This window comes from Manis pentadactyla, chromosome X (assembly GCF_030020395.1).
Source record: "Manis pentadactyla isolate mManPen7 chromosome X, mManPen7.hap1, whole genome shotgun sequence".
NCBI lineage: Eukaryota > Metazoa > Chordata > Mammalia > Pholidota > Manidae > Manis > Manis pentadactyla.
This window is the reverse complement of record NC_080038.1, coordinates 70,007,356-70,079,444: the sequence shown is the minus strand read 5'-3', so window position 1 is coordinate 70,079,444 and position 72,089 is coordinate 70,007,356. Positions and strand designations below refer to the sequence as shown.

The 72,089-nt window shown below is 40.6% G+C and overlaps 2 protein-coding genes across 2 annotated transcripts; one reads left to right on the top strand and one right to left on the bottom strand.

Moving 5' to 3' along the window:
* Positions 1-17,480: 17,480 nt before the first annotated feature.
* Positions 17,481-25,974, top strand: TAF9B (TATA-box binding protein associated factor 9b). The gene is made up of 7 exons (XM_036929144.2): positions 17,481-17,902; positions 18,533-18,614; positions 18,935-19,071; positions 19,146-19,280; positions 20,289-20,364; positions 23,023-23,133; positions 23,948-25,974. Exons 1-7 carry the CDS (start codon positions 17,612-17,614, stop codon positions 24,109-24,111), a joined length of 996 nt encoding a protein of 331 aa, XP_036785039.2. The 5' UTR covers positions 17,481-17,611; the 3' UTR covers positions 24,112-25,974.
* A 3,534-nt stretch (positions 25,975-29,508) lies between these two features.
* Positions 29,509-62,224, bottom strand: PGK1 (phosphoglycerate kinase 1). The gene is made up of 11 exons (XM_036929141.2): positions 62,062-62,224; positions 52,215-52,265; positions 49,345-49,500; positions 49,081-49,225; positions 45,603-45,706; positions 44,382-44,501; positions 32,521-32,635; positions 32,106-32,285; positions 30,738-30,915; positions 30,358-30,456; positions 29,509-29,976 (listed from the first exon to the last, which is right to left on the bottom strand). Exons 1-11 carry the CDS (start codon positions 62,124-62,126, stop codon positions 29,936-29,938), a joined length of 1,254 nt encoding a protein of 417 aa, XP_036785036.2. The 5' UTR covers positions 62,127-62,224; the 3' UTR covers positions 29,509-29,935.
* Between the last annotated feature and the right edge of the window lie 9,865 nt (positions 62,225-72,089).

Below are 72,089 nucleotides of genomic sequence, written 5' to 3'. Positions count from 1 at the left end.
GAAGAAAGAAGGCCCGAGACTGCAGTTTGTGAGCAATAAACGGGTTTTAAACTTTATTTCTCCCTTTGATTTTGGTTTTTAGGGGTATTTTGCCCCAGGATTTCCTTTCCCCAGACTTACAATTGGCCCAGTCGGCAGGGTTCCTCTGAACCCGAAATCTGTTATAATGGGTGTGACCTTTGGGAGGGCCGCCCCTAGAAATGATGGGGAGAAGTGGCACTCACGCTGAAGGACATGTGTCTACACTCGTGTGGTCGTGGAGGCACCACCACCGCTGCTGGCCACACCGACCCTGGCCTGTGGCCCGAGCCTAAGGTGACTGCTTCTACCACTGCTGCTACTCTTGCTGCCGGCCAGAGCCTGGCCACAACCATGGAAAGGAGCAGAGGTCTGGGTAACCTTGATAGAGAAGCAACTGGCTGCTGTGTACCACACCTTGCTGGCTACAGAGCACGTCGCCGGAACAGCTCTGACCAAGGTAATAACCTCCCGTCCCATTGCGGGGTGGGTGTGAGACTGGACCCAAAGGCCACGGAGTGGTGTGGCACAGACACCTCAAAAGACAATGTGGGCCCATCGGTGTGGCTTGTCTTTCACCTTTGAAGAAGTCAGCCAAGCCCCGAAGGAGTGCCCTGCATGTTGTGCAGATCAGCAAACCACCAAGAGGGGCCTAGAGCATCTCTCTGCAACCTATGGTCGGTCACCGGTTACTGAGAGCGATCAAGGTATCCACTTTATTGGAAATGTGTTGCAAGGATGGGTGCAGCAATTAGGAGTAAAATGGACGTGGCCCTGGACACTTCAATACATAGATCGGCAATGGCTGGCTCGTCTGGCACCTTGGAGAAAAGGCCTGGATGCTGGCTTTCTGTGTATTCCTGTAATAACAGCAAATTGGCCCTCGACAATCATGGTTATTTGCTTCTACGGTCTTTGTGTCCTGGATATGCCCCCTAGCTGCAGCTGCTGCGTGATGGCTGGAATGGACGAGCTTTGGACTTAATCTGCAGGGGACTTTGAACCTAGCTGAATCTTCTGGTTTGAGAATTATGATTGTGTTGCTGTTGTCAAGAAAATAAAGAGAGGCTTGACTTTGTCTAATGTTTGGTAAAAGTTTTGTGAGCAATCTAGCACGATTGTTAGGAATGAGTAAACAAGTGTAGAAACATATTTTTGTGCTTGGTGACAGATTGTGCTGTGAAAGAACCTAGCTGAATCCTCTGCCTTGAGAATTATGATTGTGTTGCTGTTGTCAAGAAAATGTTTAAAGAGAGGCTTGACTTCGTCTAATATTTGGTAAATGTTTTGTGAGCAATCTAGCATGATTGTTAGGAATGAGTAAACAAGTGTAGAAACGTATTTTGTGCTTAGAGATTGTGCTGTAAAGTACATTTACTTGATTTGCATAGGCTGAATCCTCTGGCTTGAGGATTATCAAGATTTTATTGCTGTTGCTATTGCATGTTACTAGATTGGTCAGAAGAGGGGGATCGAGTAAATTGTAAAGTGAGATTTCTGGAAGGGTGGATTGTGGGTAAAATTGAAACATTTCCAGAATATCTCGCCTGGCTTTAATATCTCTGCATATCAATAAGCATTCAGAGGTGGAAAGAAGTATGGCTTTAGGGCATTTGCATCTTTCCTCAGGGGTGGAGAAGTTCATCTCCATATCAATGGGTAATTACCTGGGCAACTGAGGGCTTATCTGCACCTGAGAGGTGAGGGGGAGGGCCGGTGTTGCTGCTGCTTGAGCAGGAGAAGAAAGGCCTGAGACTGCAGTTTGTGAGCAATAAACGGGTTTTAAACTTTATTTCTCCCTTTGACTGATTTTGGTTTTTAAGGGTATTTTGCCCCAGGATTTCCTTTCCCCGGACTTACAGATGCCAAACTTTTTTCACTCTGATACATGTGCAAAATTAAATTTCAGTTCATTACGTTCAGTCTATAAACTACCAAAGAAAATGAAAAGATCTTATCAGCTAAATGTACTGCACGTTTTATACACAATAATGCTTTAAAAAGGGATGTGATTTGATTATATGGGCTACTGAAGCTTTCATAATGAAAGTTTTTAATCACTTTTTAGTTTCCATAGAACATGCAGAAGCATCTAATGAGATAATTTACTTTTGTGGGGTAAATTGCAATATTTCCAGAATCCCCCGCCTGGCCTTAGCCATTTACGTATCAATAGGTGTTTCTTCCTGCAGCCTGTGGGACAACCGGTGGAGAAAGGTTGTTTTCCCTGCCCCTCTGTAGCATAACTGGTCTGGTGCCGGTCAGTTGCCAGGAATCCACTCACAGAGTTTCTTCCGGAAGGGGTGGGTGGAGAGGGAGCATGCTCCAGGATGGGAGAGATGGAGAGTGAGAGTGGCGGCCAGAGGGGAAGTGTATCCAGGCCTCCTCTTGATCAATAAATGGGTTTCTCCCAATCTAGCCTTTCCTTAGACTGATTTTGGTCACACGTTTATGCACCCCACTCTGGGAACACCTCTTCCCCCCGAGGCTACACCCAGCATTAATCAGCAGGAGCAGTGAACCTGAAATCTGTCTTCATAGGTGTGATACTTGGGCAGGCTGCCCCTCAAGATGGTGGGAAGACACCAAGAAACCCCCCTGTGGATGGTGGGGACCCCACTGTGGATGGTGCAGCTTTACCAGGGAACCCTCCCATCCATGGGGCTCCTGCCCGGGAAGTCCCCAGTGGGGACTTGGTCTAAGGTAAAGAGCCTCCTAGATGAGTGGGACTCTACCCTGAATTGGGGGAGGGCAGGGACACAGGAGGCCATAGAATTGACCCTCCGTGAGATAGGGGACTGCTTAGTGGGACTCAGTAGCTGCTCTGTGGGATAGTAATTGTGGGGTGAATGTTTCTCAAGGTATTGGAAAGGGTTACTGAGGAGAGAGATACACTTCAGCATAGTTAGATAAGCTGAATGATGAGTTATGCGATGCTCCAAAGAAGGAAAGACAGCTATTAGGAACTGAGATCACCCTACTGAGACAAGCTAGTGGAGAGGGATGCAGCAGGAGAATCTGAGCTCAAAGAGGCCATGGGGAAGGGAAAGGACAGAGTGGTGCCTTGAGCCACAGAGATAGTACAGTAGAGATCAGGGGATTATGAGGGAGTGGGGTCAAAGGCAGAACTGTTCCCAAGGCCACTGCCCAAGGCACCAGCACCTCCCATATTAAAGACCAACCAACTGTAATTAAGAAAGTAAAAATGTAACAACCATGGGTTCCTCAGAGGAAGGAGAAGCCCCTCCACAGGTTGTGCAGCACTCCATGCTCCACCCCTATACCCAGGCTGAGCTGGTGGATTTGAGCATCCAGTTTCGACAGAAGCCATTGGAACCTCTGCCTACATGATTTTTGCATCTTTGGGACTTAGGGGTAGAGAGCATTGTTCTGTCTTGTCAGAAATGGGTACACTGGTTTCACTGATGACTCACCCCTCCCTCCAAGAATGGTTGCAAAATTCCCATCACACTCCAGGGAATCATGCACTTCTGAATTGGCTGACAACAGCCCTTAGGGCAGTTTGGCATAATCAGGATGATTTATCATACATCCCCACTAGCTAGTAAACACCTGCAGAGCTTCAGCAGGTTTTACAGGAGTTAGGCATGAAACATATTATCTATAACATGGGCCCTCAGTGCCCCAATGAGGAGTTCAACATGGGAATGAGAAATTTGGTGCTCCATACAGCAACCCAAGCCCTTTTTGGGTCCCTAGTGCCTATTCTTGCCCCTCACATAGGGCAACCCATAAGTGAGGTTACTCATACTATAGCAGATCTGGGGGAAGTTGAAACAGGAAGAGCACAGATGGAAGAATGGGCTATGACTGAAAGGAGAGGTTCAAAGGGCACTATGAAAGTCTAGAGGATCCAGATGTTGGTTAATTTGATAAAGGAGGGGGTAGTGAAAAAACTTGATGGGCAGCCCAATAGGATCTTATTAGAACTGTCGCACCAATGAAAGCCAGAGCAGCAGTTCCAGCTGCTGAGGTCCAGGACACAGAACCCAGAGGCAAAGCCCCATGTCCAGCCTGTGTCCCTGCAAAACTTCCTGGGGAACAGTACTTAGGCTCCACCTGGGCCCTCACCCCCACAGAAGGACAATTGAGCATTTTGGTTTGACTGAGGTGGAGGCCAAGGCTTCCACCTTGGGGGATGTCATGGGGACAAGAGGCCACATGTAGAATTAGCAATTCATTGGTCCCTCATGAACGTACAACGTGAAACTGGCACTGGTGGAAACAGGAGCTGAATGTTCTCTGATTTATAGGAAATAAGTGTTTTCCTGGGAACCCTGCTGTGATAGATGGCTATGGGTGTAAGGCAATTAGAGTGAAGAAAGCCCAAATCCCACTGGAGATAGGGCATTTACCCCCCAGAGAAGTATACTGTGTACCTCTTTCCCATCCCTGAATATATTTTGGGGGCTGATATCCTGCAGGGCCTGTGTTTACAGAACACTGCAGGTGAGTTCAGACTGACGATAGGTGTGGTAAAGGCAGTTCTGAGGGGACATGCTAAGGACCCACCTGTACCTCTGCCTGTACTTCAGCATGTGACAAATACTAAGTAATATAAATTGCCTGGGGGATACAAAGAAATTGGAGAAACTCTACAGGAGCTAGAGAAGATGGGCATGATAAAGCCCACTCACAGTCGTTTTAAGTCTCATGTGGCCAGTGAAAAAGTTGTATGGCTCCTGGCATATGACCGTGGATCACAGAGAATTGAATAAAGTCATACACCCTTTGAATGCTACTCTCCCCTCTATAGCAGACCTTAGGACACCCTCAGTCATAAGCTAGGGACGAATCATTATGTGGTAGATCTTGCTAATGCCTTCTTTTCCATTGACATTGAGCAGAAAAGTCAGGAACAGTTTGCCTTCATGTGGGAAGGATGGCAATGGACTTTCACTGTCCTTCCACAGGGATACCTTCACAGTCCGACCATTTGTCACAAACCTGTAACCCAGGACTTGGTTACATGGGAGAAACGACAAACAGTGCAGCTGTACCATTATGTTGATGACATGCTCACATGTGACTCTTGCAGATTGAGAAGGGGGCATTCCTAGACTGCTGCAACATCTACAGGAGAAAGGATGGTCTGTGAACAGCACCAAGGTTCAGGGGCCTGGTTTGTCAGTAAAGTTCTTGGGTTTAGTCTGGTCAGGTAAGACTAAAGTTATCCAAAAGGCAGTCATAGACAAGGCTTAGTCTTTCCCTAACTTTGGCAATATTGCAAGAGTTTTTGGTACTTTTGGCCTACTGGAGAGTGTTTATCCTACCCTTGGCACAAATTCTGAGGTCCTTATACCAGTTGGTATGAAAGGACATCAGGTGGGACTGGAATGAAACATGTGCATCTGCTTTTACTGCCATAAAACAAGGAGTCAAGGCTGTACAGACCTTGAGTGTAATGGGCCCATCAAGGCCCTGTAAGCTAGATGTTCATGTAACCAAATACGGTTATGTATTGGGCCTCTGGCAGTGGCTTGAATGCACCCAACAACCTACTGGATTCTGGTAGCAACTGTGGAAAGAAGCAGAGGTCCAGTACACCTTGAGAGAGAAGCAACTGGTTGCTGTGCACCATGCCTTGCTGGCTACAGAGCCCATCACCAGAACAGCTCAGGTCAAGATAATAACCACCTATCCCATCACAGGGTGGGAGAGAGACTGGAATCAAAGCCCATGGAAAGTCATGGCACAGATGCCTACACTAGCCAAATGGGGTGCATATTTACAGCAGCATATTGTCTTCTCCACTAGCCCCTTAAGTGAAGAACTCCAATGCTTACTGGGACCAGTGATGTATACCAATGGAAAGCAGGAAGAACTTGCTTTGGAGCCATTGGCAGCCAAGAGTCCTTATTGGAAGGGTAAAGCCCCTATACCTGAAGATGCTTGGTATACGGATGGCTCCAGCCATGGACAGCCCCCGAAAGTGGAGGGCTGTGACTTTCCATCCTAAGACTGAGACAATATGGATGGAGGATGGAGAGGGGAAGAGGAGTCAATGGGCTGAGTTGCAGACAGTATGGCTTGTGGTCACACAGTAGCCCTCCCCAGTAGTTGTATGTACTGACAGCTGGGCCACCTATCAGGGCTTGACCCTGTGCTTACTGACATGGTACCATGCCAACTAGATGGATAGTCACTGGCCCAACTGGGGGCAAGAGTTGTGGCAAGACCTACAGGCCTGTGATCAGACTAAGACAGCTACCATGTATCACGTGACTGGCCATTTGCTTTTCGCATCCCTTGGGAATGATGAAGCAGACACACTGGCCCAGGTGTGTTGGCTAGAAGGAAAGCCTGCCTCTGATGTAGCCCTATGGTTACGTCAGCATTTGTTGCATGCAAAGCAAAAAACAATGTGGCTGTGAAAACTGTGCCAAGCAGGGGAAAAGATGGTGGCTAGAGAAGTGAGGCAGAAACCTCCTCCCAAAACCACATATAACACAAAAATACAACAAATACAACTAATCCTGAAAGAGCATCTTGAGGATTGCAACAGGCTTCCCACATCTGGGGAAAAGTGAAGACCTCACAGAAAAGGGTGAAGTAGCAAGGCCACCATACAGTGAGACCCAAGCCCTCCCCTTACCCCAGCTCACAGACAAGAGGAAGAGAAACAGAGACGGGAGACAGTAGTAGCCCAGGGCTGCTAAACATCCACCCCTGGAGATCTGCTCCAGGAGCAACAACCCATATTACATTGTGCTATGGATATTAGAGGGGTTGGAAAGCAAGGGCAGACAGAATACTCAGAGAGACTGAGATTCCAGCCACTTGAGAACAGGTACCCACAACCAGCTGTTCCGGAACAAAAGAAAAGCAGGTGCTCTGAAAGACTTTCCAATACTGAGAGGGTGCTAAAGGGGCAAGAATTACTCAGAGCTTACTGCTCAGGAGAAAGGACAGGTGGACAGAATCATGCCAGTACACTCAGCCCAGCAGGTTGGGAATTTTCAGGTGCTCCAGGTGATCCATCTCCCTAGCTGGAAATGCAGTGTTGAGGCCCTACTCTGAGAAATGCAGCCTGTCACTGCTTCCTCCTGGTCGGCACCAGTTCGCACACCTGCTGCCCACACAATTGCACCAGGCCAGCCAGAGGGTGGCCCTGCTTACAGAAGCTACTGGGGCATAGCACAGAGGCTCCTCCCTGCATGCTCGGTCCACTGGCCTTGGCAGCGGAGGCAGGCACTACAGCCAGGAAGCAGGAAAGAGCTTTCCTCCCACCAGGTGCTGACACCATTTGTCCATGACCCCTGCCATTGCTCCAAAAGCTGAGCAGCTCTAGAAAGTAGAGCTTCTGGGCACTAGAGGGCACCATCTACACAAAGTTTTTATTCCATAGTAATCTTTAGAAATATGAAACGGCAAAGAAATCTCGTACAAACCACAATCCCTCAAACAGGAGAAAGAGGGCTCAGTGAAAATGAAATCACCAATCTTCTTCATAAAGAATTCAAAATAAAAATCATAAACATGCTCACAGAGCTACAGAAAAATATTCAAGATCTCAGGAAAGACTTCAAGAAAGAGAAACTTTGAAAAATACAGTATCTGAAATGAAACATACAATGGAGGGATTTAAAAGCAGGTTAGATGAGGCAGAGGACACAGTAAATGAAATAGAAATTAGAGAACAAGAACACAAAGAAGCTGAGACATGGAGAGAAGAAAGGATCTCTACAAATGAAAGAATAATAAGACAATTCTGTGACCAATCCAAACAGAACAATATTCACATTATAGAGTTACCAGAAGAAGAAAAGAAAAGGGGATAGAAAGTCTCTTTGAGGAAATAATTGCTGAAAACATCCCAATCTGGAGAAGGAAATAGTCTCTAAGGCCATGGAAGTGCACAGATCTCCCAACACAAGGGAACCTAGGAAGACAATGCCAAGACATATAATAATTAAAATGGCAAATATCAAGGTCAAGGACAGAGTATGAAAAGCATCCAGAGGGAGAAAAAAGATCACATACAAAGGAAAACCCATCAGGCTATCATGAGACTTCTCAGCAGAAACCTTACAGGTTAGAAGGGAGTGGCATGATATATTTAATTCAACAAAACAAGGGCTTCCAAACAAGAATACTCTAGCTAGCAAGACTGTCATTTAAATTTGAAGGAGGGATTAAACAATTTCTAGGCAAGCAAAGTCTGAGGGAATTTACCTCCCCATAACCATCTCTACAGTGTAGTTTAAAGGGACTGCTATAGATGTAAGTGCTCATAAGGCTAAATAGCTGTCACCAGAGAAAATAAAACCACAATAAAGGAAGTATACAGATTAATTCCTAAGCAAATGCAAAATTAAATCAACTACACACAAAGTCAGTTAAGAGATACACAAAGAGTACAGAATATGAAACCTAACATATAAAGACTGGAGGTGGAAGAAAAAGGAAGGAAAGAAAAAAGAATCATCAGATTGTGCTTATAATAGCATAATAAGTGAGTTAAGGTAGACGGCTAGATAGTAAAGAAGCTGCCCTTGAACTTTTGGTAACCACGGATCTAAAGCCTGAAATGGCAATAAGTACATATCTATTAATAATCTACCTAAATGTAAATGGACTGAATGCATCAATCAAAAGGCACAGAGTTACAGAATGGATAAAAAGAAAACAGAAGACCCATCTGTATGCTGCCTAGAAGAGACTCACTTCAAACCCAAAACCATACACAGTCTAAAAGTGAAGGGATGCAAAAAGATATTTCATGCAACTAATAGGGAGAAAAAAGCAGGAGTTGCATTACTTGTATCACATAAAATAGATGCCAAAACAAAGAAAGTAACAAGAGACAAAGAAGGACATTACATAATGATAAAGGGGTCAGTCCAGCAAGAGGATATAACCATTATAAATATCTACTCACTCAACACAGGAGCACCCAAATATGTGCAACAAATACTAACAGAATTAAAGGAACAATAGAATGCAATGCATTCATTTTAAGAGGCTACAACACACCACTCACTCCAAAGGACAGATCAACCAGAAAGAAAATAAGTAAGGAGGCAGAGGAACTGAAAAACACAATAGAACAGATGGACCTAACAGACATCTACAGAACACTCTACCCAAAAGCACCAGCATATGTATATTTCTCAAGTGCACATAGAACATTTTCCAGAATAGATCACATACTAGGCCACAAAAAGAGACTCAGTAAATTCAGAATGATTGAAATTGTACCAAACAGCTTCTCAGAATACAGAGGTATGAAACTAGAAATAAATTGTGCAAATTAAATGAAAAAGCCCACAAACACATGGGGGCTTAACAACATGCTCCTAAATAATCAATGGATCAATGACCAAATAAAAACAGAGATCAAGCAATATATTGGGAAAAATGGCAACAATAATTCAACACTGCAAAATCTGTGGAATGCACTGAAGGCCATGCTAAGAGGGAAGTATATTGTAATACAGGCCTACCTCAGCAGAGAAGAACAAGCTGATATGAACAGTCTAAACTCACAATTAATGAAACTAGAAAAAGAACAACAAATGAATCCCAAAGTCTGTAGAAGGAGGGACATAATAAATATTAGAGCACAAATAAATAAAATTGAAAAGAATACACAATAGAATCAACAAAAGCAAGAGCTGGATCTTTGAGAAAATAAACAAAATAAACACCCAGCCAGACTTATCAAGAAAAAAAGAGTCTGCACATATAAACAGAATCAGAAATGAGAAAGGAAAAATCACTAAGGACACCACAGAAATACAAAGAATTATTAGAGAATACTATGAAAAATTATAAGCTAACAAACTGGATAACCTAGAAAAAATGGACAACTTTCTAGAAAAATACAACCTTCCAAGACTAACCAAGGAAGAAATAGAAACTCTGAACAGAACAGTTACCAGCAATAAAATGGAACTGGCAATCAAAGTCTACCTAAGAACAAAGCTCCTTGACCAGACGGCTTTCCCATTGAATTTTATCAGACATTTAGAGAAGACCTAATATCCATCCTCCTTAAAGTTTTCCAAAAAGTGGAAGTGGAGGGAATACTCCCAAACTCTTTGTATGAGGCCAGCATCACTCTAATACCAAAACCAGGCAAAGACACCACAGAAAAAGAAAATTACAGACCAATATCCCTGATGAACATAGATGCAAAAATACTCAACAAAATATCAGCAAACCGAATTCAAAAATACATTAAAAAGATCATCCATCATAATCAAGTAGGATTTATTTCAGGGATGCAAGGATGGTACAGTATTAGAATATCCATCAACATCATCCACCACACCAACAAAAACAAGGACAAAAACTACATGACCATCTCCATAGATGTTGAAAAAGCATTTGAAAAAATTCAACATCCATTCATAATAAAAACTCTCAACAAAATGGGTATAGAAGGCAAGTACCTCAGCTTAATGAAGGCCATATATGACAAACCCGCAGCCAACATCATACATAACAGTGAGAAACTGAATGTTTTTCCTTTAAGATTGGGAACAACACAAGGATGCCAACTCTCCCCAGTTTTATTCAACATAGTTCTGGAGATCCTAGCAACAGCAATCAGACAACACAAGGAAATAAAAGGCATCCAGATTGGCAAAGAGCAAGTCAAACTGTCACTGTTTGCATATGACATGATATTGTACACAAAAAAACATAACGAATCCACTTCAAAACTATTAGATCTAATGTCTGAATTCAGCAAAGTGGCAGGATACAAATTAATACATAGAAATCTGTTGCATTCCTTTACACTAATGATGAACTAGCAGAAAAAGAAATTAGGAAAATAATTCCATTCACAATTGTATCAAAAAGAAAAAAATACCTAGGAATAAATCTAACCAAGGAAGTGAAAGACCTATACTCTGAAAACTACAAGACACTCCTGAGAGAAATTAAAGAAGAAACCAATAAATGGGAATCCATCCCGTGCTCATGGATAGGAAGAATTAGTATTATCAAAATGTCATCCTGCCTAAAGCAATCTACAGGTTCAATGCAACCCTATTAACATACCAACAGCATTCTTTAACGAACTAGAACAAATCATTCTAAAATTCATACGGAACCACAAAAGACCACAAACAGCCAAAGAAATCCTGAGAGGGAAGAATAAAGCAGGGGGGATCTTGCTTCAATTTCAAGCTGTACCACAAAGCCACAGTAATCAAGACAATTTGGTACTGACACAAGAACAGACCCATACCCCAATGGAACAGCCAGTTAAATTTGAATGTCAGATCAACAACAAATAATTTTGTAGTATAAGTATAGCCTATGTAATATTGGGGATTTACTTATTAAAAAAATGTATTCATTGTTGATGTGACATGCAAATTTAACTGGATGTTCTGCATTTCCCCAGGCAACCCTATCTACCACAGGGGCAGGTGGAAGCTGGGCCTCTGCAAGCATTACATGGAGATAGAAAGGGTAGGGTGGCAGCACTGGAGGCATGAAGAGGGGCCTCATAAAAGACAAAGGTGGACAGAAAGAGGATTAAAGATGGCTGCATGAGAGGAGAGACACAGGCTTCCTCCTAAAACTGGACACTATTAGAAAATATAGTTGGCACAACTAATCCTGAGAGAGCAACAGGAAAGAGGATGGCGCCAGACTGCATACACCTGGAGAAAAGAGCAGACCTCACCGAACGGGGAAACATACCAGAGCTGTGGCTCCACGGGACGCGAGCCACTCCCCCACCCCAGCTCACCAGCGGGAGAAAGAGAAATGGGGCAGTGAGGGAGTGGAAAGCTTGGGACTGCTGAATACCTAGCTCCGGAGATCTGCGCTGGGAGCACAGACCTACAATTCATGGTGCTTTCATCATACTCTTCTGAATATGGGGTTGGAAAGCTGGGACAGGCAGAATTCCTGGTGAGACTGGGATTCCGGCTGCTTGTGGAAACCAGGGATCCATATCCGGCTGCTCTGGGACAAAAGCTTATATGTGTGTGCTTTGCCCACTGGTTCAGGCAATGGAGACAGGTACAGCAGCCAGGAAGAGGGGAACAGCTCTATCCTCCTCCCAGGCACCAATACTGCTCCCCTGCAACCCCAAACATTGCTTCAGGGGCTGAGCAGCTCCAGAAAAGAGCTTCTAGACACTAGAGGGCGCCATATATAAATATGAAACACCAAAGAAACCTGGTCCAGAGTAAAATTATTAATACAAATCCCAAGAAAGATTTAAATGATATGAACGTCATGACTCTTCCTGAAAGGAACTTCAAAATAAAAATCATCAACATGCTAATGGAGGTACGGAAAGACATCCAAGAACTCAGGAATGAATTCAGGTTGGAGATCCAATCATTGAAGAGCACAAAGGAGGGTATTAAAAGCAGGTTGGATATGGTGGAGGAGATGATAAATGAAATAGAAACTAGAGAAGAGGAATATAAAGAAGCTGAGGCACAGAGAGTAAAAAGGATCACTAAGAATGAAAGAATATTGAGAGAACTGTGTGAACAATCCAAACGGAACAATATTCGCATTATAGGGATACCAGAAGAAGAAGAGAGAAAGGGATAGAAAGTTTCTTTGAGGAGGTAGTTGCTGAAAACTCTCCCAATCTGGGGAAGGAGATAGTCTCCCAGGCCATGGAGATCCACAGATCTCCCAACACAAGGGAGCCAAGGAAGACAACACCAAGACACATACTAATTAAAATGGAAAAGATCAAGGATAAGGAAAGACTGTTAAAAGCAGCCAGAGACAGAAATAAGATCACATACAAAGGAAAGCCCATCAGGCTAACATCAGACTTCTCAGCAGAAACCTTACAGGCCAGAAGGGAGTGGTATGATATATTTAATGCCATGAAGCAGAAGGGCCTGGAAACAAGATTATTTTATCCAGCACGATTATCATTTAAATTTGAAGGACGGATTAAATAATTTCCAGATAAGCAAAACCTGAGAGAATTTACCTCCCACAAACCATCTATACAGGCTATTTTGGAGGAGTTCCTATAGATGGAAGTGTTCCTAAGGTTGAATAGCTGTCACCAGCGGTAATAAAACCACAGTAAAGAAAGTAGAAGAGCTAACGACAAAGCAAATGCAAAATTAAATTAATTATCCCCAAAGGCAATCAAGGGATAGACAAAAAGTACAGATTATGATACCTAATATATAAAGAATGGAGGAGGAAGAAAAAGGAGGAGAAACAGAAAAGAACCATTAGATTGCGTTTGTAACAGCATACTGAGTGAGTTAAGTTAGACTCTTAGATAGTAAGGAAATTAACTTTGAACCTTTGGTAATCACAAATCTAAAGCTTGGAGTGGCAATAAGTACATACCTATTGATAATCACCCTAAATGTAAATGGACTGAATGCACCAATCAAAAGACATAGAGTGACTGAATGGATCAAAAAACAAGACCCATCTATATGCGGCTTACAAGAGACTCATCTCAAACCCAAAGACATGCACAGACTAAAAGTTAAGGGATGGAAAAAGATATTTCATGAAAACAACAGGGAGAAAAAAATCAGGTGTTGCAGTACTAATATCAGACAAAATAGGCTTCAAAACAAAGAAAGTAACAAGAGATAAAGAAGGACATTACATAATGATAAAGGGCTCAGACCAACAAGAAGGATATAACCATTATAAATATATATGCACCCAATACAGGAGCACTAGCATATGTGAAACAAATACTAACAGAACTAAAGGAGGAAACAGAATGCAATGCATTCATTTTAGGAGACTTCAACACACTGTTCACTCCAAAGGACAGATCCACCAGACAGAAAATAAGTAAGGACGCAGAGGCACTGAACAACACATTAGAACATATGGACCTAACAGACATCTATAGAACTCTACATCCAAAAGTAACAGGATACACATTCTTCTCAAGTGCACATGGAACATTCCCCAGAACAGACGACATACTAGGCCACAAAAAGAGCTTCAGTAAATTTAAAAAGATTGAAATACTATCAACCAACTTTTCATACCACAATGGTATAAAACTAGAACTAAATTGTACAAAGAAAGCAAAAAGGACCACGAACACATGGAGGCTTAACAACATACTCTTAAATAATCAATGGATCAACAGTCAAATTAAAATAAAGATCAAGCAATATATGGAAACAAATGACAACAACAACACAAAGCCCCAACTTCTGTGGGATGCAGCGAAACAGTCTTAAGAGGAAAGTATATAGCAATCCAGGCATATTTAAAGAAGGAAGAAGAAACCCAAATGAATAGGCTAACATCACAATTATTGAAATTGGGAAAAAAGAATAACAATAGAGGCCTAAGTCAACAAAATGAGGGACATAATAAAGATCAGAGAAGAAATAAATAAAATTGAGAAGAAAAAAAGCAATAGGAAAAATCAATGAAACCAAGAGCTGGCTCTTCGAGAAAATAAACAAAATAGATAAGCCTCTAGACAGACTTATTAAGAGAAAAAGAGAATCAACACACATCAACAGAATCAGAAATGAGAACGGAAACATCAAGACGGACCCTACAGAAAAACAAAGAATTATTAGAGAATACTATGGAAACCTATATGCTAACAGGCTGGAAAACCTAGAAGAAATGGACAACTTCCTAGAAAAATACAACCTTCCAAGACTGACCAAGAAAGAAACAGAAAATCTAAACAAACCAATTACCAGCAAAGAAATTGAAGTGGTTATCAAAAAACTACCCAAGAACAAAACCCTCAGGCCAGATTGATTTACCTAGGAATTTTATAAGACATACAGAGAAGATATAATGCACATTCTCCTTAAAGTTTCCCAAAAAATAGAAAGAGGACAGAATACTCCCAAACTCATTCTATGAAGCAAACACCACGCTAATAACAAAACCAGGCAAAGACCCCACCAAAAAAGAAAATTACAGACCAATAATACTGATGAATGTAGATGCAAAAATACTCAACAAAATATTAGCAAACCGAATTCAAAAGTACATCAAAAGGATCATACACCATGACCAAGTGGGATTCATCCGAGGGATGCAAGGGTGGTACAACATTCAAAAATCCATCAACATCATCCACCACATCAACAAAAAGAAGGACAAAAACCACATGATCATCTACATAGATGCTGAAAAAGCATTCGACAAAATTCAACATCCATTCATGATTAAAAACTCTCAACAAAATGGGTATAGAGGGCAAGTACTTCAACATAATAAAGGCCATATATGATAAACCCACAGCCAACATCATACTGAACAGCGAGAAGCTGAAAGCTTTTCCTCTGAGATAGGGAACAAGACAGGGATGCCCACTCTCCCCACTCTTATTCAACATAGTATTGGAGGTCCTAGCCATGGCAATTAGACAAAACAAAGAAATACAAGGAATCCAGATTGGTAAAGAAGAAGTTAAACTGTCACTATTTGCAGATGACATGATATTGTACATAAAAAACCATAAAGACTCCACTCTGAAACTACTAGAGCTAATATCGGAATTCAGCAAAGTTGCAGGATACAAAATTAACACACAGAAATCTGTGGCATTCCTGTACATTAACAATGAGCTAATAGAGAAATCAGAAAGACAATTCCATTCACAATAGCATCAAAAAGAATAAAATACCTAGGAATAAACCTAACCAAGGAAGTGAAAGATCTATACCCTGAAAACTATAAGACACTCTTAAGAGAAATTAAAGAGGACACTAACAAATGGAGACTCATCCCATGCTCATGGCTAGGAAGAATTAATATTGTCAAAATGGCCATCCTGCCCAAAGCAATATACAGATTCGATGCAATCCCTATCAAACTACCAACAGCATTCTTCAATGAACTGGAACAAATAGTTCAAAAAATTCATATGGAAACACCAAAGACCCCAAATAGCTAAAGCAATCCTGAGAAGGAAGAAAAAAGTGGGGGGGGATCTCACTCCCCAACTTCAAACTCTACTACAAAGCCACAGTAATCAAGACAATTTGGTACTGGCACAAGAACAGAACCACAGACCAATGGAACAGAATAGAGACTCCAAACATTAACTCATACATATATGGTCAACTAATATTCGATAAAGGGGCATGGACATACAATGGGGAAATGACAGTCTCTTCAACAGATGGTGCTGGCAAAACTGGACAGCTACATGCCAGAGAATGAAACTGGATCACTGTCTAACCCCATACACAAAAGTAAATTCAAAATGGATCAAAGACCTGAATGTAAGTCATGAAACCATAAAACTCTTAGAAAAAAACATAGGCAAGAATCTCTTGGACATAAACATGAGTGACCTCTTCTTGAACATATCTCCCCGGGCAAGGGAAACAAAAGCAAAAATGAACAAATAGGACTATATCAAGCTGAAAAGCTTCTGTACAGCAAAGGACACCATCAATAGAACAAAAACGTATCCTACAGTATGGGAGAATATATTCATAAATGACAGATCCGATAAAGGGTTGACATCCAAAATATATAAAGAGCTCACATACCTCAACAAACAAAAAGCAAATAATCCAATTAAAAAATGGGCAGAGGAGTTGAACAGACAGTTCTCCAAAGAAGAAATTCAGATGGCCAACAGACACATGAACAGATGCTCCACATCGCTAGTAATCAGGGAAACGCAAATTAAAACCACAATGAAATATCACCTCACACCAGTAAGGATCGCCACCATCCAAAAGACAAACAACAACAAATGTTGACAAGGTTGTGGAGAAAGGGGAACCATCCTTCACTGCTGGTGGGAATGTAAATTAGTTCAACCATTGTGGAAAGCAGTATGGAGGTTCCTCAAAAAGCTCAAAATAGAAATACCATTTGTCCCAGGAATTCCACTTCTAGGAATTGACCCTAAGAATGCAGCAGCCCAGTTTTAAAAAGACAGATGCACCCCTATGTTTATCACAGCACTATTGACAATAGCCAAGAAATGGAAGCAACCTAAGTGTCCATCAGTAGATGAATGGATAAAGAAGAAGTGGTACATATACACAATGGATATTATTCAGCCATAAGAAGAAAACAAATCCTACCATTTGCAACAACATGGATGGAGCTAGAGAGCATTATGCTCAGTGAAATAAGCCAGGCAGAGAAAGACAAGTACCAAATGATTTCACTCATATGTGGAGTATAAAAGAAAGAAAAACTGTAGGAACAAAACAGCAGCAGACTCACAGAACCCAAGAATGGACTAACAGTTACCAAAGGGAAAGGGACTGGGGAGGATGGGTGGGAAGGGAGCGATAAGGGGGGGCAAAAAAGGGGGCCTTATGATTAGCATGTATAATATGGGGGGGCAGAGGGAGGGATGTGCAACACTAGTGATTCTACAGCATCTTACTACGCTGATGGACAGTGACTGTAATGGGGTTTGTTGCGGGGACTTGGTGAAGGGGGGAGTCTAGTAAACATAATGTTCTTCATGTAATTGTAGATTAATGATAACTAAATGTATAAAAAATAAAAAAAGGAAAAAAAGGAAACATACAAAACAAAAAACAATACAATACAAAAAAGACAAAGGTGGCCCATTTAGTGGGTGCACGTTTTCCGGAGAACTGCGGTGGGAAGACGAGCTTCTCGGCTTTTCCAAATGTTGGCTGGGCGCTCCCAGGAGAATGCTTACCGGCCTCCTCCAAGCCTCCGCAGGGGAAGGATAGTCAAGCTGGACTGCCCTTCGCCTCCCCGGGAATGGGGCAGGGCAGAGCGGCTGGGAGGCGGCTGCGGGCAGGGCGGTCGCTGTAACCCCGCCTTTCGCACCCTGCAGGGGTGGAGCCTGAGCGTAGAGCCCGTGAGCGGCCCTCGCTCCCCGGATGACGAGGGGCCGAATAACATGGAGTCGGGCAAGATGGCGCCTCCCAAGAACGCTCCGAGAGATGCCCTGGTAAGTGCGAAGGACGAGAGTGGGCACATGAAGCTCAGGGCGGCCGGCGACCCGGGAGTCAGACCCAGGTGGAGGGCCTGCAGAGGGGCTCACGTGCCGTCTTCAGCCCAGCCATAGTGGGCAGGACTGGGAGATGGGGGTGCCCTGGCCCCCAGGTCGCTCTCCCGCTGGCTCCGCAGCCCTATCGGACGGAGGCTAGCGGCCCGCGGGAATGCCAATCCAGCCGCCCTGCTTGGTCTCCTGGGCCTCGGGCCCGGCCCCCTTACCAACTCATCTCGCCGCGTCTGTGAGCCCTCTCGTGCCCAGGGTCCTGATTGCAGGCTTCTCCCCATCGCTGCATCCGAAAATGACAACCAGCTGTAGTCAACCCTACCTCTGATGGGAAAGCCAACCCGGACCTTTTTCTTCTCCCTTTGCCCCCGCCCCCACCAAAAAAAATCTAAAGTTTTAAGCAGAGAGGGTACGACTGTATTTGGTGTGATCCTGGCAGTCACTAACTTTGCAGGAAAAGAACGAGTACAATTTTGGAGCCCAGAAAATCAGCAACTTGTATCATAAATACTGCCTTCAGTCCAGTCATGATTTCCAATACCTAGATTATGCATCTGGCATTTTTATTTGAATCCACAGGTGATGGCACAGATCCTGAAGGATATGGGAATTACGGAGTACGAACCAAGGGTTATAAATCAAATGCTGGAATTTGCTTTCCGTAAGTTAACAGAACACCAAGTATTTGCCTGACTTGTGAATTTGAAGAGGTCATTTTACTGTAAAAACGTTTTTCCAACTAAATTCCCCTAGCGGTTAACATCATAGAGTTCAGCCTAACGCAGTAACAGGAGCTCAAGCTAGGGGCAATAGTATTTATACTAGGATATCTGTTTAAAATTGATTATATAGATAGGACAATTAGACATTAGAACCAAAATTCATAACCTCTCTAGAAATTAGAACCTTCCATTAAGAAAAGTAACCATAAATATTAAGCTATTTTCATATGTTTAAGAAAATAATGTTTTGTTCTTAAAGGATATGTGACTACAATTCTGGATGATGCAAAAATGTATTCAAGCCATGCTAAGAAAGCTAATGTTGATGCAGATGACGTGAGACTGGCAATCCAGTATCGTGCTGACCAGTCTTTTACCTCTCCTCCCCCAAGAGATGTGAGCAAATTTATTTGAAGTTCATTTATACATTTTTTTTAAGTTGTAGTTCTAATAAGGATTTTTTTTTTTAGTTTTTACTGGATATTGCAAGGCAAAAAAATCAAACCCCCTTACCACTGATTAAGCCATATGCAGGACCCAGACTGCCACCTGACAGATACTGCTTAACAGCTCCAAACTATAGGCTGAAGTCCTTAATTAAAAAGGTGAGAATTAGCATCTTAATACGCTGATGGCCAGTGACTGTAATCGGGTATGTGGTGGGGACTTGATGATGGGGGGAGTCTAGTAACCATAATGTTGCTCATGTAATTGTAGATTAATGATACCAAATAAATAAGGTGAGAATTTTTAGTCAACTTAGGTTTATAAAGGTAAGATATGTTAGGAGAATTTGAAAAAAAAAAAGGGCAAATTCCTGTACCTACTACAGTAGATTTAAGGCTAAAGTAATTAGGATTTTTTTAATTTACTGCCTTGAAAATACCATGTCTGCAATTATCTGCTATGTTGAAATACAAAATATTAGATCCAGGATTTTTAGCACTGAAAGGAACTTTCATGTTCATCTAATCCAACACTTTTCACATTAGGAAACTGAGCCTGAACTCATCTATGGAGTTAGCTAAGCAAAGCTAGGACTGATTCCCAGGTCTCAGACCTTCCAGTCTTTCCACTATATCATAGGTTTTTTAGTGAAGCCTGATGACAGAGTAATACCACTGGGAATTGGACTAGCTTTCTGAAATAGTACACAAGCCTCTCCCCCCACTGAAAAAGTTCTCCACACATTGTGCTGCCTTTGTTGTCTGAAATTCCACTCTAAGAAAGTTTCTTTTTGGGTTAAGATATTGACTAAGATTAAAAGTCATAAGGAAGTTAGCTGTTATCCCCAAATGAGACTCTGTCAAATACTATATAGAATTATACATACTTACACAAACACAGATGTACATATGTTCATATCCGTGTTTATTCATATCCGTGTTTATATAGGTATGTATTTGTAATATATATTATATATATATATATAAAATATATATATACCTTATATTTTGTTTAAATATTGGATTTGAAACACTGATAGAACAAAGACAGGATGTTCTTCCTGTGGATTATCCATTAATAACTCACATCAACAATCCCAATCACTCCTGATAAGTATAGCTGTCAAATCTAAACATTAAAGCTAATTTGTTTCTTAAATCCCCTAGGGACCTAACCAAGGAAGACTAGTTCCACGGTTAAGTGTTGGTGCTGTTAGTAGCAGACCTACCACTCCTACTATAGGTGAGTGAGAGAGGCTTTTGTGGCTAGCAAACAAGTGCCTCAGCACTTACTTTTGAACTATAATCTGAGTCAAAAGGTGAGTTAGAAATTCCCATATGTTGCCATGAATAACGTTTACTCATCTATATAGTTTATCAGATTTCAAAATGAGAAAGCCGCAAGGAATATCTGATCCCAAATGAGTATCGAATTGGACATTACCCCACTTTGTTGTTGGTATGAACGAGCAGACCAAAAATAGGAGTTTAAGTTGGGTTCTTTCTGCCTTCTGTACAGAGGATGTTGCCAAACACACTGATGGCAGCAGCCTACTTATTCTGAGAAATTAAAGAAAATTTGAGTAAAGTGGCAAAAGAATAGAAGAAAAAAGTGTAAAATGTACAAAAAGCTTAAGGATATCACAGAAGAAATCAATTCCGTTTTTAATACTAACATTTTCAAAAGTAGTACTGATAGTACTATGCTTCCTCTTCAAGCTGTCTCCTGCATGCTTTGTGACAGGTCTTCATTATTCTTTGAACATTTCTTGCTTTTTGGCACAAAATGTTCCATGCTCATCTTGTATTTTCCTTACCCCAGTCATAGAGTCAGCCATTTCTCCAAAAATCCCTGGTTTCTTTTAGTGGAGAATGGTATTTAGAAACCATTGTTTCTTGTTAATGTCATTGTTTAAGAAAGAAGGAAAACAATGGGTTAATATTCTGATTTTCTTGTCCTACATTCTTCCTGGATTTTTCATAAAGTATTTTCAGAAAAAAAAACCCTTTTTCTCTGACCAGTATTGATGTATTGGCACTTATTGCTCATAATGTGAGTCCTGTAGATGTCCTATAGCTCTACTGTAGGCAGCATTTCATTTTTGAAGTGTGCAGACAATCTTCGTTTTCTTAGGATATGAATTTACATTTCTGCACTTTAAAACCAGACTAGTATAGTATTCGTTGTATACTTCTAATTACCTGCATGTGATCTTTGCAGACAGAAATTTGCATGTATAATTTGTGTAACTTTTTGGTTGTAGACTGTTTACTTGTGGATTCATATGAAGTGAATGCCAATTTCTTAAAAATTCTAGGCTGTGGTAATCAGTTGCATGTGTTAGCAAGTTAACCAGTTTTAGTTAGCAGTTATGATTTTCATTCCTAATTGGGCATTTATTGTACATGTCTTAGGAGATGTTTTAAATCTAGAGGGAGCTGCTTGAAGCTATTAAAGATGCAAGTTTTAAATTTTTTCTTTATTTAAAATGAGTTTTCTAAAGCATAAAGATCTAAGCATCTACTCTGTTCAATTTTAAAGCCTAAACTCCACACTTAAATATTAACAGTTCCTATGGTAACAACCAAGAAAGCATGTACCTACTGTGAATTTTCTTAACATAATAAAATATGTACATTGTTTTGTTAAGCTTTGCCAATTCTTTGGCACTCTCCTTAATATATGGAAAAACTTGACTAAGGATGGAGATAATGTTAGAGTAAGACCTCACCTCCTGGGTTTGGGAGAGAAAGCACTAGAACCAGATTTGTGGGTACCTTTGGGCTTTTTTCCTCCATTTAGGCTTTCTTCTCCTTTGTACCTGGAGCTGATGTCACGGTTTTTTTCAGCAACTCAATCCCTGGACAAATCACTGGTTCCAGGGGAAAGGGATGTATGGAAAGCCTGCATTCCCAAAGGAAAAACTAGGAATAGACAGATTTCCATAAATGTATTTTTTGAGAGTTACGGCATCAGTGTATGTACAAGTCAAGTCTTGCAAAATTCATTCATTACGCAAACATTTATTGAGGGCCTGTTAGGAGCCAGGCACAAAAGCCATGTGCTCACAAGGATTAAACATGTTAACCAAGGCTTATAAATTAGTGAATGAGATAAGATGGTAATAATAAGGTTCTTATGACATTATAGGGAAATTTCAGAGGCAAGCAAATCAAGGATATTTTATAAAACAGGGTGGTATTTGAGTTCTACTTTGGAATAATGGGTAGAATTAAAATGAGGGGGGTTTGACTATGTTATCTCCAAGGTCCCTTTCTACTTAAAAAGTATCTGGATATAGAAAAGGAATATGATTTTTGTGGCCACCTGGGGAACCCAGAGGATATATTTGATAGACTTTTGTTAGATGCCTGTTGATTTAGGTTCATGGGCTTAATAACATGTTCTAATTCTCAGCAAGTGACAGCGATTAAAAGTGCCACCTATTAATAGAAAATGTGGGTCTTTATTCTGCTAGCTTAATCACTCAACTTCATGACTTCATGTAGCTAAAATTCAGTGCCAGTTGCTGTCTGAAGAGCTTTACGTGGATGATTTTAATTCTCACAAGAACCCCATTAAATAGTTGAAAGAAAACTGAGGTACAAAAAGATTAAATAACTTGCAAAAGTACACTGAGCTAGTACGTGATGAAGTCTGGATTCAAACTCAAAGCAGTTGACTCAAGCCTATGTTCTTTACCCACTACACTATCTTGAAATTTTAGCATCTGAACTTTGAGCTTGGAAACGTTTTTGAAGATATTTTGGTCTTATTTCTAATGATTTTCTCACCTTTCATTAGTTCCCTGTGCTCTGAAGGTAGTTCTGTTAAGCTAAGGAGCACATATGAACCTGTAGAAGTCATTTAACTAATATGGTCTGTTAATTAAAACTACAGGCACCCCACAAACTGTGTCTGCCCCAAATAAAGTTGCACCTCCAGTGTCAGTGACGAGCCAAAGATTTACCGTGCAGATTCCACCTTCTCAGTCCACACCTGTCAAACCAGGTAATGTGATGGGTAGGGGGAGGGGTGCTGTAAGTGATTCTTTTAAAATATTTTTTCTGAATTTTAAAATTTTTGAATAACTTGTGATTATAATTTATGTTCCTATAACAGGAAGGTGGCAGTAATGCTGCAAATAAGTGTTCTTCAGAGCGGGATCTATGAGCTCACTAAAATTGTATTAAATTTTACATTTATGTATACATTTTGGCAGGGGGAGGGGAGAGTACTCAGCACGATCATCAGATTCTCAAAAAACACTGTGAACTGAAATAAGAGTCCACAAATATAAGGCAGGGAATAGCACTTAGGGTCAAAGCTCAAGAAAATAATACAACTTTATATACATCAAATGCAAATTGTACCTTTACTCACTTCAATGGAAGGATAAATACATATTAAGTCAGAATAATCTAAGTAGAATTCTGTTTTGACATAGTTCATTAATGCTTGTGTTTAGATTTCACATCTGAAACCTAACTGCACACAGTATACTTATTTAAAATTTTGGCCTGTAAGAGAAGCATGATTCCTGACCTTGAACATTTGCCTTTAGTGTGTTCCATGATGCATCCAGCACACTGCTTCCCATGACTCTTTACAAATTGAAATTTGTAGTTGTTAAAAAAAAACAGAACTTCTTTAACCATATATTAGATACTAACTTAGCTACTTTAAAGCACCAAAATTTATCAGTGTAATTCCCTGAGTTTTTCTGTTTTGTTATTAGAATTACATTCAGCTTTGTTGAATACTTTTTACCATGTTTCTGCTTCTGGGTAATTCATAGTTTGGGGGTTTTGTCTTCTGTTTACAGTTCCTGCAACAACTGCAGTTCAAAATGTTCTGATTAATCCTTCAATGATTGGGCCTAAAAATATTCTTATTACCACCAACATGGTTTCATCACAGAACACGGCCAATGAATCAAACCCACTGAAGAGAAAACATGAAGACGATGACAACAATGATACTATGTAAGGAATATATAGTCTAGTCTAGATGGATTTCAAACATGTAGTTGGTTTTGAGCCCAGTATACTAAACTAGAAAAAACATTCTAAATCTTCTCACGTTTTCTTATAAAGCTTAAATGTACTTGCAATTTTTTCACATTAAACTATTAGATTCTTTAAGGGTACCAATGTTTTTCATTAAGCTCCAAGTATAAAAAAGTACTTTTTTCCTTATAATTTCATTAATGTTGAATCGTACTAGGGCAATTCTATTTTGGAAGCAGTTTTCTGCCATTTATCACTGACAGCAACACTTAAGTTTCAGTTTCTACAGCCTGATCAGTGGACTGATCTTTAACAGTGTAGTATCTAATGTGCATATGAATGTTTTTCTTTTGTAAGGTAAAATAGTCATTTTTTTTGTCACCAACTTTTTTGACCAGATCTCTCTCAATCTAGGGAACATTTTTTAGAGAGGATGGGTTTAGAGGGATTCTAAGTCCATTTTGAATGTATTTGTTTCTCGGTGTTCCCTAACCTCCTAACCTCCTCAACGTCATTTCTAGATCCCATTCATTTTCTGCACCACCCCTTCCCCATAGGCTTAAGTGTCTACCCATTGCTCCTAAATTTAAAAGGCCAAAGCTGGAGTTTTAATAATATAATTCTTGATAATACAGCTCAGTGTCATTTTCGTATTTTTAAACCTGCTTTACATGCCTAATATTCTATGGTTCACTTCAACCTGACGGTTTGCATTTGCTTTGTATTTCTCCCCATACCACAGCAATTGAGTTTTATCCCGTGTTTTTTATTCCATTGAGTTTTACTCTGCTTTTGACAGGTGGTTTTGAGCCATTTACATTCAGTTTTTGTCTTATGAGTTGATAACTCTACCATATTTCACATTTCCAGATTTTAAATAGAAGATGGTATAGCTTAAAATCTGCCTTGATACATATTTTACACTGGTTCTAGGCAAAAACCACTGAAGAAACAAGTGTTTCTTCCTTTTTACTACTTGCATGTATGTATGATCACTAGCACTTGAACACTCCTACTGGTATAATTCAGATCATTCTTCTAGCTTGTTGCTGAGGATGTCCCACATTAAGATGGGATCAAACCTGGTTTTCTAATGGTTTTCCTTCCTCTAGAAGGCCAACAGCAAAAAATAAATTCGTGTAATATGACTTGCATTTATGTGCACTTCTGCATAGGTTTCCTAGTAATGTGATATTGCTACTTTCCCTATTTTCCATGTATACAAATTAAACATCTTACTGGGAAAGACTGCAAAGCTTTCAAAATTATAAACAGGTTTGTGTTGTTTTTAAGTAAGTGTGACATATTCAACAAAGGAATACTTCTGCAGAATTTTCTAAAATAACTTTTCATATAATTTGGAACTTGTAGCCAAGGATCCTCAAAACTCAAAACACAGTAAGTTTTATCTTAGGATGGTGCTTGGTACATCAAAGAGGAATAGTCTAGTAGCAGGAGAGAAATGTCTCATCAGTTTGTTTTGGATGTCAGGAAAAGATAGCATCAAACTTGTAACAGATATGACCAGCATCATAGGAGAGAAATGTTCATTATATAGCATAAGATACCATTACTTGAATGTTCTCAGGGAGGCAGTATTACAAAATGCCTAGGTTCTAGTCCTGGCTCCATCATTTACCAACTGTGTGACCTTACTTCACCTCTGAGCCTTGCTCTCCTCACTAATAACAGGCATCCTAACACTGACCCTGCCTATCTCACAGGGATGTTGTGAGGGCTTAATTGGTATATGTGAAAGTTTTCCAAATTGTAAAATGCTATGTAACTCTAAGGAATTGCTAATGTATTTGTTCCAAGATCAGGAATAAAAAATTGAAATTAATCATTTGTCTTTCATTTTTGACTTAAGGGATTCAAGGAAGACGAACAAGGCCCAGTAATTCTGTGGTCCAGAAAGCAATTAAGATTTAATGGATGAATTAATTAAAACTCAGGGAACTGCTTGCTTTTATTTGCAATCAGCATGTGACTCAGTGAAGCAAAACAAAGATCAAAGAGTATGGGTTTAAATCTGTTAAAAACATAGCATGCTCTGTCTCTGGTGGGAATCTGTGCATATGATTGAGGTTGCAATGAGTATTTATTCACTTACTAGGTCAGCCAGTGGGTGGTGTGCTCTTTCAGATGAAGTCTGCTTTATCTTACACATCTTTCTTCCCTAATTATGCCCACCTAACCTAGCTTCAAGAATGACTTAAGGCAGCTCTTGTCCTACAGCTTCTAGGTGGAATTTTTAAAAAAGATACACTGATCATAAATGGAGTGAGACGTCATCCCAGGTTCTTCCTTTTTATAAATTGGAAACAAGTGTCTTTGATCTGAGTATCAATATAGGAATATACCCAGCACACAAGAGTGGAAGATGTAATACACACTGTGGCCTAAGGAGTCCAGAGTGAAGGGAAGTACTCAAGGTAGGAAAGAAAACTAATCAGAGATACAAAGCATTGTGTATGCCACCGTATGTATTTTAGTACAGGTATACACACACATGTAATATGCTTTTTGTATGCATTAAGTAGCTCTAGACTGAAGGAAACTGGTCTTAACAGTAGTTGCTTCTAAAGAGAGAAACTTAGAAGACTGAGGAAGGAAGGAGTCTCTTCTCATTGTGTACCCCTCTTCATATCATAGGCTAGAAGGAAGTTTTGGACATAAAGAGGAAAGAGGAAGCAGGAAACACTGAGCTCAGGAGATTCAATTTGGCATGAAGATTGCAATTTTTCTGTATATAGGCATAAATATATTGGGAGTTAAAAGTGCACCTGCTTGTTACACTTATGCCTGAACTTTTGCAAGGTTTCATCACTAATAATTCATAATTCTATAATAAATCAGGAAGCACATCTTTATATTATTCTAGTTTATATACTCACTAGGTGTAATATACTATTTTCCTTGATTAGGTTGTAAATTCCTCCAGGACATAAATGCTATCTTTATGACCTTCATTATGTCCTAAGCACATAGCAGGTACTCAAAATATTAGCTTATTTGTGTTTTCCCATTTATTCCCTGGATTAATGACCCAAATACATAGGGAAAGATCCCAGAAGCAGAGCCCAGTAGAAATTACTTAAAAGGGACAATTGAGGATTGACAGATGAACTGGCAGTAGTAGAGTCTTAAGTGCTAGGGTTTTTGGGGTTGTAATATACATTTTCATTCCTCTGTACATTTGATACAATGCTGGGAAAAATGCTGTCAGAGAGGTAATCAGTAGGGGCAAAAGTCATCAGTATGTTGGGAGTTCTAGCCTAGCTGTGATATTAGTTTGCTGTATCTATGGGGAGCATCTATGGGACACAAAGGATTGGAGTAAGAATTCCTGCTTCTCAAACCAGGTACCATTAGAGGTATGCAGAAACATGGTGCACTTTAAAATTAACTACAATTATGGGGACAGAATTAAAATACAAATAAAATTAAGGAAAACTTCAAGCCTTCAAAATTTTTTTCAGAGTAACCACCAAAATTTACTTTTGCTTTTCTCTCCAGAGTTAAGCAAAAAAGTCCTAGTCTAGAAGTATCATTTCAGGGAGTGAGGCACAATGAAAAAGTGCAGCCTTTTTAGTCAGACAAACCTGGACATGAATCCCGCTGTTATTTATCGGCTCTCTGATCCTGTCCAAGAGCTTAACTCTTTATCCATAAAGGTGAAATACTTACCTTGTACGTAAAATGCCCAGCAGAGAAATTCTGGTTAAAGATGACCTCTTGAAACCATGTGTGTTCACCTCTGCAGACTCCCAAAACCCCATTAAAATGACAGGAAAGACAAAGGGGAAAAGTACAAGGGCAAAAAAAGAATGAGAATCAGACTTGATCTTGGCCTTCGGGCTAAGATCCAGGGCAGAACGTCATTAAATTTTCAGTAGTGACAATGAGGCAAAGCCTTCAAGTCTGAAAAACTGGTATGTAGGCTGAAATTCAACATATAATGAAACAGGCAAGTGTTAAGGGTTGAATAAAGACATTTTCAGATATATAAGGTCTCAAGAATTTCACCTCCCAAGCACGCCTTCTCAAGAAGCTAGTGGAGTCTTATTTTTTACAAAAACAAGAGTAAGTCAAGAAAGGGGGGACAAGGGATCCAGGAAAGGGGAGGTGGTCCAACAAAGGAGGTAAAAGGTAACTGAGGGTTACCCCAGAGGGTTTTCATCCAGAAAGAGGGAATTCCAGAGCAACAGCTGTACAGCAAGAGGACAAACCAGAATGGGAACACAGACTCCAGGAGTTGCATCTCTAATTAAAATGGACTGTCTCGTATGTTTGAATTTACTGAGAATGAATCAGTAAGTGACAGATACACAGAAAGAACGTTTCTTAAACTCTTATTAACCCCAAAGAAAATAAAAAGGCACATAGCCATAGCATAGAACATAGCTTTAACTAGTATTTATCATTACAACAAAGACTAGAATTATGACGGAACTCTATTGGGAGAACGATGAAAGGGAAGTACATGTGGAACACAAGCTGTAAGAAAGCTAAATCTTCCCAGGTATGAAATTAAGAGATATCTTCTTTAAGAAAATCAAGACAAGTACTCAGAAACATGAAGGTAAATACAAGAAAAAAGCTAACAGTTGAAAGCAGTCACCTGTGCGGAACCACAAATGGGAGGATTGGGCTGAGGCCTTTTTTTTGGTAAGTCTTGACTTTTTAAATTGTGGTCATGGGTAATAGATAAAAATAAAAATTTAAGTACAGTGGAATATTATTCAGCCATAAAAAAGAAATCCTGCCATTTACAATAGCATGGATGGACCTCGACAGTACTACGCTAAGTGAAATAAGCCAGGCAAAGAAAGACAAATACTTACAATTTCACTTATTTGTGGACTCTAAAAACAAAACAACTAAAATGAACAAAACAGCAGCAGACTCATAGACACTGAGAAGTGACGTGGTTACCACAGGGGAGGGATTGGAATGGGGGGTGGTTAAATAGGTGAAGGGGAAAAGCACAAAATCTCAATCATAATATAAATTAGTCACAGGGATGAAAGTACAGCATAGAGAATACAGTCAGTTCTATAACATCTTCCTGTGTTGACAGTTAGTAACTGCACTAGTTGGGGTGAGCATTTAATAACGTAGAATCACTATGTTGTACACCTGAAACCAATATAATATTGTGTATCAACCATACTTCAATAAAACATGTAGCAAATAAATTAAATTAAGCACCTATCAGTGTCTGACATAAAGGACCTCAATAAGAATAGACATTTATCTAATCCCCCTACCTCCCCGTTGCTGCTGCCCCATTTCTTGCATTCAGAAACATAGATGATTTGACCCCTTCCTCAAGGTTGTGTTCTCACCCTAACAAAGAATGACAGGAAAAAAATTCCAGTTTCAAAGGATACTTTTATTATTTATTTAATAGATCACCAACTGCATCTCCCTCCCTCCCTACAACTGGAATTCCATCTTGTTTCCACGCTGAGTAGCAAGACAATGACAAAGCTAATCAGAATAACCTACTTCAAAAAGTGAACTAAGCAGCTCACTTTCTTTTAACAGGCAATATATAAATATATGCAAATCTAGAATGCACAATTCAAATGGGATCTTGAAGAATGTAGGCAAATCCAGGGCATAGTAAGGATAAGCTGAGATGCAGTGCAACTGTTTAAGGGTTCCTGGCACTGCCATCTGTTGACCACTAGCTGAATCTTGACATAAGGGAAGTATTTAGCTAATGCCAAGTGAAGATGCAGAAAACACTAAGTTGACTTAGGGACTGTGCACAGGAACCAAAAGGCAGGAAACCACTAAACACTGCTGAGAGCATCCACCCCAGGAAGGACTTTACCTGTTTTTGAGAAAGCACACACACACACAGTATTACTACAGGACCCACTAAACCATTTATCTGTTTCCTTCTATCTTCCCAATAACATGTCAGTTCTTCTTTAAGGATATATGGCCAGGCCATGAACTGAGTAACTTTCACACTTTGGGTCCCAAGTCTACTAGCGCATAACCTCTTTGAGTATAAGTCTTTGAATATATCACCTCCCTACTTCAAAGGGACACCAGGGGCTTTATTTGAAGTTCCTCCATTTGTATTGCCCAGCTAATAATGACTGCTAAGGACAACACTACCTACTAACTCCACTCCATTCTACCCACCTCACACTGCACAAACCCCAAACTTCCTCCAAACTAGCCAAAAAACAGCAAAGAACCTCACCTTCCAGGAGCTCTAAACTGGCACCACCTCCGGTGCTCACATGGCTAACTTTATCCTCTGTGTTCCATTTGGCACAGCAAGTGGCAGTATCTCCACCCCCTGTTGAATGAAGAAAGCAAAGTAAAAAGAGGAAAGGAGAGAAAAAGAAGAGAAAGGATTGGCACAAAAACTAAAAAGCAGTGTGCTCTCAAGCCCAAAAGGTAACTGAGGAACCCCAACTTCATCTCAATAAGAGGCTCCTCCATGAATTATATACCCAGTTAGTTCTCATGATTCACCAGCCACTAAGAAACCCAGGAAAAGTGAACCACTTCCCTCCTACTTTCCTGTGACCAGAATTCTGCCAGCTCACACTGGCATCTTTGTATAGAACCCTTTACCTATGATGGTGATACAGCCCCTGGAAGTGGCTTTCACCACCTCGTCCATGAGGGCTTTGGTTCCTCGGGCAAAAGCTTCCCATTCAAATACGCCCACAGGTCCATTCCACACAATCTGCTTCGCCCGAGTGACAGCCTCAGCATACTTCTTGCTGCTCTCAGGACCACAGTCCAAGCCCTAAGGGAGAGAGTTAAGAGAGGGTAAGCTACGAAGAACAGCCACTCAGAAGAGCAAGTACTACCTCCACTAAGACCAGAACTCAAGGCTTATCACCAGAGTTGCTTCTAGAACCAAGACATACCCTTCAGTCTTTAAAATGATAAACCTGTCCATGCCCATCATAGAAAATCAAGCCTTAGAGAGAACCTCAAAAGTTATTTGATAAAAACATTCTTAGCCACACTATTTATGATTGGGAAGAACTAGATGGGTAGTCAATTGTACCCTGCTCAGGAGACATGTGGCAATGTCTGGAGACATTTTTGGTTGTAACAGCTTGGGGCAGTGCGATGGGAGTGGGGTAGCAGGCAGCTGGTGGACAAACAGTAGGGTACCACTCAATATTGTGCAATATACAGGACCATTCCCCACAACAAACCTCCCTAAGATGTTGACAGTGCCAAGGCTGAGAAACACTGAACTAAATCATAATCACCAGGAGGGCTTGTTCCAGCACAAATTGCTGGGCCCCAGCCCCAGAGCTTCTAATTCAATAAGGCCACGGAGGGGCCCAAGAACTTGCACTGTTTAACAAGTTCCAACAATGATGATTATGGGGCTGTTCTTGGGCACACACTTTGAGAAACACTAAAATAACTAAAACCCACACGCCTAACAAAAGGAAAATGACTAAGCAAACTAGTATGTCAACATGATTGTTACTTACACAGCTATTAAAATGATAATATGTGAGGTAATGAGAAAACTATAATCAACTATTTACATTAGTCTTTAATAAACACATACAATTTCCCTTGCTTATAATCTGTATTATTCTATCTTGTTTTTAAGGAAAATTTTTTACACAGGTAGCAAAATAATACCTCTAGAAAGGTAGCAAAATAATCCAGAACAGTCCCAACAATGAAAGTACACAGCACCATCCCCAGCACATAAACACTTAATAAACATTAAATAGATAAAGAAAAAATGGTTTTGTCCTCACATTACTAACGAAGCCAGCAACAATGACAGCGTTGCTTTTCCCCCAAGCATTCTCCCCCAGGGAGGGCCTCAATGCAACACTTGGAGCCCTCTCCGACAGAGATCTCCCATACAGATTCTTTTAAAATGCTTGTTAGTTGCTTGAATGAATGATACCAACATATTTTTGTTCAGTCACACTCCCAAACACCCAAGTGACTCACCATCCAGCCAGCAGGTATGCCAGAGGCCACAGTGGCTTGGCCAGTTTTGGCATTCTCATCAAACTTGTCAGCAGTAACAAAGTCAACAGGCAAGGTAATCTTCACACCATTCTTCTCAGCTTTAGACATCAGGTCTTTGACGATCTTGGCCCCCTCTTCATCAAACAGAGAAGTGCCAATCTACAGAGGGGAGCCAAGATGAGGAGGAACCTCTGCACTAAGAACGTATACTAACTGAATCACAAAGCATACAATACAATACAAAGAATTCAAAGAGAAAAGAAAAACAACCTGCCAAAATAAATATTGGGAGTTTTTAGGTCTCATGTCAAAAGCAGGCTTTCTTTTTAAACTTACATAACCTGCTATCTTTCATGGAAAGCTATTTCACAACCACTTGGCACTGGTTTCCTACCTCCATGTTGCTGAGCACTTTCAAGAAGGTAAAAGCCATTCCACCACCAATAACCATCTCATTGACTTTGTCCAGCATGTTACTGATGAGTTGGATCTTATCTGCAACTTTAGCTCTAGAAGGGAAAGCAAGAGTCATCATCAAAAGACCAAACTGTGGATGAAGTGAATAATATTATATAGAACCTGAAGTTTTATAACAAGACACAGGAAAAGAGAAATGCCCTATAAAGTGACAAAAGTATTAGCTAACTTTGCCCTATGATTCTCTAGCCCTATAAAAAGGCCAATCTATTCCAAGAAACCCTTTAAAGGTGTGGCTCTAGACCAAGAAGGGCTTCACTATTGTTTAAAAAAAGCCATGAGGAGGTGGAGCCAAGATGGCGGCGTGAGTAGAGCAGCGGAAATCTTCTCCCAAAACCACATATATCTATGAAAATACACAAAGACAACTCTTCCTAGAATAAAGAACAGAGGACACAGGACAACATCCAGACCACATCCACACCTGCAAGAACCCAGTGCCTTGTAAAGGGGGTAAGATACAAGCTCCGGCCCGGCGGGACCTGAGCGCCACCCCCCGAGATCCCAGCGGGAGAAGAGTAGGCAGAGCAGGAGGGAGAGGGAGCCCAGGACTGCTGAACACACAGCCCCAGTCATCCGGACCAGAGCGCAGACACAGTGCGTGTGCGGGACCCTGATACTAGGGAAACAGGGCAGCAAGAACGGTGAGAGGGTACCGGAGGCCTGGCGCCAGAGGACATAAGAAAAGTGAGCGGCCATTTTTTTTTTTTGCTGTTTTGTTTTGGCAAGCACTTTTTGGAAGTCTTAAAGAGATAGGGACCCCAATACTAGGGAAACAGGGCAGCAAGACCGGTGAGCAGATGCCTGAGGCTGGCGCCAGAGAATAAAGGAAAACGAGCAGCCATTCTTTTTTTTTTTTTTAATTTTTTAATTTTTTTTTTTTTTTTGTGGTCGTTGTTTTATTTTGGCGGGTGCTTTTTGGAAGTCTTAAAGGGGCAGGGCGGGACACTTAATCCAGAGGTAGGGAATCCGGGGATCTCTGGGCACCCTAATCCCCTGGGCTGCAGGGAGCACGGGGGCCCCTTACGGAGATAAATAGCCTCCCGGCCGCTCTCCCTCCAACGTGACTCCACCACTTTGGAGCAGCAGCCCCAGCCAGGCCACGCCCACAGCAACAGACGAGATAAACTCCATAGCAGCTGGGCAGGAAGCAGAAGCCCAGTCTGCGCGCAGCTACCCAGCACAAGCCACTAGAGGTCGCTGTTCTCCCAGGAGAGGAGGGCTACAAACCAACAAGAAGGGAAGTTCTTCCAGCCGTCACTCGTTCCAGCTCTGAAAACTATTCCTATCACCATGAAAAGGCAAAACTACAGGCAGACAAAGATCACAGAGACAACACCAGAGAAGGAGACAGACCTAACCAGTCTTCCTGACAAAGAATTCAAAATAAAAATCATAAACATGCTGACAGAGATGCAGAGAAATACGCAAGAGAAATGGGATGAAGTCCGGAGGGAGATCACAGATGCCAGAAAGGAGATCGCAGAAATGAAAAAAACTCTGGAAGGGTTGATAAGCAGAATGGATAGGATGCAAGAGGCCATTGATGGAATAGAAACCAGAGAACAGGAACGCATAGAAGCTGACATAGAGAGAGATAAAAGGATCTCCAGGAATGAAACAATATTAAGAGAACTGTGTGACCAATCCAAAAGGAACAAAATCTGTATTACAGGGGTCCCAGAAGAAGAACAGAGAGGAAAAGGGATCGAAAGTATCTTGGAAGAAATAATTGCTGAAAACTTCCCCAAACTGGGGGAGGAAATAATGGAACAGACCACGGAAATACACAGAACCCCCAACAGAAAGGATCCAAGGAGGACAACACCAAGACACATAATAATTAAAATGGCAAAGATCAAGGACAAGGAAAGAGTGTTAAAGGCAGCTAGAGAGAAAAAGGTCACCTATAAAGGAAAACCCATCAGTATAACATCAGACTTCTCGACAGAAACCCTACAGGCCAGAAGAGAATGGCATGATATATTTAATGCAAAGAAACAGAAGGGCCTTGAACCAAGGATACTGTATCCAGCACGACTATCATTTAAATATGATGGTGGGATTAAACAATTCCCAGACAAACAAAAGCTGAGAGAATTTGCTTCCCACAAACCACCTCTACAGGACACCTTACAGGGACTGCTCTAGATGGGAGCACTCCTAGAAAGAGCACAGCACAAAACACCCAACATATGAAGAATGGAGGAGGAAAAATAAGAAGGGAGAGAAGAAAAGACGCTCCACACAGTGTATATAACAGCTCAATAAGCGAGCTAAGTTAGGCAGTAAGATACTAAAGAGGCTAACCTTGAACCTTTGGTAACCACGAATTTAAAGCCTGCAATGGCAATAAGTACATATCTTTCAATAGTCACACTAAATGTAAATAGACTGAATGCACCAATCAAAAGACACAGAGTAATAGAATGGATAAAAAAGCAAGACCCATCTATATGCTGCTTACAAGAAACTCACCTCAAACCCAAAGACATGTACAGACTAAAAGTCAAGGGATGGAAAAACATATTTCAGGCAAACAACAGTGAGAAGAAAGCAGGGGTTGCAGTACTAATATCAGACAAAATAGTCTTCAAAACAAAGAAAGTAACAAGAGATAAAGAAGGACACTACATAATGATAAAGGGCTCAGTCCAACAAGAAGATATAACCATGCTAAATATATATGCACCCAACACAGGAGCACCAGCATATGTGAAACAAATACTAACAGAACTAAAGGGGGAAATAGACTGCAATGCATTCATTCCAGGAGACGTCAACACACCACTCCCCCTAAAGGATAGATCCACCGGGCAGAAAATAAGTAAGGACACGGAAGCACTGAACAACACAGTAGAACAGATGGACCTAATACACATCTATAGAACTCTACATCCAAAAGCAACAGGATATACATTCTTTCCAAGTGCACATGGAACATTCTCCAGAATAGACCACATACAAGCCCACAAAGAGAGCCTCAGCAAAATCCAAAATACTGAAATTCTTCCAACCAACTTTTCAGACCACAAAGGTATAAAACTAGAAATAAATTCTACAAAGAAAACAAAAAGGCTCACAAATACATGGAGGCTTAACAACATGCTCCTAAATAATCAATGGATCAACGAACAAACTACAATAGAGATCAAGGAATATAAAGAAACAAATGACAACAATAACACAAAGCCCCAACTTCTGTGGGATGCAGCGAAAGCAGTCTTAAGAGGAAAGTATATAGCGATCCAGGCACACCTGAAGAAGCAAGAACAATCCCAAATGAATAGTCTAACATCACAATTATCGAAATTGGAAAAAGAAGAACAAATGAGGCCTAAAGTCAGCAGAAGGAGAGACATAATAAAGATCAGAGAAGAAATAAACAAAATTGAGAAGAATAAAACAATAGCAAAAATCAATGAAACCAAGAGCTGGTTCTTTCAGAAAATAAACAAAATAGATAAGCCTCTAGCCAAACTTATTAAGAGAAATAGAGAATCAACACAAATCAACAGAATCACAAATGAGAACAGAAAAATCACGAAAGACTCCACAGAAATACAAAGAATTATTAAAGACTACTATGAAAATCTACATGCCAACAAGCTGCAAAACCTAGAAGAAATGGACAACTTCCTAGAAAAATACAACCTTCCAAGACTGACCAAGGAAGAAACACAAAAGTTAAAAAAACTAATTACAAGCAAAGAAATTGAAACGGAAATCAAAAAACTACCCAAGAACAAAACACCCGGGCCAGATGGATTTACCTCGGAATTTTATCAGACACACAGAGAAGGCATAATACCCATTCTCATTAAAGTTTTCCAAAAAATAGAAGAGGAGGGAATACTCCCAAACTCATTCTATGAAGCTAACATCACCCTAATACAAAAACCAGGCAAAGACCCCGCCAAAAAAGAAAATTACAGACCAATATCCCTGATGAATGCAGATGCAAAAATACTTAATAAGATATTAGCAAACCGAATACAAAAGTATATCAAAAGGATCATACACCATGACCAAGTGGCATTCATCCCAGGCATGCAAGGATGGTACAACGTTAGAAAATCCATCAACATCATCCACCACATCAACAAAAAGAAAGACAAAAACCACATGATCATCTCCATAGATGCTTAAAAAGGATCTGACAAAATTCAGCATCCATTCATGATAAAAACTCAGCAAAATGGGAATAGAGGGCAAGTACCTCAACATAATAAAGGCCATATATCATAAACCCACAGCCAACATTATACTGAACAGTGAGAAGCTGAAAGCTTTTCCTCTGAGATCGGGAACTAGACAGGGATGCCCACTCTCCCCACTGCTATTTAAAATAGTACTGGAGGTCCTAGCCACGGCAATCAGACAAAACAAAAAAATACAAGGAATCCAGATTGGTAAAGAAGAAGTTAAACTGTCACTATTTGCAGATGACATGATATTGTACATAAAAAACCCTAAAGACTCCATCCCAAAACTACTAGAAGTGATATCGGAATACAGCAAAGTTGCAGGATACAAAATTAACACACAGAAATCTGTAGCTTTCCTATACACTAACAATGAACCAATAGAAAGAGAAATCAGGAAAACAATTCCATTCACAATTGCATCAAAAAGAATAAAATACCTAGGAATAAATCTAACCAAAGAAGTGAATGACCTATACTCTGAAAACTACAAGTCACTCTTAAGAGAAATTAAAGGGGACACTAACAGATGGAAACGCATCCCATGCTCGTGGCTAGGAAGAATTAATATCGTCAAAATGGCCATCCTGCCCAAAGCAATATACAGATTCGATCCAATCCCTATCAAATTACCAGCAATATTCTTCAATGAAGTGGAACAAATAATTCAAAAATTCATATGGAAACACCAAAGACCCCGAATAGCCAAAGCAATCCTGAGAAAGAAAAGTAGGGGGGATCTCACTCCCCAACTTCAAGCTCTACTATAAAGCCATAGTAATCAAGACAATTTGGTACTGGCACAAGAACAGAGCCACAGACCAATGGAACAGACTAGAGAATCCAGACATTAACTCAGACATATATGGTCAATTAATATTTGATAAAGGAGCCATGGACATACAATGGCGAAATGACAGTCTCTTCAACAGATGGTGCTGGCAAAACTGGACAGCTACATGTAGGAGAATGAAACTGGACCATTGTCTAACCCCATACACAAAAGTAAACTTAAAATGGATCAAAGACCTGAATGTAAGTCATGAAACCATTAAACTCTTGGAAGAAAACATAGGCAAAAACCTCTTAGACATAAACATGAGTGACCTCTTCTTGAACATATCTCCCCGGGCAAGGAAAACAACAGCAAAAATGAACAAGTGGGACTATATTAAGCTGAAAAGCTTCTGTACAGCAAAAGACACCAGCAATAGAACAAAAAGGAACCCTACAGTATGGGAGAATATATTCATAAATCACAGATCCGATAAAGGCTTGACGTCCAGAATATATAAAGAGCTCACACGCCTCAACAAACAAAAAACAAATAACCCAATTAAAAAATGGGCAAAGGAACTGAACAGACGGTTCTCCAAAAAAGAAATACAGATGGCCAACAGACACATGAAAAGATGCTCCACATCGCTAATTATCAGAGAAATGCAAATTAAAACTACAATGAGGTATCACCTCACATCAGTAAGGATGGCTGCGTTTCAAAAGACAAACAACAACAAATGTTGGCGAGGCTGTGGAGAAAGGGGAACCCTCCTACACTGTTGGTGGGAATGTAAACTAGTTCAACCATTGTGGAAAGCAGTATGGAGGTTCCTCAAGAAGCTCAAAATAGAAATACCATTTGACCCAGGAATTGCACTCCTAGGAATTTACCCTAAGAATGCAGCAATCAAGTTTGAGAAAGACAGATGCACCCCTATGTTTATCGCAGCACTATTTACAATAGCCAAGAATTGGAAGCAACCTAAATGTCCATTGGTAGATGAATGGATAAAGAAGATGTGGTACATATACACAATGGAATACTACTCAGCCATAAGAAGAGGGCAAATTGTACCATTTGCAGCAACATGGATGGAGCTGGAGGGTATTATGCTCAGTGAAATAAGCCAAGCGGGGAAAGAGAAATACCAAATGATTTCACTCATCTGTGGAATATAAGAACAAAGGAAAAACTGAAGGAACAAAACAGCAGCGGAATCACAGAACCCAAGAATGGACTAACAGGTACCAATGGGAAAGGGACTGGGGAGGATGGGTGGGTAGGGAGGGATAAGGGGGGGCAGGAAGAAGGGGGGTATTAAGATCAGCATGCATGGGGGTGTGGGAGAAAGGGGAGGGCTGTGCAACACAGAGAAGACAAGTAGTGATTCTACAACATTTAGCTATGCTGATGGACAGTGACTGTAAAGGGGTTTATAGCGGGGACCTGGTATAGGAGAGAGCCTAGTAAACATAATATTCTTCATGTAAGTGTAGATTAAAGATAAAAAAAAAAAAAGGAAAGAAAAGGGGGATTACTCCATGATAGGATAAAACTAACTGTAAATCAACGATTAATGCATGCTTTAAATATCCTTAACTTTGATCATTTAAAGGGTGTCAGATGATCGGCTATGGAGGTACACTTTTCTGATAATATTATTTTGTCTTGGAAAAAAAAAAAAGCAGTTCCTGTGTGGTGACCTCCAGTGAGTTCTACACAATGGTATAAAGGGCAGATCAAAGTGTGGGCAAAGGGTCTGTTTGTATTTATACTGAGGATCGAAGCCTAATTTGGCTACCCAGAAAATGAACTAAGATACGATATGAAGAAGAACTTCCAACATCAGCACTCTCTGGAAGAGTCATACCAGAAGATGATCATCAAAAAACCTCAACAAAGATCCAGGCGATGCTGCAGTTGTAGCTGCATTCATCCCACCAGTTCCTGGACTTGCCATTGGAATGAAGAAGGAGATATCTAAGCTGGCCTCTGCATACAGTAAAACAAATTTGACTGGATCTACACTGTTGGAACTCAATCAAGAATTAGAAGTGCAAGTTGTAGCGCTCCAAAATCTTACAACTACAGACTATCTAGTGTTAAAAGAACATACGGGATGTGAACAATTCCCAGGAATGGGCTGTTTTAATTTGTCTGATTTCTCTCAGACTGTTCAAGTACAGTTGGACAATATCCATCATATCATAGACAAATTTTCACAAATGCCTAGGGAGCCTAACTGGTTTTCTTGGCCTCACTGGAGACGGCTGGTAATTATAGATCTACTTTGGTTATGTAACTGTATTCCTATTATGTTAATGTGTGTGCGCAATTTAATTAGTAGTTTAAAACCTATACATGCTTAAGTTACTCTACAAGAAGATATGTCAAAGAAATAATCAATCTTCCCATGTTTTCTTCCGTCTGCTACCTCTATAGCTTTTCTTCTTCCTTCCTAATTACAACCCTTAAATAGAATTCATGCCTCATATCGAATTTACCAAGTATCATAATTCCTCCAAGTGGTAAAAATACCTCAAGACAAATGCTGGGCATAGAAGCCACAGGGCATAAATCTGCAAAGAAGTAAAAAGCTAACCTTTTCAAATAATATTGCTTCTCTCTCACTTACCAACTTTGAATTTCCCTGTATGGCCCCGGAAGATGACTGGTTAGCCAGAGACGGGTAAGATTCCTCAAGGGAGGAACAACCTAAGACAGGCACAGTCGCAGGGGGGCCATCAGGTGAGAAACTGGGGATCAACAGAGGTGAGGCTTAGAACCTCTCCCCCCGTTTTGAGAGAAATCTTCTGCATCCGTGGATGTTTTAGAGCCCTTGTCTAGCTTGGATTAACACATAGTCTACAGGCACACACCTGATCATCTACATTTGCTCTCTTACAACACTAAACTAAGTTTTCTACCTTTATCTTACATCTACCTACCACTTAAGCATTTTATTAAAAATAATAATAATAATAATAAAGGGAGAAATGTGGGATCCACATATAAATCAAGTATAAAAATCAAACGAATATTCATATTTGACCTGATTGTTTATGGTTTATAATGCGTGATCAAAACTGAAAGTTTCTGTGATGACTGCCCTTGCACTGTTCACCATGTAAGAACTTATTCACTATGTAAGAATTTGTTCACCATGTAAGAACTTGTTCATTATACTTTAGAAGATTGGAGACTGTTGAGAATTAGGCTTGGGGTTGATTAATGATTGTGCATTGAGTCCCCTGTATAGAATTTTATTGTTGTTAACAACCATTTGATGAATAAATATAAGATATGCCCTCTCCAAAAAAAAAAAAATAGCTGCATTTAATGCACATAATACCTTAAGACCTGCTATAAAAGTATTTCATTTGCAAAGGTGTATCAAAATCTGTAGTACTTTTATTTCCCCAAAATTTTCAGAGCATGTCTCTAATTGAAAGAGTAATAAGCCTAGTTAGTAGTAATTGATTATTCTTGGTATAGCCGTTTTGTTATTCCTTCCAGAAACTGAGAATTTGTAAACCGTAGTGATTGAGATAGATCTTTTGCAAGTCGGGGGATTCCAATCATAAGCTTTCAGCAAAATTGAAGGAGGGGTTTGTAAAGTTCATAGCTAATAGAATTATTAAAAGATTTTTATGATAGATTACAATGTGATTTTGGCATATATTTAGAAAGTTCAAAAAACTTAATGCCATTGTTATGAAATGCTTATTTATGAATATGAAATTCATATGCTTGCTTATGAAAACAAACTTTCATAGTGATTATATATACAAAATAACAATAGAAATGAAATCCATGGTGAGACCCATGTCCTTTTAGCAATAAATATTTATGTTCTTCATAAATATCCACAAATATATGAATTGGGAAAAAGCCTCATTCATCTCATTAAGAGATGCACTTGCAAGAAGATTTTACTTTTATGTTTAATACTTACTTATCAAAAGTTGTAATAGATATATGTTTTATCAATTGTGAATTACCAATAACTGCAATGATATCAATAGATTTTTAACTATACTAACCTTTAGGGAAATAGAAAAAATTTCAATTGATTCTACATATTGTTGGTGCTTAGAAGAATGTAAACGATCAATTAAAACTTTCAAACTAAAACAAATTACTTTAAGATAAAATTCTTTAGGGGAACCCTAATGAAAATTTGATTTCAAGCAGTAAAATGTTGTGAATTTTCAAAAAAATAAAAAGCCATGAGTTCCAAATAGGTCTATTTTGCCCCTTCCCCCAAAAAATATCAGAGTCGATTGCTAATAGTACCTGAGCAATAATGCTGATTTTGGGATCCTTGAGCCCACTTAGAACTATGCTAACACCAGAGCAGGGATCAGACTATACAGCAAACAAATATATACTCAGCAAAATAGATACTCAAGACTCTTAGGTCTATGCTCCATTGCTAGGATACTTGCTTTATGGCATATTCATTATTCCACTGGACACTCGATTCGTGTCATTTACTGATGACCTATTCTGTGCCAAGCACTATTCTACGTCTTTGAGAAACATCAGTGCGCAAAACCAAAAATCCCTACCCCTCAGGAACTTATTTTTGAGTAGAGAGAAGTAAGACGATAAATACAGGCATCACTTTCACCTAAACTAATGAAAAACAAATTCACTTGAAACACTTTTAAATCCCTCTCATCAGTAATAGTTTGCCTTCCATAAACATTCCTGTGCATCTAATTCCCTCTTAAATGAACAAATCACCTTGGTCCTGTTTTCCTCCTCATTCAATAAGTATGGTGATGCCTGTGAGAGACCCTATGCCAGGATTTCTGAAATCAAAGTTCAAAATTACAGCAATGTGGGAGAATGAATGACAAGAGACTGTTCATCTCACTTGTGAAGATGGGTTACCACCAAGGGTTAAAAATGGATTAACTGTTATATACACACACACACACACACACATACACACACACAGGAAATAAAAATAGAAAAAATATTCAATCTCTTCTGAAGAATGTGGGATATATTATAGTGCAAATGCCCTACTTCGTCAACAAATCAATGGAACGAAAATAGCAAGAGGGGACTATTATAGAATAAAAGATCCCTAACAACAAGCTACAATGCACAGACTTCATCTGGATCCTTATTCAACCAAACCAACTTTAAAAAGAAATTCCTGAGATGATCAAGAACTTCTGAATACAGACTGGGTATCAGATGATTGTAACAAAATTGTTAAATTTTGTTAGGTGTAGTTATTTTTAAAAAATACCTTATCAGTTATAAAATGCATACAGAAATATTGTAAGTGAAACTGTATGATGTCTAAGACTTGCTTAAAAATACTCCTGACAAAACGGATTAGAGGACACATGAAATAAGACTGGCAAAAATGTCATAATTGCTGAATCAGAGTGACATGTACTGGAGACTTATTACGCTATTCTTTCCACTTCTATACATGTTTCAGTGTTCCCATAATAAAGTTTTTTTCATAAGTCGTAAAATCTTCCCCAAAATTGTTAAGTCTAAGCAAACTACACTACAAGAAAGGTGGCAAAACCTCCACATCAACTTCCCCAAAACCAGTATTTCAGGCTTATTCTAAAACCTAATAACAACCACTAGGTGGCACTTACCTCAGGTTCTACAGAAGGTTGGAAAACGAACCTCAATTACTAAATATCCTGGGAAGCACAGATCGGAGTCTTTACAACCCAGTGCACAAAAGGGGCAACACTTCCAAGACACAGATAACGACCTGTACCCACCGGAATTATTTTTAGGACCCTGCAACTGGGCTCATGAAGCCTGGAGGACAACTATGCTGTCTGAAATTGACACCCAACTCCAGAGTTGGCTTTCACAGGGAAAGGCTATGTGTGTTCAATTCCAAGGAGGAAAAAAGCCCTGCTCACAGAAGGGTCAGGGGTGTCCAACCATAAAGAGGCTGCTATCTAGACAGCCATGCCAAGTGGCAGGAAGGTATCTTACCCACGCAGTCCCAGATCCCTGGCACTACCCTATCACCTAAAATTTATACTCCTAGCCTCTTAACCCAAAATTCTGAAATTTGTTTTTAAGCAAGCAATGAGATTATCATTATCTACATGTTACCTTTCCCAACAGGATTGTCAATTTGAAAAAATGAGTTCTAAAATGACACATTCAATACATCTGAAGAGGTCTTCATAGTTATTCCTTGCCAGATTGTATATATATGAAGAGGTCAAGTGCTTCAAAAACTGTTAGATGACCAGCTATGGTGCATCTTTCCCATTCCTTCTTCCACAACTGTTTTCTATCCTCTCAACCCTGCCTGCTCTGTCCCAGAAGGCTGTTCCTGCATAGGGACTACATCAAGGGGTTCCCTTGCCCTCTGGCTTCCAGTTTTGTTGCAGCTAATTGGGGGTGAGAGGGGGTCCATCAGAAGACTGGAGACATCACAGTAGTTATTCCCCTGGCTCCCTCCTTGCTAGATAACTATCCCTACATGACCAAAGGCTACAATTCCTATCACAGGGCCCTCTCCACACAACTATCCTCTCTGGATTACAGCAACTATTTGTCCCTTTGCCCCTTCAGGCCTAGGGAAGGTGATAGCTGTTGCTAGCCCCAGATTACTATACTGTCTCTTTTGGGTTTCCCTAAACCCTACCCACACCTTTATAGACAGTCCCTTTATTAAGTTCTCCTCAATAACCACATTTGATTGTGCTGATGATAAACCACCCAAGTTATGGTCCAGCAGCAGAGAAATGCACTACTTCAAGCCTGATCTTGAGGAGTTCCTCATACCCGCCCAGGATGGCCAGGAAGGGTCGCTCTGGGCTCTCCAAGGCCTTGGCAAAGTAGTTCAGCTCCTTCTTCATCAGAAAACCTCCAGCCTTCTGGGGCAGATTGACTCCTACCATGGAGCTAAAAAAGACCATAGACATTGAAATTTTAGTCAATCCCTATCAATTTTCCCATTCACTTTATCCTTATCACTCAAATACTTTCACTTCTGAGATTCCAGGAGACCAAGGCTTTCAACCCTAAACTGCAACAAAAACACTTAGGCACAAGATAAGTTTTTTAACCAGTAGTGCAGTGAAGGGGATGGCCTTTGTTTTCCCCCATGTCTGCATGAAGAATGGGGAAGCACCTGTAGCGCCAGCTTGAAAACAACTGGTGCAGTCCTTGGAAGTTATCTGCTCACAAAAGCATATCTTGTTCTCGCAAACAAGCCAAGACTCCTTACACTGCAGACAGGAAGGCCTTGGGGACATGTGAAAACATGGCCCCTGCCTACTGGGCAGATTCTAAGGAATCAACAGAATGTTCTGGCCTGTTCCCCCCAGAGTAGGGAAAGATACATATAGCATTTGGCTGAGGTCCAAGAAAGGCAGTATAAAAATAAAGGAGCTGCACCACATCAGGGCTGCTGCAGCCATTGTCTATCTGTCTTTGTTGTCTGTGTTTTTTGTTCATTCCCATTTACACCCTAGCGATTGGTTAGCGTGCGCACCTGTGACCCCAGCTACTCGAGAGGCTGGGGCAGGAGGATCGCTACAGTGCATGGTCAAGGGGAACAAGTAAAAAGCAATGATGTTAAGTAGAATTTAAGACACCCAATTAAGAGTCTTCAGGCCAAGGGTTTACCCACAAAAAGTAAAAAGCCAACTGATGACAACAGAAGAGGATTCCTCAGTTTGCTTCCTAATGACAGCATAAGATTCTGATCCCACAATGTACACAAAGGGAGAGGTCCACATGAAATATTTAAAGTGAGAAAGAGCAACCTCTCCCTGACTCTCAATAAAAAGCTTCACAATTCTCAACGTTTTTTACTTTTATTTCCTCTTTGGCTCAGGGACACTCAACAACAGCCACAGTCAAATTGGTAGCTCCAATTAGAGACAGAAGCTGAAAGATCATGGTGTAACACAGATTATCTCCAAAAGGACCCAGAGCTTAGTCTGCTCAAGTTAACAGAGGAAGACTGCTCCCAGCACAACATCAAACAAGAGTCAGTACCTGTGGGCCCGGTGGGCAGTGCCAAAAGCATCATTGACATAGACATCCCCCAGCCTGGAAAGTGATGCTCGGAAGGCTTCTATTTTGGGTGGCTCAGCTTTAACCTACAGAGAAAAACAAAATAACGGAAAAACCAACACAGGAAATGTTGATGGCTCCAAGACAACTATAAAAGCATTTCATACCAAGAGTCCTCTTGAACTTCTCTAAAGACCCACACTGGTGGGACAGCAATTTTTGCAACCAGCCAACAGGATCTGTTCTTTCTTTCAAGAACTCCAGGTCTTTTGGTCACTTGTACATGTTTCTGCTCTCTGCCTGCCCTCAAATCGCAAACCTAAGATAACTGTGGCTTAATTTCTAACCACATGAAGCTAACCATATCCCACTGGCCTCTCCCAACTCTCAGGACAAGATTCCAATTATCCTTCCTTCTCCTTATCTGGACTTATTTCTTCATTTCAACTCACTCTTCTGTAAATGTAAGGATTACACTTGACTCAAGCTGCTGGCTAGGTACCAAGGCCTTTCTGAAAATGGAAGAAAGGCCCTCACATATATTCTTCATGAAAGTAACAAGGGCAGGCTGGGAGAGAAGGCATATGAGAACATGACAACAGATAAGAACTTCAGAAACACTTTATATTGATTAAAAGGAGAAATTTTATATAGCGTTCCTCAGGCATCTGGGAAAACAAATAAAATACACTTCTACCAAAAATAAGAGAACAAAAAGTAAAAGTAAAATATAGGGCTTATATCAGCTGACTATGCAGGGATTCCCTCAAAGTGAACAGAAAGCAGATGGTATGATAAACAAGAGTCTCTGGTAGGTGACTAAGCAAAGATGCACAGGATGCCACACGATGGGGGACATGGTGCAGGAGAGTACTCAGAGCAGATGTTCACTGAGTCACTGCCCACTCCTATCCTCCTATGTATCGAGGTGAGGGAGGCTGCCACAAAGAACAGAGACTTTTCTCTAATGACACAAAGAATACAGGGCACTAATGCTAAAACTAAAGACTGTAGGACCCCTATAATCTCTCAAGAATGGAATATCATCTGCCACAGGTGACTGAAAATGATTCATGTAGTAAGGAAAATATTGCCCAAATGGCAGGAGACCTGGGCTCTAGGCCCAGCTCTAACTTCACTAACTCACCATGTAACCTTTAGCAAGCTGCTTGCCCTGGTATCTTCCCATCTATTAAAAGGTGTAACTCCTTTAAGAATTGTTTGAGAAAAACTGGGGCAAACTGAAAGCTCTTCATGGAAAAGGTGCTACAGAAATTAATAATCAGAACACACTTCTCTTGATCTGCCAATAACTGAAAGGAAGAGAATGCTGTTAAAAGACCAATGCAGGGAACACTGGACAAAGGAAAAATTCTACGTCCTCATTTTGTTTTTAATCCAGTTTGGACCTTTGACTGGCTCCTATAATTTCAAGCATTGAGACACTGGACACTAAATGTAAAGTTAATTAACTAAAAACATCACAGGCTAGCAGAGTTGGTTCATTACTTCCTAAATTAAAGGTTTTCCCTCAATTTGCCAGTTGCCCCCTGCCACTTCCAAGCCCTGGAGTCTGTGCAGTGAGTTCCAGTCTCAAACAACGCCAACTTTTAGGTCAGCACTTGCCGCCTACTACTAAAGCAAGACTATGCCAGTGGCGGGGTAAGGAAAGACCAGGGCCTGAGTTGCTAAGAAAAGAAACTGCTTGAAAGCAGGTACTCCAATGACCCCAGGAAATGTCAAAAGCACAACCAGGGATTGAGACAGTGACCTCAAGGGTATCTTGTTCCCAAAGACACTAGAGACCTTAAAAGTGGAAAGCACTAAAAAGGGCCTAAAGACTCCCTTCTAGGGAACCCTCCTACACTGCTGGTGGGAATGTAAACTAGTTCAACCATTGTGGAAAGCAATATGGAGGTTCCTCAAAAAACTGAAAATAGAAATACCATTTGACCCCGGAATCCCACTTCTTGGAATATACCCAAAGAATACAACTTCTCAGATTCAAAAAGACATATGCACCCCTATGTTTATTGCAGCACTTTTTACAATAGCCAAGATATGGAAGCAATCCAAGTGTCCATCTGTAGATGAATGGATAAAGAAGATGTGATACATATATACAATGGAATACTACTCAGTCATAAGAAAGAAACAAATCCTACCATTTGCAACAACATGGATGGAGCTGGAGGACATTATGCTCAGTGAAATAAGCCAGGTGGAAAAAGACAATTGCCAAATGATTTCCCTCATTTGTGGAGTATAACAATGAGGCAAAACTGAAGGAACAAAATGGCAGCAGACTCAGAGACTCCAAGAATGAGCTAGTGCTTACCAAAGGGGAGGGGTGTGGGAGGGCGGGTGGGGAGGGAGGAAGAAGGCGACTGAGGGGTATTATGTTTAGTACACATGGTGTGGGGGATCATGGGGAGAACAGTGTAGCACAGAGAAGGGACATAGTGGATCTCTGGCAACTTGCTGCACTGATGGACAGTGATTGCATTGGGGTATGGGTGGGGACTTGATAATATGGGTAAATGTAGTAACCACATTGTTTTTTCACGTGAAACCTTCATAAGAGTGTATATCAATCATACCTTAATAAAATATTTAAAGAAAAGACTCCCTTCTATCAGTAGACAAATTCCAAATCACCCTCAAAGAGAGCCAGCTCTATCACTTAATTATTTCAATTCTGGTTTTCTGGTCATAGTAATCTGTTTAGTGTATTATCTATGATTGCTCTTACTTTGTTTTTTTTTTCTTCCTATGGTTGCTTTTGCATGACAAAGGCAGAGTTGACTAGTTCCAAAGAGAGATGACAGATGGTTGTGACTCACTATATGGTCCACAAAGTCTAAAATATTTACTGTCTGGCCTTTTACAGAAAACGTTTGCTGATCTAATGGACTGAGCTATATATGAACCCACCAACAGCACCACTACCTCTAACTTTAGTCAAATGACTACCTTTCTGAGGCTTAGCTTCTTCATGAAATAATAATACCTGTACTTCCTTATCCTAAGGAGAAATTCAAAGAAAAATGCCTCAAATCCAATGCAGTATCATGACCATCATTTACCCAACTATAATCAATTGTCCCAAACAGTCCCTCTACAGCTGATTCAGGAAAGTACTTTTTCCACTCACACAATTTTTTTGTAAGGAAAACCCCAACTACATCAAATTTAATTTTACTGTTTTGTAAGTACCAAGCTCAAGCTTTGAGTTAACTCCCTTCTAAATAAGAACACAGATTGTCTTTCCATAATACTCTAGGGTCTGTTGCTTTGAAAAGCTGTTCCAGACAAAAAAAACTAAAACTGGCTCTGCTGAACACCTGGTGTAGCATGTACACTCAGCCCCACTACCACCTGTGATAGCTTCCTCTATTCTTCGATCATATCTCACAGATTCAGCCGTCTTTGCCCACACTGTCAAAATCACAAGTGTTACCTTGTTCCCAGAAGCATCTTTTCCCTTCCCTTCTTCCTCCACATGAAAGCGAAGGTTCTCCAGAAGGATGACAGACCCGGCAGCTGGGTCAGCACAAGCTTTCTCCACTTCTGGACCCACACAGTCCTTCAAGAACAAAACATCCCTGGGGAGAGCAAGAGATGGAGACAACACATGAGCAGTCTAAAAGTTAAGAACCAGTAACAACATGCTTGCCAATGTCTTCTGTCACAGAATCCACTAGCACCAGAGCCTAGCACTTACTTGCCCAGCAAAGACTTGAGTTCTACAGCAACTGGCTCCAAGGAGTACTTGTCAGGCATGGGGACACCATCAGGCCGGCCCAGGTGGCTCATAAGAACAACTGACTTGGCTTCACTGTCCAAGCAGAATTTGATGCTTGGGATGGCAGCCTTGATCCTATAACCAAAAAGAGACAGCAGACGGAGCAAGGTTTCTTCTAGGAAGCAGTGGGATTTATTTAATTCTTGGCCTTATAAAATAGAAAGCCCCTTTTCCTCTCCAAATTCCTTCAACTCTACTATTGGCAACTCAATGAGGGGTCCTCAGGTTCATGTTCAAGGAAAGAAGCTAATTACAATGCTGACCGTCCACCTAGGACTGTACAATCTCAGCATGTTTTGCCCCCCTGTGCAAAAAAAGAGTTACCATAGCAGGCCTGAAGCTGTTATCTTTAGAAGGATCTGCTTGCAAGGTAGGCCCTTGGCTGGTATCTGGGAACCTGACTTTCAGAGTGATCCCTCAGTTCTATGACAAGGGCTACTCATTATTCCTAGACTGTATAAACAAGGTGATTTACGTCAACACCTGCTTCCCTCTAAGAGTCTGGAATTTTGGTCATTGTTAAGCAAAGGGTACTTACATGACTAGCTCCATATACATAAAAATCTTGGGAGCCAAGTCTCTAATGGACTTCTCTGGGCAGCAAAACTGCACAGTTACTGCATTTTTCATTGCTGGAAAAAGGAGCACACTCTGTGTGTCCCCTCATGGAAGGGAAAGAGCCTCAAAAGCCCATGAGTGGATTCTCCAGATTTTACCTGTATCTTTTATCCTTGTTAATCCTGTCATACATCCCCTTCACTAATGAACTTCAGCAGTAAGAATCACATGCAGAGTTCTGTGAGTCCTTCTAAGCGAATCACTAAACATGTGGGTGGTCATAGGGACCCCTGAAACACCCCTCTTATGTGACTATGTAAGAAATACAAAATTCTCAAACCTTGAAACCATTAAGAGGAAATGTGGGGAAAACTGAAAAATACATGGTAACTTTTTCTGCACCCACTATAGATGCTAAGTCAGTTTTTTATGTAGGATAAAATAAATGCATTATATAGAAGTGGTTTACATAACACAACACATTTACTATATTATAACCAAGATATTATTAAATTTCCTTTGAACATATCAAGTGTTTTGTTACAAACCTGATACTAACTTTTCATTTTTGCCAGTCTTTAAGAAATTAAAACTGATCACAAAGAAAATCATTTATTTACTCAACAAATATGTTTCTTTTGTGCCAGACACTGTTCCAGACTCTGAAAATACAACAGTATACAAAATAATAGTCTCTGCTCTCATGGAAGTGAAAATTCTAACAGAGGGAGAGACAATAAACAAATGTATGTGTATGTGTACACACATACGTATCTCAGATGGTGGTAAAATTAAGGAGAAAATAAAGCAAGGTAGGGGAACAATAATGACTGGGAAACAGTGGTAGATGGAATTTTAGATAGGATGACCAGGGAAAGTCTCTCTGATACGGTGACATTTCAGCAGAGAATGGAATAATAAAAAAACCAAGTTTTGTTTCTAAAACAGTACTATTTGGTAGATATAAAAGCTCAGTTATTCCAAAACAAGAAAACTTTATAAGGTAGAAAGGTTGCCAAGCAAAACCAAATTAATCTTCAGAGCTATCCTTTATCGGCAAATTCCATTATTTCTAATGCTTCATTTTGTTAATCAACTCCATGGATTTCCGAAAATGAAAAAATCTACTCAGACTTGTTCCTCTGCTTTTTACTCATAAAATACCATGACAGGCATTATTTCCAACCTTTTCTGTGTGCTGCAGAAAGTAACGAAAATACGAAGGGTCAGAGCTGCCTTGTACAAAGACCTTCCACTACAGTGCAGTAGGAATGTGCTTGGCAAAATGCCAAACTCTATTCCAGGGCCAATATCTGAAAATGTTCTGGGTCTAGAATTACACTGTCCAACTTGGTAGCCATTAGACACATGTGCCTCTTGAATACTAGAAATGTTACTAGCCCAGATGGAGATGTGCTGTAGTGTAAAATACATGCTGGATCTTGAAGACTTAATACCAAAAAAGTTAAAATGTCCCCTTGATTAACTTTTTAATGATTACATATTGAAATGATCATTTTGTACTTATTGGACTAAAAAGAATATATTATTAAAATTCAGTTCACCCATTTCTTTTTCCTTTTCTAATGTGGCAACTAGAAAATTTTGAATTACATGGAGCTCATATTTCTATTAGCACTGGTCTAGATCATTGGGAAGTACCTTTCCAGCTCAAACCTTTCATTTAAAATTTAACATAAAAACCTTTTACAATCTAGTCAAAAGCAAGAGCAGTACTATCACTTAAAAGTTCTGCTTCTGAATCTAGGAGCCAAGACATTTGGAACAGCCTAAACTGACTGAAAACATTTCTTCTGAAGTCTTTTCTCTTACATCAAAATTCTTAAGAACTGGTTTTATCTGGGCCATCTGGAATATGGGCTTCTACAACTACACATAAACTTAATAATTATTGGTATTAAAAATCCTTCTCTTGCACAGTTACTCATTTTGTGAGGGAAGCCAAATAACCTTAAACTTTGATATTCTTCAAGAATATATAACCCTAAATCCTTCAAATTTTCAAAGAAAGTTCTCAATTTCTACTTTCTTATTAGAAAGCAGACCAGACGGTGGGTTGGTGGAAAGCCAAGATCATATTACTTAAGTTGCCATAGTTCTACAATAAAAAAGGAAATTCATTTCATCCCATACACCTACACCCACACCCATCTTCAGCCTATCTCAAAGCCTAGCTGAAAGCTCAACTCAAACCTTAACAGGGACCTTACCTCTGGTTGTTTGTTATCTGGTTGTTCTTCATGGGAACATTGAAGTCCACTCTAAAGAAGAAAGAAAGTTTCAGATTCAGGGCCATGATGAATCTGCTGTTCCCTCAAACATTAGGAGAGGCACTTTTAGTGAACCAGTTAAATAACTTGAGAGTTTTGAACTCACCTTAAAAATAATGACTCCTGTAAAAAATAATAATAATAATAATAATCAGTGATGTACTGAAAGTCAAGGAAACTGGTGAGCTTTGGGGATAAGGATGTGAGTAGTGACTGGGACAGGACACCAGAGGGTGCTTCTGGGGCTCTGGAAATGTTCTGTTCCTTGACCTGGGTGGCTGCATAAATGTGCTCTTTCTGAAATAGTTATTTGAGCTTGATTTATGCCCTTCTAGGTATATACTTTAAAGGAGAAAATTTTAAGAATTAAACTCCAATAACTGGAACTACCCCTGAAGACCTGGAAAAATAAAACAAGTTCCATCTAAAAAGGTTTCTGTGCTATGAAAATCTATATGCTAACAAACTGGAAAACCTAGAAAAAATAGACAACTTCCTAGAAAAACACAACCTTCTAAGACTGACCAAGGAAGAGACAGAAAATCTAAACAGACCAATTACCAGCAATGAAAATGAATCGATAATCAAAAAACTACCCAAGAACAAAACCCCCAGGCCAGATGGCTTCAAAGCTGAATTTTACCAGACATACAGAGAAGACATAATACCCATTCTCCTTAAAGTTTTCCAAAAAACAGAAGAGAAGGGAAAACTTCCAAACTCATTCTATGAAGCCAACATCACTCTAATACCAAAAATAGGCAAAGACCCCACCAAAAAAGAAAATCACAGACCAATATCCCTGATGAACGTAGATGCAAAAATACTCAACAAAATATTAGCAAACCGAATTCAAAAATATATCAAGAGGATCATACACCATGACCAAGTGGAATTCATCCCAGGGATGCAAGGATGGTACAACATTCAAAAATCCATCAACATCATCCCCCACATTAACAAAAAGAAGGACAAAAACCATATGATCATCTCCAGACGCCGAAAAACCATTCAACAAAATTCAACATCCATTCATGATAACAGCTCTCAACAAAATGGGTATAGAGGGCAAGTACCTCAGCATAATAAAGGCCATATATGACAGAAACAAAGCCAACATCATACTTAACCGTCAGAAGCTAAAAGCCTTTCCTTTAAGATCGCAAACAAGACAAGGATGCCCACTCCACTTTTATTCAACATAGTACTGGAGGTCCTAGCCACAGCAATCAGACAAAACAAAAATACAGGGAATCCAGATCGGTAAAGAAGTCAAACTGTCACTATTTGCAGATGACATGATATTGTACATAAAAAACCCTAAAGACTCCACTCCAAAACTACTAAAACTAATATCTGAATTCAGCAAAGTTGCAGGATACAAAATTAATACACAGAAATCTGTTGCTTTCCAATACACTAACAATGAACTAGCAGAATGAGATATCAAGAAAAGAATTCCATTCACAATTGCATCAAAAAGAATAAAATACCTAGGAATAAACCTAACCAAGGAAGTGAAAGACCTGTACCCTGAAAACTACAAGACACTCTTCAGAGAAATCAAAGAGGACACTAACAATGAAATTCATCCCATGCTCTTGGCTAGGAAGAATTAATTTTGTCAAAATGACCATTCTGCCTAAAGCAATCTACAGATTCAATGCAATGCCTATCAAAATACCAACAACATTCTTCAAGGAACTGGAACAAATAGTTTTAAAATTCATATGGAACCACAAAAGACCCCGAATAACCAAAGCAATCCTGAGAAAGAAGAATAAAGTGGGAGGCATCTCACTTCCCAACTTCAAGCAGTACTACAAAGCCATAGTAATCAAGACAATTTGGTACTGGCACAAAGAACAGAGCCACAGACCAGTGGAACAGAACAGAGGGTCCAGACATTAACCCAAACATATACGGTCAATTAATATATGATAAAGGAGCCATGGACATAAAATAGGGAAATGACAGCCTCTTCAACAGCTGGTGTTGGCAAAAATAGACAGCTACATGTAAGAGAATGAAACTGGATCATTGTCTAACCCCATACACAGAAGTAAATTCGAAATGGATCAAAGACCTGAATGCTAAGTCATGAAACCATAAAACTCTTGGAGGAAAACATAGGCAAAAATCTCCTGGACATAAACATGAGTGACTTCTTCATGAACATATCTTCCCGGGCAAGGGAAACAAAAGCAAAAATGAACAAGTGGGACTATATCAAGCTGAAAAGTTTCTGTACAGCAAAGGACACTACCAAGAGAACAAAAAGACATCCTACAGTATGGGAGAATATATTCATAAACGACAGATCCAATAAAGAGTTGACATTCAAAATATATAAAGAGCTCACACACCTCAACAAACATAAAGCAAAAAATTAAAACATGGGCAGAGGAGTAGAACAGACACTTCTCCAAAGAAATTCAGATGGCCAACAGGCACATGAAAAGATGCTCCACATCGCTTGTCATCAGAGAAATGCAAATTAAAACCACAATGAGATATCACCTCACACCAATAAGGACCGCCACCATCTAAAAGGCAAACAACAACAAATGTTGGCAAGGTTGTGGAGAAAGGGAAACCCTCCTACACTGCTGGTGGGAATGTAAATTAGTTCAACCATTGTGGAAAGCAGTATGGAGGTTCCTCAAAAAGCTCAAAATAGTAATACCATTTGACCCAGAAATTCCACTTCTAGGAATTTACCCTAAGAATGCAGCAGCCCAGTTTGAAAAAGACAGATGCACCCCTATGTTTATCGCAGCACTATTTACAATAGCCAAGAAATGGAAGCAACCTAAGTGTCCATCAGTAGATGAATGAATAAAGAAGACGTGGTACATATGCACAATGGAATATTATACAGGCATAAGAAGAAAATAAATTCTACCATTTGCAACAACATGGATCAAGCTAGAGGGTATTATGCTCAGTGAAATAAGCCAGGTGGAGAAAGACCAAATGATTTCACTCATATGTAGAATACAAGAACAAAGGAAAAACTGAAGGAGCAACACAGCAGCAGACTCACAGAACCCAAGAATGGACAAACAGTTACCAAAAGGAAAGGGACTGGGGAGGATGGGTGGGAAGGGAGGGAGAAGGTGGGGGGAGAAGAAAGAGGGCCTTACCATTAGCATGTATAATGTGGGATGGGGCACGGGGTGGGGGGGTGCAACACAGAGAAAACAAGTAGTGATTCTGCAGCACCTTACTATGCTGATGGACAGTGACTGTAATGGGGTATGTGGTGGGGACCTGGTGATGCGGGGGAGTCTAGTAAACATAATGTTCCTCAGGTAACTGTAGATTAATTATACCAAAAAAAAGGCATCCTACAGTATGGGAGAATATATTCATAAATGACATATCCGATAAAGGACTGACACCCAAAATATATAAAGAGCTCACGCACCTTAACAAACAAAAAGCAAATAATCCAATTAAAAAATGGGCAGAAGAGCTGAACAGACAGTTCTCCAAAGAAGAAATTCACATAGCCAACAGGAACATGAAAAGATGCTCTACGTCACTAATCAACAGAGAAATGCAAATTAAAACCACATATCACCTCACACCAGTAAGGATCCCTACCAGCCATAAGACAAAGAACAAGTGTAGGTGAGGATGTAGAGAAAGTGGAACCCTCCTACACTGCTGGTGGGAATGTAAATTAGTTCAACAATTGTGGAAAGCAGTATGGAGATTCCTCAAAAAACTAAAAATAGAAATACCTTTGACCCAGGAATTCCACTCCTAGGAATTTACCGTAAGAATGCAGCAGCCCAGTTTGAAAACGACAGATGCACCCCTATGTTTATTGCAGCACTATTTACAATAGCCAAGAAATGGAAGCAACCTAAGTGTCCACAGTAGATGAATGGATAAAGAAGATGTGGTACATATGCACAATGGAATATTATTCAGCCATAAGAAGAAAACAAATCCTACCATTTGCAACAACATGGATCAAGCTAGAGGGTATTATGCTCAGTGACATAAGCTAGGCGGAGAAAGACAAGTACCAAATGATTTCACTCATATGCGGAATATAAGAACAAAGCAAAAACTGAAGGAGCAACACAGCAGCAGACTCACAGAACCCAAGAATGGATTAAGAGTTACCAAAGGGAAAGGGACTGGGGAGGATGGGTGGGGAGGGAGGGATAAGGGGGAAAAAGGGTCATTACGATTAGCAGACATAATATAGAGGGTGGGGGGCACAGGGAGGGCTGTATAACACAGAGAAGACAAGTAGTGATTCTACAGCATCTTACTATGCTGATGGACAGTGACTGTAATGGGGTATGTGGTGGGGACTTGGTGATGGAGGGAGTCTATTAAACATAATGTTCCTCAGGTAATTTTAGTTTAGTGATACAAAAACTAAAAATAATAATAATAATAATAATTTTCTAATTCATTCTCGGCTAAAATAAATGGACTCAGCCTGGTTAATATAAATCAACATGAATACTCATACTGAACTATGTATTTCTATTTTGGTTACTATAACTTTTAAACCAAGAAAAACAACTTTATTAATTTAAGATCTACTGAGTTTATGATTGAGAAAAATCAAATAAAATTTTGTAGTACAATTAAAAAAAAAAGATTTCTCTGTGGACCTAGCAATAATAGTATCTAATTAACAGTAGCAGCCAGAGAGAGGAGGGGTAATAAGGAACCTATCTTGATTACAATTCCTTTGATATTATTTCTCGGCTGTAGTAAAGCTAGGTTTCAAAAGAAGCAAAATTAACTGGAGAAAAAAAATATGTCAGAAGAATAGCATTCTTTTTGGAGAAAGCCTGGGGCCTTGAATCTAGAAAGAAACCCAGTGGCGAAGACTCAGCTCACACAGTATCCTTCAAGCAAAACACAGTCAATAAAAATAAGATGGCATCTTTCAAAAAGCCTGAGAGGAGAGGGTAGAACATGTGTCCCTGCCCACCTGACAAACAGGCAATTAGAAGAGATGAAGATGGCACAGCAAATAATATACTGAGATTCTCCTTTCAACCCCAACAGATTACTACTTCACCATTTTTAAGAACTGGTAATTCCTCCCCCCTTCTTCTGAAGTCCCTGGAACCTCAGCCTACTACAATTTGACTGAAAACAACAAAGTGTGCTAGCTATTTATAAGAGCTAAGTGGTGCCTGCCAAGATCCTTTTTAAATTATTTCTTTCTCACCTGTAGGATGGGAATAGTAACTAACTCACAGTTTTTGTGAGAATTAAATAAGTTATCAATCTGTGAAGTGCTTAGAAGAATATCTGGTACACAGTAAATGCCATAAAGGTAGTAGCTATTGTTATATATGGTAATGCTCCTCCAAAACGTATTCTGTGATTTAAATGGCCAATCAACCATTAATGAAAACAGCTAACATTACATGCTAAGGAACTACAGGGAAAGTATGACCGGTCAAGACTACTGTTCCTGAGCTTGATCATAAAACTCCATTACTAGTTCTTCTTCTCTAAGTCTGAGGCCTGGCAGGCAATCACAAAATCCTAGACCTACTACAAAGAACACCAGTTTCCTGTATTCCCTAAGCCTAAACTTCAATCTACCTCACTGAAGAGCAGCCAAAGGTGAACTGAGGGAACAACTCCATATCAAACATTTTAATTGGTCTTAAAAAATAAAGGCCATATGCCTCTGAAAAAATATGCTCTACTTGGTTTCAGGATACTTGATTCTGATTCTAAGCATCTTCTTTAAATATCCTGAGCAATGCCCTTGCCAGTCTTAAAGTGCATTCCAAAGAGGACAGAGTATCCCATGTCTTTCACCCCACCCCAACCACTGCCTCCCAGAAGGCCTATGGTCAAAAGCGCTAATGGGAAGAGCCTGGTCACAAGTCACCCCTGGAGTGCTGCTCCCTACCCCCAAGTCCTTTCAGGGAGGAAATTCTCTGGGCACAAACACTCAAGAATCTGTCTGATCTACCCAAGCTGCCATGGTATAGCTTACTGATGAGAACTGGACTTTTACTTTCTTCTCATTGCCTGTGGATTACCTCTCCTCATCATCTCCTAGACTCCCAGTAACAGCTCTACCTTCAGTTTCTCCTCTCTGAGGACTCCCCCATAGAAATTGCTCTTGCCTACACATTGTAATTGTTTCATTTTATGTAAAATCTGCACCCTTTCCTTTTCCAATTCTCTGAGCTTGGCCTCGGGCATCAAGTCACCTATCAGAATGGCTGAAATAAAAAATGCCAATACCAAATGCTGACAAGGATGCAGAGAAACTGATCATTCACACGCTGCTGCTGATGGGACTATAAAATGGTACAGGTGCAGCTGCTTTTGGAAACAGTCTGGGAATTCCTCAATAAGTTAAGTATACAATCCAGCAATTCCACTGCCAGGTGTGTACCCATAAGAAATGACAGCACATGTCTATACCACCACTTGTGCCCAAATGTTCAATGTTCACAGCAGCTTTATTTGTAGCAGACCCAAACTGGAAAACTCAGATATTTCAGGGGGTGAATGGCTAAAATGTGGAACATCCATACCATAGAATATGATCAGCAATACAAGGAATAAACTACTGAAACAAGCAACAACTTGGATAAATCTTACGCCAAAATCCCAAAAGCTTACATACTGTGTGATTCCACTTATGCAACATTTTGAAATGACAAAACTTTAGAAGTGGACGGCAGGTTTGCAGTTACCAGGGGTTAGGAAGGAAGGGAGAGGGGCCAGGAGGCTAAAGGGGTAGCATAAGGGAGATACTCGTAGTGATCAAACAGAACTACAGCTTTGTATCTTGACTGTGATGGGAGTTATACAAATCTATACATATGATAAAATAGCAAAGAATTGGAATACTTTATTCCAATGTCAACTTCCTACTTTTGCTACTGCACTATAATTATGTAATATGTATCCAATGGGGGGAAAACTGGGTCAACAGAGGACCTGTCTGTACTATCTTTGCAAAGTCCTGTGAATCTGTAATTATTTAAAAATAAAATGTTAAAAATACTGATTTAATTGGAATACCAAGTCTCTATCACCTGAAATCGCACAGGAGTCCAGGCCCAGTTCTATTAAAAGTTCTCAAGGGAACCATGCCTATCTATCCCTGCTTCACTGCCCCTGACTGGAAAAAACTGGGGCATTATGGCTGTCTTAGACTTTTTTTCCACTGCTCTCAGTTTTTCCTCTACATCAAGGCTTTTGCTTAACAAGTTATGACAGGTAAGAGAAAAGCAGTGAGGTTTAAGGAAGTGGGGAAGCAAACAAAAGGGAAGTGCTTCCCAAGTTGGCAAGAGTATAACTGACAACCTATGTGAGGAAGAAAGTAAATGACAAAGCAAAAAATAAGCAGGAAGTTTACTCAAAGGGCTGTAAAGTCAACTGGAGTCCTAAAAAAATTGAGGTGAAACCTGGTAATTACTCAGTCAGAGCTTTCCAGCTATCTGAAGTTCCCTCAACAATCTACTTCTCTTGGCAAATCTGAGCAGGGGCCAGAAGACTCAGCAAACGTTTTAATTATCTTTTGCAAGACAGAGAAGGCAAATGAAGCAGCCACTACTCAAGAGGCCCCATTTTTGAAACACTGCCAGCCACCACCACTTAAAGTGAAACAAAATTTGAGCTGACAATGCATGGCTGGCTAGGTGCTTCCAAAAAGTAGTCCTACAATGTGACTCTCTGTTCAAAAGAGATACATTAACAATCAAGGGATAAAATAACTTCCTGTCCTCAGGCCAAATAAACAGAATTTACCCAGATTGGGGGGGGGATTACTGATTGCCACCTTTAGCAGACAAAAGGTCTATTTTAACCTGTCATTGTTCACTATGTCTGGGTATTTAGAGGATGTGGTTGGTAGCCAAAAAGACCCAAATTCTAGTCCTGGCTCTGCCACCAACTTGTTAGTTCAGTGACGTCAGACAGGTCATTTTCCATCAGCAGAACAGGATGAGCCAACCATTCTAGGCTCAGGTTTAATCTGTGTTAAATGAAACTTTGAGCCCTTGTGCAGAAAGATATTACATATCACCTCTAGAGGGCGGAAAGATAAGCATCTCTTCTAGTCCCACTCCATTCCAGCCCCATTAATTCCTCAAACTGGTTCCCCTGGGGAGAAGTAAAAGAAAGCCCAAGACTGCAGTTGTACGAAGGTGACTGGCATGACGCCCCATCCCCTTGTCTTTCAGCTGGTACATGCATCTGAAAAGGTCACCCATGAGCATGGAGGAGGTGAGAGGAAATAAAGCTTAAGATCTAGTTGCATGCCAATGTCCAACTGTCCTGTTTTCCATAGGGTCTATTCCCTGTCCTTTAAGATCTGAGGAGTAAGAAAGGGCCCTTATCTAATACTAAGATGGCTGTGATTCCTACTTTGTCCAAAGTGCAAAGGACTATAGGTCATCTGGGAAAATGTGGGCACTAGGTGTTTGGCCATCAGCTATTGAGTTCTTCCATTTCTATAGCAAGGCAGAGAAGGCCAATAGCAAACTAACAGTGTCCATAATGAAATCAGAGGGAAGGGAAGAGCTACATGAACTTTTAGGATGCCTATGCAGTCTTCTAATTAGGGTGCCCTCATATGTTTAAGCCTAGGGTAAAGGGATATCCCCTACTACCTTATGTGTCTGTTAATATCCAAAAGATGCCCTCACTTGAACCAGTCCAAACTGGGAAAGGGGTTGAATCACACCATTCACATGCCTGCCCATCAACCAACCATTTCCCAAAAAGGCCAAGACCGCACAATGCTATCAATGCAAGCCCTTACAGCCCCTAAAAAGCACCATCCTTGGATCACGTCAAGGTATATGAACAGTCAGGTCCTCCAGTTGGGTCCATACCTAACTGTCCTCCTGCGGTTTGCTCCAGGCAGGCACAAATGCACCACAGGTTACCAAAAGGATAAATGGAAAAGTTCCATACACCATACTAGTAGTTCTGGTAGATAAAGGAAAAGCCATGTTGGTAGTAAGCTACCAGGGATACACATGTGCTGAGTAAGAGACCCCAAAGTGTATGCCCCCCCAACCACCCCCGCCCGCTTCTAATATCCCGCTTTTCTAGCCATCCGTGGGGGTGAGGTTGGAGAACGGTAAGAATGTGGGGCCACACCCTGCTCTACCAGTACCCAGGATGTGTCACAATTCTGATGCAAATGCAAGGCCTGGCCCGGAGTCCAACGACACGGTGGGGTGGCAAAGGCCTGTTACATAAGCTCTGCAAAGCCTCCTTCGGGGCGCCGCGTCCCGCCCCACCTCACCCTCCCATCCGCAATGATTTGGGGGCTTCTGCTCCTTAACATCTAAATCAACATCCTCTGGGAAATATTTCCTTTTCTACTGGGACCTTAGAAATGTGGGCCGTTTCTCATTTGTCTGCATGGGCGGTGGGGGTAGGGAAACTAACCGAATGACCTTTCAAGGTCTCTTCCTTGGGGCCTAGGGATTTGCGGGCTAAGCTCTACATCCCACCTCGCTGACAGAGCACTGGAAGCGACGGAACTGCGCTTGTAAGAGGAGAGAGGGCAAACTATGTCCCAGCACTCTGAGCCCTTCCTCGGTGGAACCACTCTCAAAACGGCTCGCTTTCTGGACTAGGGAAATGAGGTTAGAGACCGTCAGACCACGGCAAAGCTGCAGCCACAATGGTGGGCAGCCTCGACCTGCAAGGTGAGGACTCACGGGACCCATCCAAGGACTAAATGCAACTCTGGGTAGAGGGGAAAGCTGCAGCACAGCCCCGAGGACGCACAGGCAGAGTGTAGCATTACCTCATGACGACCCGCTTCCCCCTCACGTCTAGCTTGTCCAGAGTCAGCTTGTTGGAAAGCGACATCTTCGCAATAAAGCGGCGACGAGACGCAGGAATCTCAGGCAGCAGCACACACCGTAACCGAAGTGTGCGCGGGCGGCGGGCGGCGGGCGGGGCGGCATCGCCCCGCCCCTTCCCGGCGCGGCGCGCTCGGCAGCCGCTATTGGACGCGGCCCAAAGGCTCCCGCGCGCTGCCATTGCTCCGAGGCGCTGTCTGTCTGCGGGGGCCCTGGTGGGACGTGCAGCTTCCATTTGTCACGTCCGGCACGCGGCGAGCCGCTGGGAGCCTACGTGATGAGGGGCGGGAAAGAGGAGGCCCCAGGTGGAGGAGATGGGGGCTGGGTGGCGCCCCGGGGCGGACGTGAGAGAGTGGGAGGCGCAAGGCCGCCGCCCTTGTCCCGGCTGCAGTGCCCAAAGCCGCTGCAGCGCCGCGCGAACTGGCGGGAGCCTGGGGAAAAGCGCCACCCCCAAGCCGTGGGCTTCCCGGTGGCCTTACCAAGATCGATGCAAATGGCACTTGCTTTCGGAAAAGAACTCAGGTTTCCCAGCTCCCCAAAATTGAATTCTACCTAAGGCTGCTAAGTGGCCTTAATCAGCAAGACCTCTCAGAAGTTGGAAAAGGCCCAGGTTCCCCCACCTCCGCTCACATACACACCTTTTTTATAATAAAAAGTGCAATGTAAGGGCTTAAAGAAGAACAAAACCTCAATTACAAACTAGTCAGGGATAAAAGTACAGCACAGATAATATAGTCAATAATACTGTAAAATCTGTGTGAACAGTGACTACACTAGTTGGGGTGATCATTTAATAATGTAGATAACTGTCGAGTCACTGCATTGTACACTTGAAACCCATTAGTATTGTGTATCAACTATACTTCAATTTTTGAAAAGTGCAGTGTAATTGTCCTGGTTGTAACAATTAATGCTGAGGGCAAGCACGTGGCATTTTTCATATATTAACTAGTGCTCACGAATCTCGGAAGTAGGTACTGTCATCCTCATTTTACACATAAAGTAACTGATGCACAAAGAGGGTTTAGTGATTTGTTTAGGGTTTCAGATCTTTTAAGTGGTGGATTCAAACCTAGAAAGTCAGGCTGTAGAGCCCATACATTTTAACTATACTATAATACCGACACTGCTAGGAAATAGGTACTCAGTGTCCAACATGCTTACAGAGTTGGCTGGAATGAAGTAATATGAGTCATAAACCTAAAACTTCCCCACATACAGCACTCAGGGTCCAGTAAGATTTAGGAAATACTAAATCACAGTGCATTGGTATTAAGACACAAGAGCGTCAGTCCGATAATGAGACACAAGTTTAAAATTACAAGATAATACATTAGATTCTTTCAATCCTATTAATGTATATTTGGGAAACTTCCATAGAGTTACTTCCAAACGAGTCTATATTTGCTGCACAGCTGGGCCTCCTGACCTCCCCAAAATCAGCTCTGTGTACACTAAGCACTTACTTCATTCTACCTGGGTCACTGTGGTAGTGGGAAGCAATTCCTCTTGGATAACATAGAATAGCAACCAAGGGTGTCACCAGGGAAAGCAAAACCAAACAAATATACAACACGACAGCCTGAATTTAATAATACTTCCCAATTATTGAGCACTTACTGTATGCCAGATACTGTGATAAGGGTAAACATACATGACTTATTTACTTCTCACAATACTTTCGTGAAGTAAATTCTATTATTATTTCTATTTTACAGATGAGGTCATTGAAGCTCATAAAGATTAGGAAGCTTTATCCACTACAGATCTGAAGCAGCATCAGAGATGCAAAGATCCTAAGGTGGGAAGGAGCCTGGGACAACACAACAAATAGAGTGGGAGGTAGAGAGGTCTACAATTATACTGACCCGGCAAGGTAAAGCAAGGATGAGATCCTTTGGGCCTTATAGCCATAATTAAATTATGGTTTTCATTCTAAACGCAATGAGAAGCCACTTTTGCAGTGACTGTTGCTTACCCAACAGCCATTCCGCAGCCACCACCTTCCTTGCTAAAAGAAGGCTGATTTGATTTTGGGCCAGTGATAAGTACTAAGGAAAGGTAGGCTTACCTCACAGCCCCAAGAGATGAATCATGATTGACCCAAACTAAGCATGGAAATCCCATTCCTCTTCGTGGTGAATTGGCCTGGAAATGGGCAGTGACTCAGTTTAGACCAATGATACATAAGGAGAAATCTGCTGCCACTTTCTGGGAAGGATTTTGCTCTGGTAAAAGAGAGAGCAGCTAGAGGAGCAAAGTCTTTTTTTTCTTTCTGCCCCAACTCTGGACCTTTCTGTTTGACATGCTGTCTTTGAAAACATTTCGACTGCAGTTTGTGGTGGTTTTAAAGTATGCCTACAAATTATTTGATACTCATTCTTTCAAAAGGTGAAGCCTAATTCTCTCCTCTTGAGTGTGGGCTATAGTTATTGATTCACTTCTGATGAATAGAATGTTGTTGAAATGACTATGTGTGACTTCCAAGACTAGGTCATAAAAGGCATTGTGGATTCCTTCTTACTCTCTCTCCTGGATCATTCACTCTGACAAAGCCACCTGCCATGTTATGAGGACACTCAAACAGCATGATGGAGAGGCCCAGGTGGTGAGGAATTAAGTCCTCCTGCCAACAGCCAGCAAAGAACTAAGAATCTCCTTCTGTAGCCATGTAAATGAGCCATCTTGGAAATGGATCCTCCAGGCCCATTTCAAGCCTTCAGATGCCTGCATCCTTCGCCAAACAAACATCCTGACTGCAATTTTAGGAAAGACTTTGAACCAGAACTACTCAGTTTAGCTGTTCCCAAATTCCTGACCCACAGAAACTATGAGATAATAAAAGTTTGATGTTTAACATGCTAAATTTTGAAGTATTTTGATACCTCAGCAGATGACCAATACATAGTTCCGGCAATGATTTTGCCACAATGAGTAATCACCATGTTGTGAATGGCAGAGCAGTACTACTGAAATAGTCTGGGTCCTTAATGGCATCAATGACCTACTGAATTAAGCAACTGTGCTACTGCCCTACTACCCAATATCTTATCATTGAGATGAACAAACCCTATAATTTAAGCCATATTTCATTGAGTAGACTGTTGCTTAGAGCTGAAAACATCATTCTACACTATTGAAGGGATGTAAGCAAGAGTGGTATGATCAAGTTTATGCTTTTAAAAGTTCATCCTTAGGAGAGTTTCACCTCTGCTAATGAGGTAATCTTGGACTAGGTAATTGGAACTACTCCTCCCATTGAGAAATAGTAGAAAAGCTGGAAAAAATTTTCAAAGCATCTCTTTGAGGTATTAAAGAACTACCTAGCACAGTGAAGCATTATGAAGCCAAGATTCAAACGGTAAAGGAAACCTAGAGAAGTAAGCCCAGATTGGGGGCTATTTTCCCTACAAGGACATCTGCCAATTCCAGAAGAGGCAGCAGAGAGACCAGACATAACTTTGGTTAGATTCTTTGGGCTAGAGGAGAAAAATTGGACTTCAGACCCAATAAGGAAAAGGGATTTTGATAAACGCCACAAGCTTTGGGTGGCAACCCTGAGGGGCAACACCTTAGGAATAAGAGTGCATAGAAAATAGATCAGCCCTCACAGGGAATGATGCTCAGCATCTTACCATCTCAATCTGTGACTGAATAAAGTGATCTGGAATTTCTCATACCCCTAGCCTAGTGGTCCACTGGCAGAAACAAATGTAAACCCTTTCTGGAGGAAGACAACATTATCAAAAGCCTCAAATTATTACTACATTCTTCATACACAACATCTAATAGGCAGTCAAAAGAACAAAGTATGTTGCTTATCTATTGCTGTTTATCCTAAAACTCAGCACCTTAAAAAAAAAAACCCTCAGTTTCTGTGGGTAATGAATTCAAGAAGAGCTTAGCTGGGTAGTTCTGGCTCAGAGTCACTCATGACATTGCAGTTATCTGAAGGCTAGTTAAGGACTGGAGGATCCACTTATAAGATGGTGCACTCACATGGTTGTTGGCAGGAGGCCTCAGTTCCTCACCACCTGGACCTCTTCATGTGGTTTGAAGGCTGTTTGAATATCCTCATTACATAGCAGCTAGCTTTCTCCCCCAGAATGAATGATTCAAGAGAGAGGACAAAGAGGAAGGCACAATATTTTCTATGACCTACACTCACAAGTCACATGCCATCATTTCATTCATATTCTATTTGTTAGAAGGAACTGCTAAGTCCAACACACCCTTGGGGAAGGAGGATAGGGGATTTGGGTTTCACCTTTTGAAGGGAGCTATTTAGAGGAATTGTGGACGTATATTAAAGCCACCACAGACACTTTTACCGGGTCCTAATTTTACTGAGGGCTAAACCTGATGATATCCTACAGCACACATTCCTTAGCCCATAAAGAAATGAACAGAACTTTGTTCACATTCCTTTGTGACCTGAGGAATATTAAAGGCAGTAGATTTCACTCATTATGACCACTGCCTAGACTTCTACCCATGTCTTGACTATGCTGATATTTGCATGTAATTATAAAAATTTTACAGTTGGTAGCAATTTGAAGGTCCCAAAGGTGAAACTCCTTTTAAACTATCTAGCTTCTATTTGAATATTTAATGATGGATCACTTACTACATTAAAGGACAGTTAGTTAGATTATTGGATAGACATAAGGTATAAAATATAGGTATATAGATATTAGGACATCTTTGTTGAACTACAATCCGGGATGCAATCAGCAAAAAAATTTATAAGAAAATGAAGAGGTGGAACAATCTATAGATTAAAAGAAATAAGACACATCAAATAAGTACAATGTATGGTTCCTTTTAGGATCCTAATTCAAACAAACCAACTGTGAACACACATACACACACACACATTTATGGGACAACCTGGAAATTTTCAACCCAGGATATTTGGTAGTCTTAAGTTATTTGATTTAAAATTTTAGGTATGATAAAGATATGGAAGCAACCTAAGTGTCCATCAGTAGATGAATAGATAAAGAAGAGTTGGCACATATACACAATGGAATACTATTCAGCCATAGAAAAAAACAAATCCCACCATTTGCAACAACATGGATGGAGCTGGAGGACATTATGCTCAGTGAAATAAGCCAGGCAGAGAAAGACAAGTGCCAAATGATTTCCCTCATTTGTGGAGTATAACAACAAAGCAAAACTGAAGGAACAAAATAGCAGCAGAGGGGGTGGAGCCAAGATGGCAGCGTGAGTAGGGCAGCAGAAATCTCCTCCCAAAACCATATATATTTTTGAAAATACAACAAATACAACTATTCTTAAAAGAGAGACCAGAAGATTCAGGGCAACAGCCAGGCTACATCTACATCTGCGAGAAACCACCGCCTCACGAAGGGGGTAAGATACAAGCCACAGCCCAGTGGGACCTGAGCGCCACACCTACCCCAGCTCCCTGGTGGGAGGAGAGGAGTCAGAGCAGGGAAGGAGTGGGAGCCCAGGACTGCTAAATACCCAGCCCTAGTCATCTGCACCGGGACGATAGACACACAGTGCGTGGTGTGCTGGATACTAGGGAAATGGAACAGTAAAACCTGCAAGCAGGTTCCCACAGCCAGTGCCCCTGGGACAAAAGAAAGCGAGGGCTTTTTGAAAGTCTTAAAGGGACAGGAGCCTCACAGCTGGACGGAAGCGTTCCGGCACACTCAGCCTAGCAGCTGGGAACCCAGGGCACTCCGGGTGCCCTAAGCCCCTGGGCAGTAGTGCAGCTCTGAGGCCCATCACGGCAATAAACAGCCTCCCGCCAGTTCCCCTTCCATCACGACCCTGCCATAGTGGAGCAGCAGCCTGAGACCAGCCATGCCCACAGCAGCCGCACAGAGCTTCCTCCACAGAGTCCCAGGCAAGAACCAGAGACCATGTCTACATGTAGCTACCCAGCACAAGCCACTAGGGGTCGCCATTCTCCCAGGAGATGAAGGCGAGGAGTAAGTGGGAAGGGACTTCATTCTCCCAGCTGACACACGCGCCAACTGCCCATGCCTACCTCTATCGCCACGAAAAGGCAGAATTTTATCCAGACCAGAATCACACAGACATTCTTCCTTGAGAGGGAATCTGGGGAGATAGACTTAACCAATCTTCCTGAAAAAGAGTTCAAAGTAAAGGTCATAACCATGCTGATGGACTTGCAGAGAAATATGCAAGAGCTAAGGAGGGAGAATACAGAAATAAAACAATCTCTGGAAGGAATTAAAAGCAGAATAGACGAGATGCAAAAGGCCATTAATGGAATAGAAATCAGAGAACAGGAACACAGAGAAGCTGATGCAGATAGAGATAAAGGGATCTCCAGGAATAAAAGAATATTAAGAGAACTCTGTGACCAATCCAAATGGAACAATATCCACATTATAGCAGTACCAGAAGAAAAAGAGAGAGAAAAAGGAATAGAAAGTGCCTTTGAAGAAAACATTACTGAAAACTTCCCCAATGTGGGGGAGGAAATAGTCTCTCAGATGATGGAAGCCTACAGATCTCCCAACACAAGGGACCTAAGGAGGACAACACCAAGACACATAATAATTCAAATGGCAAAGGTCAACGACCAGGACAGAGTATTAAAGGCAGCCAGAGAGAGAAAAAAGGTCACCTAAAAAGGAAAACCCATCAGGCTATCATCAGACTTCTCAAAAGAAACCTTAAAGGCCAGAAGAGAATGGAATGATATTTTTAATGCAGTGAAACAGAAGGGCCTTGAACCAAGAATACTGTATCCAGCATGATTATCATTTAAATATGAAGGAAGGATTAAACAATTCCCAGACAAGCAAAAGTTGAGGGAATTTGCCTCCCAAAAACCACCTCTACAGGGTATTTTAGAGGGACTGCTCTAGATGGAAGCACTCCTAAGGCCAAATAGATGTCACCAGAAACAATAAAATCACAGGAAAAAAGCAGATCAAATACTAACAAAAGGCAAAAAATAAAATCAACTACCCACAAAAGCAGTCAAATGAAACACAAAAGAGCACAAAATAAAATACCTAACATATAAAGAATGGAGGAGAAGGAATAAGAAGAGAGAGAAATAATCATCAGACTGTGTTTATAATAGCTCAATAAGTGAGATAAGTTAGACAGTAAGATAGTAAAGAACCTAACCTTGAACCTTTGGTAACCATGAACCTAAAGCCTGCAATGGCAATAAGTATGTATTTTTCAATAATCACCCTAAATGTAAATGGGCTGAATGCACCAATCAAAAGACACAGAGTAATAGAATGGATAAAAAAGCAAGACCCATCCATATGCTGCTTACAAGAGAATCACCTCAAACCCAAAGACATGTACAGACTAAAAGTCAAGGAATGGAAAAACATATTTCAGGCAAACAACAGGGAGAAAAAAGCAGGTGTGGCAGTACTAGTTTCAGACAAAATAGACTTCAAAACAAAGAAAGTAACAAGAGATAAAGAAGGACATTACATAATGATAAAGGGCTCAGTCCAACAAGAGGATATAACCATTATAAATATATATGCACCCAACACAGGAGCACCAGCATATGTGAAACAAATAATAACAGAACCAAAGGAGGAAATAGACTGCAATGCATTCATTTTAGGAGACTTCAACACAGCACTCCCCCTAAAGGATAGATCCACCGGGCAGAAAATAAGTAAGGACACGGAGGCACTGAAAAACATACTAGAACAGATGGACCTAATAGATATTTATAGAACTCTACATCCAAAAGCAACAGGATACACATTCTCCTCAAGTGCACATAGAACATTATCTAGAATAGACCACATACTAGGCCACAAAAAGAGCCAAAGTAATTTCAAGAAGATTGAAATTCTACCAACCAACTTTTCAGACCACAGAGGTATAAAACTAGATCTAAATTGTACAAAGAAAGCAAAAAGGCCCACAAACACATGGAGGCTTAACAACATGCTCCTAAATAATCAATGGATCAAAAACCAAATTAAAATAGAGATCAAGCAATATATGGAAACAAATGACAACAACAACACAAAGTCCCAACTTCTGTGGGACGCAGCAAAACAGTCTTAAGAGGAAAGTATATAGCAATCCAGGCATATATAAAGAAGGAAGAACAAACCCAAATGAATAGTCTCATGTCACAATTATCAAAATTTGAAAAAGAAGAACAATGAGGCCTAAAGTCAGCAGAAGGAGGGGCATAATAAAGATCAGAGAAGAAATAAATAAAATTGAGAAGAATAAAACAGTAGAAAAAATCAATGAAACCAGGAGCTGGTTCTTTGAGAAAATAAACAAAATAGATAAGCCTCTCGCCAGACTTATTAAGAGAAAAAAGAGAATCAACAGAATCAGAAACAAGAAAGGAAACATCATGACGGACCCACAGAAACACAAATAATTATTAGAGAATACTACAAAATCTACATGCTAACAAGCTGGATAACCTAGAAGAAATGGATAACTTCCTAGAAAAATACAACCTTCCAATACTGACCAAGGAAGAAACAGAAAATCTAAACAGACCAATTACCAGCAACGAAATCACAGTGGTAATCAAAAATCTACCCAAGAGCAAAACTCCCGGGCCAGATGGATTTACCATGGAGTTTTATCAGACATACAGAGAAGACATAAAACCCTTTCTCCTTAAACTTTTCCAAAAAATAGAAGAGGAGGGAATACTTCCAGACTCATTCTATGAAGCCAACATCACCCTAATACCAAAACCAGGCAAAAACCCCACCAAAAAAGAAAATTACAGACCAATATCCCTGATGAACACAGATAAAAAAATACTCAACAAAATATCAGCAAACTGAATTCTTAAATACAACAAGAGGATCATGTAACATGACAAAGTGGGATTCATCCCAGGGAAGCAAGGATGGTACAACATTCAAAAATCCATCAACATCATCCACCACATCAACAAAAAGAAGGACAAAAATCACATGATCATCTCCATAGATGCTGAAAATGCTTTCGACAAAATTCAACATCCATTCATGATAAAAACTCTCAACACAATGGGTATAGAGGGCAAGTACCCCAATGTAATAAAGGCCATATATATAAAACCCACAGCTAACATCATACTTAACAGTGAGAAGCTGAAAACTTTTCATCTAAGATCGGGAACAAGACAGGGATGCCCACTCTCCCCACTGTTATTCAACATAGTACTGGAGGTCCTAGCCACGGCAATAAGACAAAACAAAGAAATACAAGGCATGCATACTGGTAACGAAGAAGACAAACTGTCACTATTTGCAGATGACATGATATTGTACATAAAAAACCCTAAACACTCCACTTGAAAAGTACTATAACTAATATTGGAATTCAGCAAAGTTGCAGGATACAAAATTAATACACAGAAATCCGAGGCTTTCCTATACACTAACAACAAACTAACAGAAAGAGAATTCAGGAAAACAATTCCTTTTACAATTGCATCAAAAAGAATAAAATACCTAGAAATAAACCTAACCAAGGAAGTGAAAGTCCTATACCCTGAAAACTACAAGACACTCTTAAGAGAAATTAAAGAGAACACTAACAAATGGAAACTCATCCCATGCTTTTGGCTAGGAAGAATTAATATTGTCAAAATGGCCATCCTGCCCAAAGCAATCTACAGATTCAATGCAATCCCTATCAAATTACCAACAGCATTATTCAACAAACTGGAACAAATAGTTCAAAAATTCATATGGAACCACAAAACACCCCGAATAGCCAAAGCAATCCTGAGAAGGAACAATAAAGTGGGGGGGATCTTGCTCCCCAACTTCAAGCTCTACTACAAAGCCACAGTAATTAAGACAATTTGGTACTGGCACAAGAACAGAGCCACAGACCAGTGTAACAGAATAGAGACTCCAAACATTAACACAAACATATATGGCCAATTAATATATGATAAAGGAGCCATGGACATACAATGGGGAAATGACAGCCTCTTCAACAGCTGGTG

Bases quoted from the DNA above. Each gene is read 5' to 3' on its own strand.
- PGK1 (XM_036929141.2), bottom strand. From the start codon at position 62,126: ATGTCGCTTTCCAACAAGCTGACTCTGGACAAGCTAGACGTGAGGGGG. The intron at 49,226-49,344 runs GTAAGTGCTAGG...TGCTCTCCCCAG, and splicing joins CTCAAGTCTTTGCTGGGCAA to GGATGTTTTGTTCTTGAAGG. The intron at 44,502-45,602 runs GTACTGACTCTT...GGTCTTTTTTAG, and splicing joins ACTGCCCACCGGGCCCACAG to CTCCATGGTAGGAGTCAATC.
- TAF9B (XM_036929144.2), top strand. From the start codon at position 17,612: ATGTTGGCTGGGCGCTCCCAGGAGAATGCTTACCGGCCTCCTCCAAGC. The intron at 19,281-20,288 runs GTGAGAATTAGC...TAAATCCCCTAG, and splicing joins TGAAGTCCTTAATTAAAAAG to GGACCTAACCAAGGAAGACT. The intron at 23,134-23,947 runs GTAATGTGATGG...TTCTGTTTACAG, and splicing joins GTCCACACCTGTCAAACCAG to TTCCTGCAACAACTGCAGTT.